This window comes from Oncorhynchus masou, chromosome 22, assembly GCF_036934945.1.
Source record: "Oncorhynchus masou masou isolate Uvic2021 chromosome 22, UVic_Omas_1.1, whole genome shotgun sequence".
In the NCBI taxonomy this organism is placed as follows: Eukaryota; Metazoa; Chordata; class Actinopteri; order Salmoniformes; family Salmonidae; genus Oncorhynchus; species Oncorhynchus masou.
In genome coordinates, this window is record NC_088233.1 from 38173801 (window position 1) to 38234748 (window position 60948).

General features: G+C 42.4%; 2 protein-coding genes across 3 annotated transcripts; one reads left to right on the plus strand and one right to left on the minus strand.

Annotated features, from left to right (window-relative positions):
• Positions 1-29137: 29137 nt before the first annotated feature.
• LOC135509436 (carboxylesterase 5A-like) lies at positions 29138-33856 on the plus strand. 2 transcript variants are annotated; one of them, XM_064930086.1, is made up of 13 exons: positions 29138-29266; positions 29543-29741; positions 29841-29979; positions 30129-30262; positions 30386-30539; positions 30625-30729; positions 30844-30945; positions 31199-31339; positions 31539-31619; positions 32061-32202; positions 32310-32459; positions 33297-33369; positions 33567-33856. In XM_064930086.1, the coding sequence occupies exons 1-13, from the start codon at positions 29197-29199 to the stop codon at positions 33742-33744; spliced, it is 1668 nt and encodes a 555-aa protein (XP_064786158.1). In that variant the 5' UTR covers positions 29138-29196; the 3' UTR covers positions 33745-33856. The 2 variants fall into 2 exon arrangements, with proteins under 2 accessions (XP_064786158.1, XP_064786160.1); XM_064930088.1 differs by having other exon boundaries at positions 29170-29266; positions 29546-29741.
• Positions 33857-52472: 18616 nt separating this feature from the next.
• Positions 52473-55046, minus strand: foxl1 (forkhead box L1). Its single transcript, XM_064928953.1, has one exon. It carries the CDS (start codon positions 54915-54917, stop codon positions 53685-53687), a length of 1233 nt encoding a protein of 410 aa, XP_064785025.1. The 5' UTR covers positions 54918-55046; the 3' UTR covers positions 52473-53684.
• Positions 55047-60948: the final 5902 nt, after the last annotated feature.

Sequence of the window (60948 nt, forward strand, 5' to 3'; positions counted from 1 at the left end):
CTTGGGACCTAGAACAAGCATCTCTGTTTTGTCCGATTTTAAAAGTAGAACGTTTGCAGCCATCCACTTCCTTATGTTTGAAACACAGGCTTCCAACGAGGGCAATTTTGGGGCTTCCCCACGTTTCATTGAAATGTAAAGCTCTGTCTCTTCCACATAGCAGTGAAAGTTAACATTTTGTTTTCGAATGACATCCCCAAGAGGTAAACTATATAGTGAAAACAATAGTGGTCCTAAAACGGAACCTTGACGAACACCGAAATTTACAGTGCACTATGCTCTGAGACTATCCGACCACGCCCAGGAATCTGCATCTTTAATTCTCTGTTCCCAAACCAGTTCTTATAGCCTTTAGCCGAACCCTTATCCTACTCCTCCTCTGTTCCTCTGGTGATGTAGAGGTTATCCCAGGCCCTGTGTGTCCCCAGGCACTCTCATTTGCTGACTTCTGTAACCGTAAACGTCTTGGGTTCAGGATTGTTAACATCAGAAGCCTCATCCCTAAGTTTGCTTTATTCACTGCTTTAGCACACTCCGCCAACCCTGATGTCCTAGCCGTGTCTGAATCCTGGCTTAGGAAGACACCCAAAATTCAGAATTTCCATCCCCAATTACAACATTTTCCGTCAAGTCTGGACTGCTAAAGGGGGTGGAAATGCAAACTACTGTAGAGTTAACCTGCAGAGTTCTGTCATTACTATCCAGGTCTATGCCCAAACAATTCGAGCTTCTACTCTTAAAGATCCATTTCTCCAGAAATAAGTCCCTCACTGTTGCCACTTGCACAGCTCCCAACTGTGCCCTGGATACCATATGTGAATTGATTGCCCCCCATCTATCGTCAGAGTTCGTACTGCTAGGTGACCTAAACTGGGATATGCTTAACACCCTGGCTGTCCTAATCTAAGCTAGATGCCCTCAATCTCACACAAATGATCAAAGAACCTAACAGGTACAACCCCAGATCTGTAAACATGGCACCTTCATAGATATCATCCTGACCAACTTGCCCTCTAAATACACCTCTGCTGTTTTCAACCAGGATCTCAGCGATCACTGCCTTATTGCCTGCATCCGTTATGAGTCTGCGGTCAAACAACCACCCCTCATTACTCTCAAATGCTCCCTAAAAACCTTCTGCGAGCAGGCCTTTCTATTCGACCTGGCCCGGGTATCCTGGAAGGGTATTGACCTCATCCCGTCAGTAGAGGATGCCTGGTTATTTATTTTAAATGCCTTGCTCACAAACTTAAATAAGTATGCCCCTTTCAAAAATGTTGAACTAAGAACAGATATAACCCTTGTTTCACTCCAGACTTGACTGCCCTTGACCAGCACTGTTACAGACCTATATCTATCCTGCCCTGCCTTTCTAAAGTCTTTGGAAGCCAAGTGAACAAACAGATCACAAACCATTTCCAATCCCTCCGTACCTTCTCCGCTATGCAACCTGGTTTCCGAGCTGGTCGCGGGTGCACCTCAGCCATGCTCAAGGTCCTAAATAATATCATAACTGCTATCGGTCTTCATCGACCAGCCGCCTTCATCGACGTGGCCAAGGCTTTTGACTCTGTCAATCACCGTGTTCTTATCTGCAGACTCAACAGCCTTGGTTTCTCTAATGACTGCCTCGCATGGTTCACTAACTACTTCTCAGATAGTTAAGTGTGTCAAATCGGAGGGCCTGTTGTTCGGACCTCTAGCAGTCTCTATGGGGGTGCCACAGGGTTAAATTCTTGGGCTGACTCTTTTCTCTGTATATATCAATGATGTCACTCTTGCTGCGGGTGATTCTTTTATGCACCTCTATGCAGACGACACCATTCTGTGTACAACTGGCCCTTTTTTGGACACTGTGTTAAAAAACCTCCAAACGAGCTTCAACACCATACAACACTGCTTCCATGGCCTCCAGTAAACTCTCCTTCCAGACTCACATTAAGCATCTCCAATCCAAAGTTAAATCTCAAATCGGCTTCCTATTTCACAACAAAGCAACCTTCACTCATGCTGCCAAACTTACCCTCGTAAAACTGACTATCCTACCGATGCTTGACTTCGGCGATGTCATTCACAAAATAGGCTCCAACACTCTACTCAGCAAATTGCATGCAGTCAATCACAGTGCCATCTGTTTTGTCACCAAATCCCCATATACTACCCACCACTGCGATCTGTATGCTCTCGTTGGCTGGTCCTCGCTACATATTCGTCGCCAAACCCACTGGCTCCAGGTCATCTATAAGTCTTTGCTAGGTATAGCTCCGCCTTATCTCAGCTCACTGGTCACCATAGCAAAACCCATCCGTAGCACGCGCTCTAGCAGGTATATTTCACTGGTCATCCCCAAAGCCAACACCTCCTTTGGCTGCCTTTCCTTCCAGTTCTCTGCTACCAATGACTGGAACAAATGGCAAAAATCACTGAAGTTGGAGAATTATATGTCCCTCACTAACTTTAAGCGCAGCTGTCAGAGCAGCTTACTGATCGCTGCAGCTGTACACAGCCCGTCTGTAAATAGCCCATCCAACCAACTACCTACCTCATCCCTAAATTTGTTTTTGTTTTTCTGCTCTTTTGCACACCAGTATTTGTACTTCCACGTCCTCATCTTCACATATCACTCCAGTGTAAATTGCTAAATTGTAATTTTTTCGCCACAATTGGCCAATTTATTGCCTTACCTCCTTACTTCATTTGCACACACTGTATACAGATTTTTCCATTGCGTTATTGACTGTACGTTTGTTTATCCCATGTGTAACTCTGTGTCATTGTTTTTATCGCACTGCTTTGCTTTATCTTGGCCAGGTTGCAGTTATAAATGAGAACTTGTTCTCAACTGGCCTACCTGGTTAAATAAAGGTGAAATACATTTTATTTATTTAAATGCGTACATGCTTTGCAAGAAGAACAGTTTCCCTAATAATCATGTTTACATGGACACATCTGAAATCAGGTTACCTGATGGCATGTTGATAAATACAGAAAATCGTCAATAAATGTTCTATTTCAGCAACCATGTTATTTTTGGGAAGTATATTTGATTTGAGTTCGGACATATAAAGTTTGCACGTGAAAACTATAAGATGCATACATTCCGTTGTTCCGAACTCACTTCAAAAGAGGGAGGCTTGTGTTACAAGTGCTGGCACATGCACAGATCAAATACACAGCTGGAACGCCTATTAAGCTGTTTACATGTCCTAATCATTCGAAAGATTGCTAGGAAACCCAGGTGTTTTAATCGGCATATACTTACTTAGATTTTGACCTTACACTGATTAAGATAAGCAGAGTAAGGTGTTTACATGACTAGTGTATAATCTGCCTACTGCCATAATCAGTTTAATATAGAATTATTACTGTGCATGTAAACTACTCAGTGACAGAGTGTTGAATTTGGTCACCTAAAATAGTATGGCTTATTTGCAACAATTGATTGAATATAAGTTGTTAAGAGAGTACTGATGTAATTAGGACGTGATATCCAGGCAAAATTGAGAAAAAAATACTTTATATCAGAGTTGTCTCGAGATGGCTATGCATATTCTTGCCATCAAGTTAGTAGCATAGCATCGCTCTCCATGGAATACAGGCGGTTGATGTCAACAAACTTCATGAAATATTTGTAGAAGTATTACAAAGAAAGGATAGGCGGGAGCTAGACAGCCGGCCATGCCACTTTGTGGTCAACAACTCCAATTGTTTGGGCGGAGAGACATGTAACTTGTCAGTATATCCATAATGTTTGGTCACAGCTAGCTGTTTAGTCACGTCAAGGGGGGAGGTGTGTGTTTCTTTGTTAACATCTGGTGCATAATCTCTAATATTAAGGAAGTTTCAAGGTTCTACTCGCCTGAGTTAGAATACCTCATGATAACTTGTAGACCATACTATTTACCAAGAGTTTTCATCTAGTTTTTTGTAGCTGTTTATTTACCACCACAAGCCGATGCTAGCACTAAGACCACACTCAACAAGCTGTTTAGGGCCATAAGAAAACAAGAAAATGCACATCCAGAGGCAGCACTCCTGGTGGCCAGTGATTTTAAGGCAGGAAAACTGAAATCCATCTTACCTCATTTCTACCAGCATGTCATCTGTGCAACTAGAGGTGAAAAAACTAGAACACATTTACTCCACCCACAGAAATGCATACAAAGCTCCCCCTCGCCCTAAACTCTCTAACCATAACTATATTCTCCTAATTCCTGTTTACAAGCAAAACTAAAACAGAAAGTACCTATGCGCCAAGTAACAGAGCTATTTTGCTAGCACTGACTGGAATAGGTTCTGGGATTTGTATATGTATTGCTTATGGATCCCCATTAGCTGCTGCCAAGGCAGCATGTGCTCTTCCTAGGTTCCAGAAACATTAAGGCAGTTATACAATTTGAAAAACATTATAATACATTCACAACAGATTTCATAACACATTATGTGTGTGCCCTCAGGTCACTAATCTACTACCACGTATCTACAACACAAAATCCATGTGTACGTGTGTGTGTATAGTGTGTATGCATGTGCCTGTGTTTGTCTCTTCACATTCCCCGCTGTTCCATGAGGTGCATTTTTTAAATCTAATTTCAATGCTTGCATGAGTTCCTTAATGTGGAATAGAGGTCCATGTAGTCATGGCTCTATGTAGTACTGTGAGCCTCCCATAGTGCATTCAACATGTCAATACCTCTCACCAATGCAAGCAATGATGAAGTCAATCTCTCCTCCACTTTGAGCCAGGAGAGATTGACATGCATATTATTAATGTTAGCTCTCTGTGTACATCCAAGGGCCAGCCATCCCTAAGTCTCTCTTTGTGGCACCTGACCACATGACTGAACAGTAGTCAAGGTGGGACAAAACTAAGGCCTGTAGGACCTGCCTTGTTGATAGTGCTGTTAAGAAGGAAGAGCAGCACTTTATTATGGACAGACTTCACCCCATCTTTGCTACTGTTGTATTGATGCATTTTGACCATGACAGTTTACAATCCAGTGTTACTCCAAGCAATTTATTCACCTGAACCTGCTCAATTTCCACATTATTCATGACAAGGTGTATTTGAGGTTTAGGGTTTCGTGAATGATTTGTCCCAAATACATTGCTTTTAGTTTTTGAAATATTTAGGACTAACTTATTCCTTGCCACCCATTCTGAATCTAACTTCAGCTCTTTGTTAAGTGTTGCAGTCATTTTACTCACTGTAGTAGCTGATGTGTATAGTGTTGAGTCATACGCAAACAAAGACACACTGGTTTTACTTAAAGCCAGTGGCATGTCGTTAGTAAAGATTGAAAAAAGTAAGGGCTGCCCTGGGGAATTCCTGATTCTACCTGGATTATGTTGGAGAGGTTTCCATTAAATAACACCCTTTAACACCGAACACCCACCTAACACCCTTTCTGCTGGGTTCCACAAAAATAAATGACCTAAAAAAAACTCATGCTTTCCCCCAGTCTTCCTCTTTCAGAGCACAGGCTCCAAAAGGTGTTCCCAAGCTATGTCATTTTCACTTCGCTCCCCATCTTCCTCCGTAGCCACCCGGTATACCCGTGCGTTGGCCTTAATCAACTATACCTCATATTGAGGTAACTCAGCACTGTACATCCGTTTCAACATCAATGCACTCAGAAGATGATATCCCAACAATGCTGCCATAGTAACCCCTGCTACTACTAACACTGCCCATGATGCATACCTCAAAATCTTGAATTTGCTCCATAGTCCAATTCCATGCTGTTACTATAGCATCCTTCAGTTACTTGTCCTTCTCTACAGCTACGGCCGTGAGAATAACTACTGCATGGAATCTGTCTCCTGCTCTTCTATTGTTTTTGTGGTTCACTGATAGATCTAGGACTGACCTTTTCAGATACTCCCTACCTGTCTCCCAACTCATACAGGATCCCCTACCCATCAACACCTCCAATGTGTTCTTTTACAGTCGATATCTGTGGGTGATACTTTCCTGTGCTCAATTTGTGTACACATCGCTCATCCCAAGGCCGATCTACCTCCCACCCCTTTGTGAACACCCTCATTATACTGTAAACTTTGTGTCCCAACAGTTGATAAGAAGCCACCTTCTGACACTTTCCGTGTACCGTCACTTGGTCCCAATCTTCTGGGAGATATGTCAAGTGTTTGCTAGCTGTTAGAAATGGGGAAGAGATTAGCGCCATCGGAAGAGAATCCAATCTAGCAAAACTCTGAGTCACATGTTTCTTCATCACACTCTGCAGGAGATGTGATGCTATTATTATAGCGAACTTCCCTTCAGGTGATGTGACCTCATCTATACAGGGATCTGTGGCTATTCTTTCAAGTGTTTTACCTTCTTTGACAAACCCATCACTGAAATTTGACAACAGTGGCTGAAATGACAACACTATGTCTGCTACTCTCACTATGATCTGGGTATGTGTAACGTTTAGTTTAACTTCATAGTAGTCTCTATATTGTGCACAGTTAGCTGTCCTCCCTCTCCTACGAGCTATCTCCTGTAACAATATACATAGAGGAGTGGTATTATTCCCCAGAGACTATCACCCATTCCTTAATTCATGAGCCCCACATATCTCCACCTCAGTCACATTCCATCCCGCTGTCCCAATTCCCTATAACATTATTGCCTTAGTTTTGGAACTCCACAACACATAAATCCTTCCATCTAACCCATAACACATTATTCAGTACTATAGTTTTAAACATACTGTACTAAAACATTCTCAAATCAATTAGTCAATTTCCACTCATCCCTCCTCTGGTACAATGATCACTTATGTTCCACGACACCTAAAAACATATTGACTTGAACAGGGAAGAGAGAAAATACGTGTTTAGTCATTTCACACCACCCTTGATGCGACTACGACTGGGGAAAGAACCATCCAGCTGTTCTGTTCTATGCCCATGGGATGATAGTCTTCATGCCAATCTCCTTTAACCTCATCCTTGAGTGTTAACGCAAGACACAGACTATGAGACTTGTATGTAATTAATTGTACTGTATCATCCAGCAATCCATATGTATTGATATGCTTTAACATTAGGATTATGATGACATGGTTACACAAAGCCCCTTCGTGGTTGACCCAAGCTGTCATATAGTGGGCTCTCCTTCTTGGAGAACACTAAAAGATAAGGTTTCTAGGGAGAAAAACCCTCCCTAGACTCAGTAAATTCGAGCAGCGCACCCTCCCCTCACATTGAGCTCTCCTCACAGCTGAGTGTAGCGTTCTCTCTTATCTCCTTTCCGAATCATAATTAAAACATTTGATCAATTATCCAACCTACATTTAGAATGACAGTTCTTAGTGCTTTACGTTGAGTCCATCACTCAAATTAAAGCCCCTCAACCTAGCACACATCATCACTGTTAATATGTACATTTACAAACGGGACCACATATTACCGGAATTAACTTTTGTCATTACAACCCACATTTGTCTCTGTTCCACTGTCGTGAGTGGCATGGTAAATACAGATTGGTATCTCAATGCATTCTTAGTCTAAATTACTATACATTTCACAGTGTGCAGACCTCCACAATCAACCTGATTGTCACGTTCTGACCTTAGTTCCTTTGTTTTGTATTTTGTTTTAGTATAGTCAGGGCGTGAGTTGGGTGGGTTGTCTATGTTAGTTTGTCTATGATTTTCTATTTCTGTGTTTGACCTGGTATGGTTCTCAATCAGAGGCAGCTGTCAATCGTTGTCCCTGATTGAGAACCATATTTAGGTAGCCTGTTTTCCATTGTGTTGTGTTGCACCTTACAGGACTGTTTGTTTATTGTTTGGTTTTCAGTGTTCATTAAAATATGAACACCAACTACGCTGCACCTCCTCTCCTTCCCCAGACGACAAGTGTTACACTGATACCCCTACTAAACAATTACAGGCACGGTTGACCACCACCCCTTTCTCCCGGCACTCGTCTTCTGGGTATCTTCATTGGTTCTTCTTCAGATAGCTTTACAGTTCATCTTCCCAAAGGCACATATGTAACTCATGCCTGTCACAGTTGATGGACCATAATAATGTCCCGATTTCAATATCTGAGGAAATTAATCTGTTTTTCTCCAAGTACACAAGTCTTTCACCTGAGCCTTCACCACCGTTCTGTACTGTCCATTCTGTCTGGTCCTTTTTCCCACCAGCAATATGAAAGGAGTTTGAATGTGATCTCAATCCATGCTCACTCCACATGCGTGGTCTCAGGACTCATGCTGCACCCATGCCACTCTTTTACAGGTTTATGGCTTAGACTCAGGTCACAGATAGACATAGTGAACGTCTTTGTCGCTATTCTTCGGCTGGTTAGGGGGGTTTTGAGATGTACACACTGTTCTCGGTCAAATTATCCCTTCCATGCATCAAGACACCATCTGTGGTCACCTTTGCCATAACTCGAGAGGACAGAGCAAAACAACAGTTTAAGACATTTCTGATTCTGGAAATACAGACCATCTATCATTATATGAGAAATTATTACATTCCCAATTTTATTAATACCAAAATCTCTAAGACAAATGTCAAAGAGCACAACAACACACTGTTGAAACCATTTTTGGCTTATACTTCCTTATGCTGGCAACCTCACCGTAGACTTACCAGGTCAGGGAGTTAAGCGCTAACCCTTAGGGGGGAATCCAGACAATACAGCAGATCCAATCTGGTGAGATTTATATGAAAACAAAGACAAAACAAGATAAAAACAACAGCAAAACACATATCAGAATCCATTTGGAATAACTGGCAATCATTATTGACATATATTGTAAAGTGGCTGTTCCACTGGATGTCAGAAGGTGAATTCACCAATTTGTAAGTCGCTCTGGATAAGAGCGTCTGCTAAATGACTTAAATGTAATGTAAATATATTTATAATTTTATATGCAGACTGAACAAAAACATTTGCAAATTTACCAAAGGGCCAGGGCCCCAAGGAACTGGTATTTTCCCCTTCGAACACGACTCACATCGTGATTCAAAAACAAATAACAACACTCAATAAAATATTACAAAATTAGAATTACAAATCAAATTAGAATTACAACTCTTGATAACTCCATCAGGAAATAATTGTATCCCATAATGTAATGATAAAGTAGACTAGAGACAGCTGTCCCTCATTCATATTATACTTAAATCTCACCTAATGTCTTGATAATTTCTAGTGAGGTTGATCAGGCCTCACCAGAAAGTCAAGACACCGGTCATTCAACACCATTAACAAATATTCATAACCAGTGAGTTGTGTGTGAGTGCTGGTGTATGTGGTAAACCGTAGTTCAAAAACACACATATGGCCAGGCCTTACTTATCTGGGAGCTCCCTTTACGGCCGAATCCGGATACCTTAATACTTACAAAACTGCAGAATTTCACTAACTGCTCTCCCAAGACAACAGTCTCGGGAAACATTTCAAAGAGAGATAATGACACCCCATCCTCTCCTGGAAGAGAAAGTGTACATTGTATTAGCATTCACTATGCTACATCTTAATCCACATTTTAAAAGTTTACTTTAGGTTTGGTAACCCAAGCTCTAATTTCTCGTGACCCCTCCTCCCTTTCGTCCATTCTATAAATCTGTTTAATCATAAAACAACATAAAATGTCTCACAAGATCAAAACCCCCTAAGGTTTTCTGAGTTTGCAAGGAGTGTTTGGCCTGATAATTTTGTTACCTTTTTTTAGACTCCATTGTCTTTCATTCTCGCAAGGATTATCCAACCCCAAAATTGGCTCCACTTCCTCCCATGTAAAATTATCTGGGTCTTGTTACTGGTCCTATGGTTAAAGACGGGTAGTATTCGTATCGTTTTTGATGCTGCCCCTAGTACCTTGCTAAATGTAAATTCTTTCCCTGTCGTAAATTTAGCATGTTTCTCATCATAAGGAATCAGCGATATTTGATCCCAGGCATCTATTAGAAAGTTGTGTGAGACGTAGCCTCCCACATCTAAAACAGAGATCTATCAACCTACGCTTTGATGTTTTTTCGCTACGTTTCCCTCCCTGTTTCTTTGTCTTACCTTGGTCATTGAAACCACTGTTATGACTATTTCTGTGGCTGTATTAACCCCTTGAACGACTGCGAAGTAAGCGGAGTTAGATTCCACTCTCAAAGCATCCTGCTCTATTTCATCCATAATAGAGCCGATTTGGTAGAATGCTTGTGCGCCTCTTTCAGCGCCTCTATGGCTTTATTCAACTTTTCTTCCTCCTCTTCTTCCTCCCGCTTTACAGTGAGAATCGGGGCTGCTGGTCGTCGTTTCAATAGTTATTATTCTGAAGCCTCTCCCAATGGTGTCCAGAGTATTTACATTTCCTCTCTTCCCACTCTAATGCACACCTTCTATTAACTATTTTCCAAGGTTGCGATACCCCCTTCCCGGGAGAGAAGTTAAGTTATTTGTGCCTATTAATTGGTCACGGCACTTGATACCTTGTATTAGATCCAATACTAAAGCGTCTGCAAATGTATTACTGGAGAATGCGGGTGACTTAATGTCTTATTCCAGTGTTACGGCTCAAAATATAAATTTTGTTGACAACACACACATGGATCTTGGGACCTATCCTTATTGAACCTACCCTACACCATATATGTGACCCGATTTAGGAAACTAGGCGTATGTCGCAAGTCAAGACATCACAGGAGAGCTGTTTGAACATAAAAACATGCCTTCTCGAATATGTGAACCTTCCTGTGCCTTAATAACAAACTTTTATGCAGTCTGTAATATTACAAGCCGAGTTGGTTTAACCAAAGAAAAGGTCAGGAACCTTTCCGCTAGCCATGATTGGCTGAGATAATGAGTGGGCTGGACATGCCGAGAGATGAGTTTCAGATTGTGTAAGGGTTTTCCTGTGGTGAAGTAGAGGAGGACCAAAACGCAGCATGGTTATGTTGATTCATGTTTAATTAAAAGAGATAAACATGAACACTACAAAACAACAAACGTGGAAAACCAAAAACAGCCCTATCTGGTGCAAAACACAGAGACAGGAACAATCACCCACAAACACACAGTGAAACCCAGGCTACCTAAATATGGTTCCCAATCAGAGACAATGACTAACACCTGCCTCTGATTGAGAACCATATCAGGCCTAACATAGAAATGGACAAACCAGACACACAACATAGAATGCCCACCCAGCTCACGTCCTGACCAACACTAAAACAAGGAAAACACACACGAACGATGGTCAGAACGTGACAGATTGGTCTGCGGTGTAGCATCTTCTGTCTATAAAATGAGCTGCTCGTTATGCATAGATAATCCTTTCTACTGTAGTTTTTTCGAAAGATATAACATTAGCCATGGAGAACTGCAAATATGTTGCTACTGCTCTCAATAACATTGCTGCCCTGAATTTATCAGGCATTATCAACAAAGGTCAGTGGGGAAAAAAATACTATTTTCTGGAGGACGATCGTGCCATGCTGACTCTCTCTGACTCTGAAAATGAATCAGACGAACAAGCTGTGCAAACCAAACGGAACAGGACGTCATATTTAATTAAAGGGGTTTCAGTCTGTGGTGACACTTTCATCCATGTATACAGGTAAGAATCAAGCTACAGTTTCAGATATTATATGTTGTTAATTTTGTAAGAAGTATTGTTTGGACTGTTTGGTTTATGAACTCTCGCCTGTCCCTGACCTGACTTTTGCCTGCCCCTTTTGTTATAATAAATATCAGATGTCAACCATCTGCCTCCTGTGTCTGCATTTGGTACCATCTGGTACCATCTGGAGGAAGTCCAGAATGGTCATGCTCTACAGCGTGACTACCAATCCAAGCAACCGGAGCACTGTACTCACAGGAGTAAAGACAAGAGGTTTCAGACCTTGCCTCCCTCATGTGTCCCTCAGTCTTCTCCTCTTGGCCATTTGGTAATATTGCGTCTCTTGGCCCCAATCTCTCCACAGGATGAAGCCAACCCTCTCCGCCCGCTTGGCGCGGAATACCTTGACAAACTCGTCAAGAATTTCCCCACCCTTGACCCCGTTCCAGGTCAGCCAAACAATACTGGGATGTTCCTAGCTGACATAGAGGACGCGTTGGACGGCTACCCGAACGCTACAGGTTCTAACAGGGTTACCTGTTGAAGCGAACGTTGAATAGACACGTGGCAAGGTTCATTCGTCTACAACAGCAACACGTGCTAAATGACTACGCTAAACTTGCCACAGCTTTAAATTAGAATTCAGTGGTTCTGCGACTCGCAAACACGATAGCTCAGACAAGCTGACAAGCTCGGAACGAACACCCGCCACTAGAGGGGATACTATCATAGGCTTCGTTCAGCTTACTTTGGCCTACTCACTGAAACAGTCATGGAAGACCTGTTACCATTTAAACAAATGTTCCTGTCGAACATGTATCCCACCTTCATTACCTACTTGTGCCATGCCGCCCACGTTGGCTTGCCTATCTTACAACTCAGAGAGCTTGCAAGCACAGCTTTTGAAGCATCAAAAGTTCACAACGCTAAGAGCCCTGAGCACTCGGTTTTGAAGTTTGACCAGGAGCACTCATTCCAGTTACAGGGTGCATTGAGAGATGACGCACAACAACAGTTTCTACCACGAAACCATGATTCCAATAACCTCCGCGGTCTAAATAACTGTAAAGTATGTCGCCATCAACATGACTACCGCTACAATCGACCTGTTTGCTACGTTCCTGCACCCAACCCACAAAAAGTGTCAGAGGACAAGGGTAACAAAGGGTTGAAGGACGATCAAAATGTAGACCGATTATTCTCCAGAAGTTCCACTACGGGAAGAACTAAAACAAGAACAATTTGAGAAAAGGGCAAAAGATAAGTCACAAAGACTAGACGGGGAATTACAGTACACCAGGTCCGCAGGAATTAACACCCATAGCAAGGACGTTAAAGTTCAAATTTCTCCGCTCTCATTCAAGACCCTATCCAGGGCCCGCTTGATCAAGAAACAAGCCCCCGGGCTTTGTCTATAGACTCTGATACAAAGGCTGCGAAGAAGAAGGTAAAACATTAAAGCCAAGCCCACTCAAAATCGGAAAAGTCACCTTGTTTCCACCTTGAACAGAAATGGCACATCACGTCGTTACTTATGACCACTCCACTTTGTGGGGAATATGTCCACTAACCACGAATCTAAACGGCCATACCTGGAAACAGTCTTGGAGGACTGCTTAACTTGTCATGCGCTAAATGATTTGGGTGCGAAAATATGATTCAAACATTGTTCGATGATCTCAAAAGGGATTTGAATCCAACTAAACGTTGGTTAAAAGTGTAACGATGTGACACTAAACTTCGAGGGGTCACCCAGACTACCTCGCCTCTCACATTGAGAGTCGTGCTAAAACTACACTTCCAGGACGTATCGCTCGTTCATCCTGTGTATGTTACCAGCGTCAAAACTGTACCCCTGCTACTTGGAGCAGACTTGATGGATCAGTTACTCCCATTGATGGATTGGAAAACCAACCAGGTATGGTCACAGTGCCTTCTCCACTAACCACACTGTCTTCCCCTAACGCTAGCTGCAACGCAATCAGTGACGAGGGTATCTGTCGAAAGCACCCCTTGGGAAAAAGACGTTTAGAAACCTCTTGGTGCAGAATCCGATCCAAGGAGATATTACGATATCTCAACACATTCCATCAGCCAACCTGAATGACCATTTTTTTCATGATTTCGAGCCAGCTTTCTCTGTTAATAAGCAACTTCCCTCCTCCTTGTAGTCGTGCAATACGGTAGTTGAGATGAACTTTTCCTGTCCTTCGGACACTTCCGAGGCCATCTCAGCAAGAAAAACATTGATGCGTAGAGTACACACTGCTTCCGATGATACACCTTCCGCTTTGTGGGGGACTGTCAACCCTTACAATGACACTAATGACGTCAGTCCAGCAACTGACCCGATGACTCCCACTGGTGAAACACTTTGCGATATCACAGACCGATATCCTCGCCTCAGTTTGCAGGTACTGAAGAGGTTGCCACATGCAGACGAGGTGGTGACTGACAGACCTCGACAGCCACTGAGGGTGTTGAAGCACAAACACCAGGATATTTGGATGAAAGGTAACAGCCATTCTCATAATAATGCGGCCACCGACAACTCGTACATAGGGTCCGAACTTTTCGTTTGCGCCTTGGATAACAACACCACCCGCTGGTGGGGGAGTCCCGAGACATAAAGGGGGGGAATAGTAGCCCAGACCCATGATGAGCCTTATCAAGGCCGGTGGGGGGGGGGCGAGACTACAGACAACACCGTACGAGGCCGCCGGAGCATAAATCAAATCTACTTGTAAACACCCCTTTGAGAACAGTGAGGAGCAGACAGGCCCCTAAACGGGGATTATCTTAGAACACATCTAAGATAGTATTGAGGTGTACCACACTGGTCGTAAAGGAAGTCCAGTGGACTTGTCCACCTCCAAAACAAATGACAACAATCATCGTTCCTTGCCATGTGTAGGTTCAACTACAATACAACTAGTAAAATGCTCCAATCATGTGTTCTGGTAGTATAATATTTCAAAATATTACCAATACCAGCAACAGTCAGTCCAGCTACAGTCAGTAAGAAGGTTAGAGACCTAACCAATCAAATTACCCTCGACAACAGCGACATAGGAGTCACTCAGAGTTCAACAGGTGGAAGGGAATCTCCAGTGCACTCTTCCAATGGTTAACACACATGTCACTAATAAATAGAATCCTCCATTCAGGAGCAAAATGATTAAAAGTCATGAACCATGATCACACCACGTACGACTGATCCAATACTTAAAGAGTACTTCCGTCGTGAAGTTAGCTCCTCCGTGGATAACATAGCTATAAAATACACTTCATACCTATCGCCACTTCAATAGTGGAAAACACAGTGACCTGTAGTAAAAATTACTACAGATTCCCTAGACACCAATTCTGACTGACTTACAGGCATTGACCTGAAACTTACCTGACTACGTCACACTCAGTCTGAACAAGTTGTAATCTGCCAGGATACTTGGTTTTCTTCCCTTTACATGCACGCTTGTGTAAGCATAAACGCACATGCACAACGGAACATCCAATTAGGATTTATGCTAGGATCACATAAGGGTCCAAGCAAAAACCAGCCTTAGTAAAGTTCAACATTTACTTCTAGGCCTTTGACTCTACAGCACTCACCAGTTTTCTTCCCAGAGGTCCATAGGTCAGCCCTGTAGACTGCCCAAAACTAGTGCCTTACAGCTGTAGACTTATCATATAGTTATCAACTTAGGAAAGTGCCTAAGCAACACACCAAGTAGGAAAACCCTAGATACAGTGCCTTGCGAAAGTATTCGGCCCCCTTGAACTTTGCGACCTTTTGCCACATTTCAGGCTTCAAACATAAAGATATAAAACTGTATTTTTTTGTGAAGAATCAACAACAAGTGGGACACAATCATGAAGTGGAACGACATTTATTGGATATTTCAAACTTTTTTAACAAATCAAAAACTGAAAAATTGGGCGTGCAAAATTATTCAGCCCCTTTACTTTCAGTGCAGCAAACTCTCTCCAGAAGTTCAGTGAGGATCTCTGAATGATCCAATGTTGACCTAAATGACTAATGATGATAAATACAATCCACCTGTGTGTAATCAAGTTTCCGTATAAATGCACCTGCACTGTGATAGTCTCAGAGGTCCGTTAAAAGCGCAGAGAGCATCATGAAGAACAAGGAACACACCAGGCAGGTCTGAGATACTGTTGTGAAGAAGTTTAAAGCCGGATTTGGATACAAAAAGATTTCCCAAGCTTTAAACATCCCAAGGAGCACTGTGCAAGCGATAATATTGAAATGGAAGGAGTATCAGACCACTGCAACTCTACCAAGACCTGGCCGTCCCTCTACACTTTCAGCTCATACAAGGAGAAGACTGATCAGAGATGCAGCCAAGAGGCCCATGTTCACTCTGAATGAACTGCAGAGATCTACAGCTGAGGTGGGAGACTCTGTCCATAGGACAACAATCAGTCGTATATTGCACAAATCTGGCCTTTATGGAAGAGTGGCAAGAAGAAAGCCATTTCTTAAAGATATCCATAAAAAGTGTTGTTTAAAGTTTGCCACAAGCCACCTGGGAGACACACCAAACATGTGGAAGAAGGTGCTCTGGTCAGATGAAACCAAAATTGAACTTTTTGGCAACAATGCAAAACGTTATGTTTGGCGTAAAAGCAACACAGCTTATCACTCTGAACACACCATCCCCACTGTCAAACATGGTGGTGGCAGCATCATGGTTTGGGCCTGCTTTTCTTCAGCAGGGACAGGGAAGATGGTTAAAATTGATGGGAAGATGGATGGAGCCAAATACAGGACCATTCTGGAAGAAAACCTGATGGAGTCTGCAAAAGACCTGAGACTGGGACGGAGATTTGTCTTCAAACAAGACAATGATCCAAAACATAAAGCAAAATCTACAATGGAATGGTTAAAAAATAAACATATCCAGGTGTTAGAATGGCCAAGTCAATGTCCAGACCTGAATCCAATCGATAATCTGTGGAAAGAACTGAAAACTGCTGTTCACAAATGCTCTCCATCCAACCTCACTGAGCTCAAGCTGTTTTGCAAGGAGGAATGGGAAAAAATTCAGTCTCTCGATGTGCAAAACTGATAGAGACATACCCCAAGCGACTTACAGCTGTAATTGCAGCAAAAGGTGGAGCTACAAAGTATTAACTTAAGGGGGCTGAATAATTTTGCACGCCCAATTTTTCAGTTTTTGATTTGTTAAAAAAGTTTGAAATATCCAATAAATGTCGTTCCACTTCATGATTGTGTCCCACTTGTTGTTGATTCTTCACAAAAAAATACAGTTTTATATCTTTATGTTTGAAGCCTGAAATGTGGCAAAAGGTCGCAAAGTTCAAGGGGGCCGAATACTTTCGCAAGGCACTGTATGGCATTAGAGACAATGCCATGATAGTAATTTTGCCAGAACATTGGACGTATATAGAATACAGTCCAATTAGATGATTTTTGTGTGAGAACTATATTTTGTATATCTTTTGTTTATGCTGTCATTCCTTTTCGGTTCAGTTCCTTTGACACTTAGGAAGTGAAAGAGCCATAAACAAAGTCCTCATACAACCATCACTTAGTGCCACAACGACGCTCATTGGGGAATGAATGTAATTATATATATTTCATGAGTGTGTGTGCGTTGTTAACATCTGCCTAAGTTACTGCCCAGATCTTCCAGTCTGGACGACGACCAGACGATGGGTCCGGAACGGCGACCCGAAATCCGGACACCCACGGCCCATCCTTGTGGCAGCATGCCCTGCTGTCAGAGAGCCTACCAAGGTGAACCACCAGAGGGGGGGACTGCAACGGCTATCACAAACCAGGACATTGCTCTTCCTGGGATATTTTGCAGCTTCCAGGGAACCTACCAAGGTAAACCGCTAGAGGGGATCGCAATGGCGATCACCAACCGGACATCACGTGGTCATGATTTTATGTTGATTTGTGACTTGTAGGACAAACAAGATCCAAACCACCAGGGGGGGTGGGGGGGAATGTCATGATGTTGCTCTCTTTGGGTACAGCGAGCACCCCTCCCTCTGCACCAGCCCTTTTCTATGCACCATCCCCCTACCCCCCTGTGTCCTATACCCAGGCTGCTGTGGTCAGAGAGATCGTAAATTCCTGGAGGAGATTATCTCCTCATGGCCACAGTATAGAGAGAGAGAGTAAAGTTTCATAGAGAGAACAAACAAATTTCTTCCAACTCACAGAACTGGAGAACCGAACAACATTTTTGTTCTGGAGTAGGTATGAAAGATCGGTGAAGAATCAAGCTACGAACTGGGCCGTTTGGTACAATTTTGTCAAATTCATAGGAGACATTACGGCCACATTACCATAACACTGTTTATACAATAGCCTCAGATATGAGGCTTACATCTAATTGTTGTACATGATGAATGAGGAAAGATTCAACTATTTGTGAAATTCTGGGATGCTATGTAATGATGTAATGTGAGAGAATTGTATTTCTGTGTAAAGTTTCACTTAAGTCACTGGCACGCCCCCATGAACACAGCCAGGACTTGGCGTCATGAGACAGCCTTTTTCTGCTCTTCCGAATAAAAACCCCACCTTGAGAATTTCTCAGCAGACCATGTTTCTCTCAATTACGAGAGGACAAAGGTTGCAGATCAGCTTACCTCGATAACGAGAGGGCCAAGGTTTGAGACCAGACTGCTGAAAATTTTAACCATCCCACATGGTTAAACTCTTAGACTATCGATACTGACCGAATAAGAACAAGTCTTAGATATTAATTACTAGTCTGCAGCTAGAAATTCGGTATCATTGAACGCGAAGACTGAAAACCGCCGAAACATCTATCTATAACGACATGAATGAATGTCACACTGAACTATCCATTCAAACCACGATAGAGAGAGAGAGAGGACAGACTCTCCAACAGAAACTAACTTTTCAACAGAGATCCCGATGACACACTGAGCGTAAAAATATAAATGTTGATTGCAATTATTTCTGAATGAGTGAGCGTTCATGTGCAAAGGATTAGCATTTCAATTGTAATAATTATCAACTTTGTAGTGTCTCATCTCAGTTGACCCCCACTTCCCTTTTTGTCCACCAAGCCCCGCGATGCCGGTTTATCCCACTAGGGAAACTCTGTTATCATTTCCTTGTAACTATCTACTGTTTGTTTATGCATTTCTGTGAATTACTTAGTTAGTAAATAAATTATTTAAGACAATTGCTGTATGGATGACTCATAGTGAAGACTGGGTTTGTGCAGATAACCAATAATTTACGATGTTTGGAATGAGACTAACATGAGGTAACAAAGAATTCATTAATCAGAAGACTATTGATCAGATATGAAAATATCTGAAAAGTTACATTAGGAAAATTATAACTTTGTAATCTAAATATTTTCCTTGGTGCCCCGACTTCCTAGTTAATTACAGTTACATGATTGATCAGTTTAATCGCGTAAAAATAATTACAGAGAGTCATTTGATAAAGATTAATCTTCAGTTTAATGATGCCAAAGACAAGACACCTCCACTTGGGACCTATTCTTAATTTAAGAACCTACCATACTGGTACGGAAGCATAACAATTGAACCATACACACACACACACTCTATGGCCTTACGACCAGCGCAGCTGGGACTTTCACCCCCCATATACAACACATTTTCCAAAAAGTAGTAGCATTAGTCACTTCAACACAGAAATACACAAATGGCACATTGGATTCCTAATTTTAAAAATAAGTGGTGCTTTTCTTCTTTCGGGACTTTACCCCCTAAGACTTACCCTCTGCAAGTACTAGTCTGCTCTGGCTTACTTTCCGGGACTTACCATATACCATGAAGCTACGACCAGTCATAATACAATGGGACTACTGAATAAGCTCAGGCTTTCTAGGTCCGTATTCTATAATTGGTTCAGCCTACGACTCTCATCTCCCCAAGATGTCAGAATGAGTGATAACAGGTGTAGGAACTGTGCCTACCTTGTTTTTGGTGCTGGCTCCTGTTTCACTGATTCCGAATCCCTAGTTTGACTGTAAATCATGGTGATCCCTGCTTGCAGCGCCAACTGTTAGGTTCTTAATAAATAAAAAACTCACTGACGATTAGTAAAGGTCAAACCAAGTTTATTCACCCAAAGGGTCTGACAGATGAACAGACAAAGACATATTCACACATACACTAGTATTTAACCCTTCCTCATATATTGAGTCTCCTCCTTACACCTCTGAACAGCCAATACACCTCTGTAGCTAGACAGAACTTTAGTGATGTTCTTGATGTTCTTCCTCGCTTCATCTGACCTGACCTCGGCCCCAAATTCTTCACTCCTCCCCATAAGATCCCTGATGTTTAACAATAACATATTCTGACAGAATGTAAACGTTCTACATTCCCCTCTCTCCCTCAGTGACATGAATAAGGATATTTAATATATTCAAGTTTAGAAATCAGAACCCATCAATCCACAATATAGCAGGGGGTGTAAAGCCATAACACATACGTTTTACCAGCAGCAGACTGTGATCAATAATGTCAAAAGAGGCAAAGAACAAAATAGCCCACTCAATCTTTTTTATCATCAATTTCTCTCAGCCAATCATCAGTTATTTGTGTAAGTGCTGTGCGTGTAGAATGTCCTTCCCTATAAGTGTGCTTAAAGTGCTTCTACACCTGCATTGCTTGCTGTTTGGGGTTTTAGGCTGGGTTTCTGTACAGCACTTTGTGACATCAGCTGATGTAAGAAGGGCTTTATAAATACATTTGATTGATTAATTGATTGAAAGTATGTTGTCAATTTGTGTACTGTAAAATAGCATTGTATCTGGTCAAACACAATTTGACTGGTAACAGGCTGATTGGTCAGCTATTTGAGCCAGTAAAGGGGACTGTAATATTCTTAGGTAGTGGAATGACTTTGCCTGAGGGCACACACTTTCTAGTAGGCTTAAATTGAAGATATGGCAAATATAAGTGGCAACATCGTTATTATCCTCAGTAATTTTCCATCCAAGTTGTCAGACCCAGGTGGCTTGTCATTGTTGATAGACAACAATAATATTTTAACTTATTCCACACTCACTTTACAGGATTCAAAATGACAATGCTTGTCTTTAATACTTTTTTCAGATTGTTGCTGGCATGTCATGCCTAAATTTGCTACTCTTGCCAATTAAAAAAATCATTAAAATACAGTGTAGTAGGCAATATCAGTAGGTTTTGTGGTGAATGAGCCATCTGATTCAATGAATGATGGAGCTGAGTTTGCCTTTTTGCCCAAAATTTTATTTAAGGTCCTCCAAAGATTTTTACTATCATTCAATATATAATTGATCTTTGTTTCATAGCATAGTTTCTTCTTTTTATTCAGTTTAGTCACATGATTTCTCAATTTACAGTACGTTTGCAAATTGGTTGAGCTACCAGACTTAATTGTTATACCTTTTTCCTTATCCTCTCCAATACACTTTTTCAATTACTCATCAATCGAAGGGGATTTAACAGTTTATACAGTTATTTTCTTAATGGGTGGATGCTTATAAGTAACTGGATAAGCAATGTCATAAATGTGTTAAGTGCAGTGTCTGGTTGTTCCTCATCACAACCACAGACCAGAAAATATTATTTACATCATCAACATAAGAATCACTACAAAACTTCTTGTATGACCTCTTATACACTATATTATGCCCAGCCTTTGGAACTTTGGTTTTCCTAGATATGGCTACTATATTGTGATCACTCCAGGAAATTACTGCAACATTAGCAAAGATGTGATCAATACATGTTGATGATTTCATTCCTGTGCTGGTTGTTATCTACCCTGGTAGGTTGACTGATAACCTGAACCAGATACTGGTTAAAGTTTGAAGTTGCAAATACTGGTAAAAGTTTGAAGCTTTTTCGTGAGTGGTGCTTAATGAAAGCCAGTCAATATTGAAATCACCCAGAAAATATGTCTCTGTTGATATCACATACATTATCAAGCATTTAACACGTCATCCAGTTACTGACTGTTAGCACTTTGTGGTCTGTAGCAGCTTACCACAAGAATGGGCTTTGGGTGAGGCAGATGAAACTGTAGCCATATTTCTTCAACAGTATTTAACATAAGATGGTCTCTAAGCTTTACATGGATGTGGTTCTTAATATATACCGCAAAACCTCCACCATTGGCATTTCTGTATTTTCTGTAGATGTTATAACCACGTATTACCATTGTATCATCAAATGTAATATCTAAGTGAGTTTCAGAGATAGTCAGAATATCAATGCCATTTGTTACAAGCAAGTTATTGACTTAATGAACATTGTATCTTAGGCTACATACAGTGGGGGAAAAAAGTATTTAGTCAGCCACCAATTATGCAAGTTCTCCCACTTAAAAATATGAGAGAGGCCTGTAATTTTCATCATTGGTACACTTCAACTATGACAGACAAAATGAGAAAAGAAATCCAGAAAATCACATTGTAGGATTTTTAATTAATTTATTTGCAAATTATGGTGGGAAATAAGTATTTGGTCACCTACAAACAAGCAAGATTTCTGGCTCTCACAGACCTGTTACTTCTTCTTTAAGAGGCTCCTCTGTCCTCCACTCATTACCTGTATTAATGCCACCTGTTTGAACTTGTTATCAGTATAAAAGACAACTGTCCACAACCTCAAACAGTCACACTCCAAACTCCACTATGGCCAGGACCAAAGAGCTGTCAAAGGACACCAGAAGCAAAATTGTAGACCTGTACCAGGCTGGGAAGACTGAATCTGCAATAGATAAGCAGCTTGGTTTGAAGAAATCAACTGTGGGAGCAATTATTAGGAAATGGAAGACATACGTACAAGACCACCGATAATCTCCCTCGATCTGGGGCTCCACGCAAGATCTCACCCTGTGGGATCAAAATGATCACAAGAACGGTGAGAAAAAAATCCCAGAACCACACGGGGGGACCTAGTGAATGACCTGCAGAGAGCTGGGACTAAAATAACAAAGCCTACCATCAGCAAGGTCATTGAAGATGAAACGTGGCTGGGTCTTTCAGCATGACAATGATCCCAAACACACCGCCCGGGCAACGAAGGAGTGGCTTCGTAAGAAGCATTTCAAGGTCCTGGAGTGGCCTAGCCAGTCTCCAGATCTCAACCCCATAGAAAATCTTTGGAGGGAGTTGAAAGCCCGTGTTGCCCAGCAACAGCCCCAAAACATCACTGCTCTAGAGGAGATCTGCATGGAGGAATGGGCCAAAATACCAGCAACAGTGTGTGAAAACCTTGTGAAGACTTACAGAAAACGTTTGACCTCTGTCATTGCCAACAAAGGGTATATAACAAAGTATTGAGATAAACTTTTGTTATTGACCAAATACTTATTTTCCACCATAATTTGCAAATAAATTAATTGAAAATCCTACAATGTGATTTTCTGCATTTTTTTTCTCATTTTGTCTGTCATAGTTGAAGTGTACCTATGATGAAAATTACAGGCCTCTCTCATCTTTTTAAGTGGGAGAACTTGCACAATTGGTGGCTGACTAAATACTTTTTTGCCCCACTGTATATTAACATGGGCTATTTTTAGCACTTTTTCATGATGCTTGATTGTTTTCATTGCTTTACTGGGAAGCTTGGCAGAAGTAGACATGCTCATGTTATGTACCGGTATGTCAGTGCAGGGTGAGCTGCACACACTGGACTTCCTACTAGGGCACACCGCCTCAGTGCTGACAGTATAACTCTGGTTCATAGGCACAAGATTACTACTTACAATAGCTGTGGGATCAGCAGAGGCATTCGGGGCAGTTAGAGGGATATAAATTAGGTTAATCCCATGGCATTGAGGAGTTTTACATGAAGAATAAGTGCATTGACGACGTCGTCCCCACAGTGACCGTACTTACATATGCCAACTAAAAGCTATGGATGGCTTTCAAGGAGCCATGCATGAGAGCACCATCTGTTCTGGACAACTGTGTGATCCCACTCTCCGTATGGCGATGTGGCCTCAGGGACAGAAGGATTACCATACTCAGAGCATGCGCTGACCAGCTGGCAAGTGTCATCACTGACATTTTCAACCTCTCCCTGACTCAATCTGTAATACCTACAGTGCCTTCGGAAAATATTAAGACCCACTGAATTTTTCCACGTTTTGTTACATTTCAGCCTTATTCTAAAATATATATTTTTTATCTACACACAATACCCCATAATGACAAAGCGAAAACAGGTTTTTAAAAATGTTTGCAAATGGACCGACCTCCTTGATTTGGTCTTATGTATCAACATTTTAAATTGTGTTTTTTACATTGGATAAAAGCAGGGACACAGAGCTACAGAATTGTATATCATACACAGCATTTTAGGAACAATGGCAAAGTAATTCTGCTTTGAAAGTTGATAAACTTGTAACCTTACTTGTGAGAAAATGGCCTTTGAATGTTTTGGTACCTACTGGAGAGCTCTTCTTTGTCTACACCCATTCAGCATCATTCACACCCTCTTAAACTGTATCCCCACCCTTCTATTTAAGGGTTGATCCGAGTGGTCTGTCCTAACAACAGCAGTCAAGCATACAAGCTAACTGGCTAACATTGGCTAGCTTGCTAGCTACTTCCAGACACAAATGAGAGAACAGCTCACTGACCATTTTACTCACCCTAGCTAAGTAGATGACCATCGAGAGCATCCTGACTGGTTGCATCACTGCCTGGTATAGCAACTGCTCGGCCTCCGACCACAAGGCACGACAGAAGATTGTGTGTACGGCCCAGTACATCAGTGGGGACAAGCTTCCTGCCATCTAGGACTTCTATACCAGGCAGTGTCAGAGGAAGGCCTTAAAAATTGTCAAAGACTCCAGCCACCCTAGTCATAGAATTTTCTCTCTGCTACCACACGGCAAGCGGTACCGGAGCCCCAAGTCTAGGTCCAAAAGGCTTCTTAACAGCTAATCAGATGGCTACCCAGACTATTTGCATTGCCCCCCCCACCCTCTTTTACACTGCTGCTACTCTCTGTTTATTATCTATGCATAGTCACTTTAACTCTACCTACATGTACATATTACCTCAATTACCTCGACTAACCGGTGGCCCCGCACATTGACTCTGTACCAGTACCCCCTGTATATAGCCTCACTATTGTTATTTTACTGCTGCTCTTTAATTACTTGTTACTTATTTGTTACATTTTTTACTAATCAATTTTTTACTTAACACTTATTTTTCTTAAACCTGCATTGTTGGTTAAGGGCTTGTAAGTAAGCATTTCACTGTAAGGTTCTATTCAGCGCATGTGACAAATACAATTTGATTTGATTTGATCTGGTTATCTACATTAACCCTTTTTGCTTTTTTGACTGATCACATACATTACTGTTTATTATCTATCCTGCTTCTTAGTCACTTTATTCTTAGTTATATGGGATCCAAGATGGCGTAGCAGTCAGACGTCTTTGTCCTGTCGTGTCCCTTGTATATATAGTTTTTTACATATTTTTCTTCGCATATTTTTTAAAATATTTTGCTAAACCTCAACATCTAAATTCTCTCCTGCAACATGCCTCACCCAATGTAGCGTGGATCTGCTTTTTTTTCTAAAGTATCTATATTTACTTCGGATCTGGAATCCCTCAACTGAAGCTAGCCAGCTAACTACCAGCTATCAGTCAGCAAACCATTGCCAGCGGTCAACAGATAACCTTCAGCTCGAATAGCTCTCAGGAACCAGTTCGAACAACGTGACTCTAACCAGAGCATAACGGACCTATTATTTTTATCCCCCACACTGATTTCCACATGCAAACTGAACATTTTCATCTGGATCTTCACAACTTTTAGCTAACCGCAACCCCGGATGACTACTCCTGGCTAGCGTTTCCATCCACTTAGCTTGAAGCTAGCACGGCCAAAGCTCCTGTGCTACCACCGAAGCATACTCCTGGGCTACAATATCCGGACCCCTTCTACAGCCGGTACGGGGCATGGAACCCCACAGATCCCCAACGACTGGAATACCGACATAATCTGCCCGAGGACTCCAACAGGCCCCTCAGGCGTGATGCCTGCTGAAGGCCCATTATGCTAACCAGCTAGGCCTGCTAGCTACCTAGAGCTACTTGGAACCCTACAAATTCCACTAGCGTAGTGGCGGCTTCCCTGTCCCATCTACTGCTGCCCCCTGGACACTATGATCACTTGGCTACATAGCTGATGCCTGCTGGACTGTCCATTAATCACGGTACTCCATTCTGTTTATTTATGTTTTATCTGTCTGCCCCAGCCGCAAACTCAGGCTCTGTGTGCAGTTAATCCGACCCCCTCTGCCTAGTCATCACCATTTTACCTGCTGTTGTTGTGTTAGCTGACTAGCTGTTGTTGTCTCACCTGTTGTTTTAGCAAGCTCTCCAAATCAAGACCTGCGATTACTTTATGCCTTGCTGTATGTCTCTCTCAAATATCAATATGCCTTGTATACTGTTGTTCAGGTTAGTTATCATTGTTTTAGTTTACAATGGAGCCCCTAGTTCCACTCCTCACACCTCTGATACTTCCTTTGTCCCACCTCCCACACATGTGGTGACCTCACCCATTATAACCAGCATGTCCAGAGATACAACCTCTCTTATCATCACCCAGTGCCTGGGCTTGCCTCCGCTGTACCCGCACCCCACCATACTCCTGTCTGCACATTATGCCCTAAATATATTCTACCACGCCCATAAATCTGCTCCTTTTATTCCTTGTTCCCAACACTCTAGGTGTAACTCTGTGTTGTTGTCTGTTCACGCTGCTATGCTTTATCTTGGCCAGGTCGCAGTTGCAAATTAGAACTTGTTCTCAACTAGCCTACCTGGTTAAATAAAGGTCAAATAAAAAATGGGGAAAAAATAAAACATGTATAATACCAGTTGAAAGTTTGGACACACCTGTTTTTCTCTATTTTTAGTATTTTCTACATTGTAGAATAATAGTGAAGACATCAAAACAATGAAATAACACACATGGAATCATGTAGTGACCAAAAAAGTGACAAACAAGTAAAAATATGTTTTATATTTGAGACTCTTCAAAGTAGCCACCCTTTGCCTCGCAGGGAGGGGCTGCGGTCCTGGCACTCATAACATTCATCCAAGACACAGTGTTATTTCTGTGCGTAGGCTACATTGTATGGTGAAAAGATCCTGGCCTTAGATCCTAGCCTTCTAGCAACCAGAGTGGGATCCGGTTTGTTTGAAGAGGCCAGGAAAAGTTGTACTATAAAGCACCTCCGATGGAGAAAACTCATGCGTTGACATGTTCCACTCTCTTGTGTTTTTTTACTGAAAGTAATGGAAAGATTTAAAAGTGGGCAATAGGTCAATTTCATAAGTAATTAAAAAAAATATGTTTGAACATAAAATTATTGTTTAAAATATCAATAGAATACAATGTTCAATATACCACTATGTCAACTATGAAGAAAATAAATGAAATATAAAAGTAGTAAAGTTTAATGAATACAAAGCCAAGAATGGGAGTCAGAATGCACTAACCTGTTACCACCGGTTCCACTGACTTTTAAGTGTTGAGGTTCCATGTGTAACAGCTTTCAGCCACACACTTCCTGCCACTCTAACCTGTTGTGATTTGTAGTGGTCAGACAGTATGTCTCTGACAAAATCCAGACAGCATTACTTGTGATGTTACATATAGAGTGGCACGGTATCAGGCATGAAGTGGCCCAGGGAATAGTTAAGAGGTAAGAGGTTTATACAACGGGTGGGTTTAGTCTTGAATGCTGATTGGTTAAAACCGCATTCCAGCCGGTGTCCCTTCCACAAGTTACCACCTGCTAAATCTATGATGTTAAAATGCCTATTTATTTAAGCAAAATCTACAATGGAATGGTTCAAAAATAAACATATCCAGGTGTTAGAATGGCCAAGTCAAAGTCCAGACCTGAATCCAATCGAGAATCTGTGGAAAGAACTGAAAACTGCTGTTCACAAATGCTCTTCATCCAACCTCACTGAGCTCGAGCTGTTTTGCAAGGAGGAATGGGAAAAAATGTAATTCTCTCGATGTGCAAAACTGATAGAGACATACCCCAAGCAACTTACAGCTGTAATCGCAGCAAAAGGTGGCGCTACAAAGTATTAACTTTGGGGGCTGAATAATTTTGCACGCCCAATTTTTCAGTTTTTGATTTGTTAAAAAAGTTTGAAATATCCAATAAATGTCGCTCCACTTCATGATTGTGTCCCACTTGTTGTTGATTCTTCACAAAAAAATACAGTTTTATATATTTATGTTTGAAGCCTGAAATGTGGCAAAAGGTTGCAAAGTTCAAGGGGGCCGAATACTTTCGCAAGGCACTGTATATAAAGAAATGTCAGTTGAAAAAAGGTAGTGCAGCTAGTTTGCAGTCTTCCAGTTTCAGTTTGAAGTGATTGTGTTAGCTGTGTTGTTGACTAGCTCCTCTGAACAACAGTATCCTGACAAGAGAGCACATTTCAATGCCAGATGAAATCGCATCTCATTTGCTCATTGTTATGGATGTATCCAAGTAAATGTCACTAGAAAACAGCTTGAACAAATGCAAATGAGGCTACTTCGCTGTTATTTGTGCTGCACTTTTTGACATGACTAAGTTAACTGTAGTTGGCTAGCTAACAGTGTGGCAATGGAACATTTAGAATGACTGGGTAACGTCCATAGATACAGAACAAAAAGACTGAACGACTGGGTCGCATCTCTAGCAACCGAACCGATCGAACGAACCAGGGCAGCAACCCTAGATTTGTGTCGGGAGCATATCTTGTGGAAGGATGAAATAGTATGAATACATCATTTTAATGACAATATGTCAATCATTATTTGAATATGTTGGTAACCCATTGTATAAAAGTGATAATCCCCTCAAAGCCGGTGTTTTGAGGACATATTGGCACGATTTGCCGGGCCTCGACTTCTAGTAACATTTCCAACAGAGAGCAAGATTGGTAAACCTAAAGGATATTGACCATTGCTGCGAACACTAGCTGTTAGGTCCAATACACTGGCATAAGGTTACAAGAGCAAAGCTGGCCTAAACTGCAAATCTGCAGTGTGATACAGAGCAGCACTTCACTTAGAACAAGACCCAAGTAAAGAGGCTCTTTATTGTCAAAAGAGGCAAAGATGATTAAATACAATCTACTGTAAACTTACTTTTCCCTTCATGTCTCACCTTATCACCAATACTGTTGCCAACTCGGACCAATTTCACTCCATAATATAAAATCCATTAACTTTGGAACCATTTTTACATCAGCCCTTATTTTAAATAATTTTAAATATTAAAGTAGGCCAACTCTTCCATAACTTGGGTATTTTGATGTTTCCCTAACCCTGCCTTACTAAGCGTGTAGTTCAAAGACCGTTGTTTGGTAAGTTGGGCTGTTGGCAGTCAAGGGTCTGGTGCAACAGAGGTTAAGTCAATGGAGATATTTGTTTTCAGTTCACCATGAAGGGGTTGTTATACAATGGTGTGTTTGTACCCTTTCAGGGGGAGGAGCTTGGTGTACAGAGGTTTATTTATTTGAATGTCAACTGACTGTCTCTCTTTCTAAAGACACAGCCATGATGAGAACAACACTTCTTAGCGTGTACCTGACTGTGGTATTTTTAGGTGCTTCACTGTGCACAACAGGTAAGAAATCCTTATTTCATTATTACATTACATAACACATATATTTTTGTTACATTAACTACCAAGACAATGCGGAAAGTACCACAGGGAAAAGAGGGTATATTGCAGCATACTTCACCTAATTGTTTTCTGTTTAAAAGTGAAACATCCTGTACCAATGTTTTACTCCAACAATTAGTTGGCTCCTTTAAAAGCAGAAACCACAGGGACACCTAGGTTGCTTAGACTTTGATCAGGTTACATGATTAAGCCCCCTTGTGTTTATTGTGCTTACAGCAGAAACTGGTCCAGTGGTCTCTCTGAAAAATGGCAAAGTTCGAGGCGAGTACATGACTGTGAAAGGCATAGAGCAGAGGGTGCAGCAGTATTTGGGGATACCCTTTGCCCGTCCACCAGTGGGTCCCCTGCGCCTGGCTGCCCCACAACCTGCAGAGCCATGGGAGGGAGAGAGAGATGGCACACGTCAGCCTCACATGTTAGATGGTTTTACTGTACTGTATCATTGGACATGGAGTCGTAGCTAATAAGGCATTGACCCAAAGAACTAACTTTTCTCTCTCTCTTCTCTCTCTAGGTGTATTCAGGATCCAGTTATTTCTCAACACATAGTAAATGTAATGGCCATTGAATACGATCTGCCAGACGTGTCAGAGGATTGTCTTTATCTTAATGTATACACACCTAAAGAGGCAGCAACAGTCAAAAGACTACCGGTAAGTTATGCTGTACTTGTCACAGTTTAACATTTCACTTATGTCTTATATAATACCAATTTGAAGAAGAAACGTGGTATTTTTATTTAATTAGGCAGGTCAGTTAAGAACAGATTCTTATTTACAATGATGGCCTTTATCCTGCTCAGGTGTTCTTTTGGATTCATGGAGGTGGCTTGTCAATGGGTGCAGCATCTCAGTATGATGCATCACCACTAGCAGCCTATCAGAACATGGTCGTAGTTATCATTCAATATCGTCTTGGAATTTTGGGATTCCTTAGGTATGACATAATATTCTAAATACATTTAGCATTTGGCATTGTGTTTGCTGGAGTGGTTTTTGACATTGTGTTTTATCTTTAGTGCAATGTATCTGATGAATTTCTTTGCATATCTGTTAAAAGCACTGGAGATGAGCATGCACCAGGCAACTGGGGTTTCCTAGACCAGATTGCAGCTCTGAAGTGGGTCCAGGAGAACATTGAGAGCTTTGGAGGGGACCCACAGTCAGTCACCATCGCAGGGGAATCTGCAGGAGGCATCAGTGCCTCCATACTGGTAAAAAAGATCCCCAGCCCAGAATCTGTCAGGGAATTAGATATAACATTATCTAATCTCAATTTTTTTGTGTCCAACTTGACAGACTCTGTCTCCATTAGCAAAAGGATTATTTCATCGAGCAATTTTCCAAAGTGGAGTGGCAACACTTGGAACTTACACTTCAAAAGAGCCTCTGGTCATAGCTAAGGTATTCTACCTGTCTCACAATCATCCAACACAAAGGCAAATTTAACTGACTTGTCAAACAAAAAACATGCTGATTTAAATGCTTTGTGATGTTTGAACAACTCTATGTGGCCAGGTGGTGGCTAACCTGACAAAGTGTGACTGCACCACTAACGAGCATCTTGTCAAGTGTATAAGAGAGAAAACTGAAGAAGATTTAGTGAACGCAACAAAAAAGGTACGCTCTGCAAAAAAAGGTAAACTAGCTATTCTTCGTGGAAACATAAGGAGGATATTTTGCATGTGCATTTCTTCTTGGTGGTTCAAATGATTAATTTCATGATTGAAATGGTTTGACCTCACCTTTAGTGTAAAAAAACATACAGAGTAGCATCTCCCTCAGATATTACTGTTAAGTTATTACAACAACAGCCACAAGGGGTGAGGATAGGCCTGTCTTCAACCATTGAGACAACTTTTCTGCATTTTAGATGAAAACCTTTATGGGGGCGACTGTGGACGGAGTGTTTCTGAAAGACCTTGCAGAGGAGCTTTTAAAGAGCAAGGCGGTCGAAAAGGTTCCTGTGCTGCTTGGAGTGACAAACCATGAGTTTGGATGGATCCTCCCCTCGGTAAGTTTATAGTTTCTTAATTCAAAAACACACTTCTGTTCAAAATATCTCTTCATGTCTCTTCATCTTCAAGTTTAGGTGGTTTGCAAAATAAAAAGTGTTTAAATAAGGATTAAGTTGCTGTCTTCTTGCTTTTAGGAAGACAAAGGTTTGTTTAATGTCTTGGCTTTCATACAGTATGTTCTATGTTTTGTAACAGTCCTTTGCTCCACCTGGATGGTCGGAGGGATTTGACAGGCAATCAGCAATGTCGATAATGAACGGTTTCTATCCTGCTGGGGTGAGTGGTTTTCATCCACCTTGTCCTCCTCCTCCTTCTGTTCCTTCACCTGTTACTGCCTCTGATTGCTCTTACGCTCTGCATTATTTATCAATCTGAAGCCGTGTTTATGTACCATTTACATTATTGTATCATGATACAATTTAATATTATTGTTATCATAGTAACTTAATTAAATTATGAATATTATTAAGCAGAAAATGTACCAGAATATGAAAGTAATGCTGGCCACACTAAGATGATGATGATATGTAGGCCTATACTATACATTTACATTTACATTTAAGTCATTTAGCAGACGCTCTTATCCAGAGCGACTTACAAATACAGCAATATCAAACCAGATTGGAAGTCAGAGTGGGTCTTGAACACACAGGGGCACTTCAACTTGTATATCTGCACAATGCCAATTCTGCAATCTGCATCTCTGTTGCATTTCAGGCCTCCGGACTTAACAATCTCATTGCAGATGAATATTTCAAGGATGCAAAAACTCCTGAAGATATACGTGATGGATTCACTGAAATGCTGGGAGATCTGTTCATGGTTTTGCCTGTTATTAAAGTCGCCGGATACCACAGAGGTTAGTTTCAGTTGGGGAAGGCAACCTCCTGTTGCATTGTAATTCACCTTATGATATAATGCCAAAAGCTCTCACGATCACTTACAATGTATCTCCTGTGTTTTTAGATGCAGGTGCACCTGTGTACATGTATGAGTTTCAACACCGCCCAGAGATGCACAAAGAGACCAGACCAAGCTTTGTAAAGTCTGACCATGCTGATGATATTGGGTTTATGTTTGGATCATGCTTCTGGAATGGACATATAAAGATAACAGGTAGGTAGGTCTACAGAAACTGCATCAGGGCTGGATTACTGACCGTGCACGCAGTAGTCTTGAAAACCCGACCCTATAGGCAACCGTGACTATAGGGTCTGGTTTCAATTCCGGACTCTTTTGGCAACTTCGATAAGGGAAAAAAATTGTTATGCCAGAACGTCGCAATTTGAAACCAAAGTTTGCAGGCAAAACTTTTGCAGTGATTTTAGTGAAGGTAGTTGATGCAAACTAGCCACTTGCGAAATGCACTTATTAAAAATAATCTCCGGATCTCCATCCTGCTAGCTACTATTTTGCATTTTATTCAAGCGGATAAGGTTGTGACGTAGGCAGTGACATCTATGCCTAAAGAGTAGTTAATCTATGCCTAAAGAAGGAATGAAGAAAAATAGCTTTAAACCACAAAATTGTATCTCTGCTGCTAACATGTTTCTTGCCCAGGGCCCAAGGTTTGGTTTGTCCAAACCTGAACTACATAGCCTGCTGTCACATTGGCATGGTTGATGCCATTCGTGATCACCAGAATGATTCAAATGTATTATGCAATGCAAGTTAATAAAAACTGACCTGAACATTATAAGGAGATAGTCATTAGCCTTTGTCTTCTGAGGATATGAACAATATGAAGATTATCTTTTCACAAGATAAGAATAATAGGGATAAAAAAGAAAGATGGATCACCAAATAAAGTGGTCAGGAGGCCACTAGTTAATTATCATTATTTGTTGATATATAATTGTCTTGACCTAAAAAAAAAGCTTCTAGAGATCACATTATTTTCAAAACAAGGTAACGTCTGATCATTCCCTATATTCCCTTAAATGTCACTTACAGGAACAGTCACTGAAGAGGAGGAGAAGCTGTGCAAGACAATGATGGCATATTGGGCCAATTTTGCTCGCACTGGGTAAGCACGCACTCTGACATAAACTGACAACAATATGGCTATTTCTTTGTTTAAGAACTTTTATCTGCATGATTTTCACACAACAGTCCAGCACACCAATGGAAATAGACTCCAAGGTTACTACTTTGCTTCAATAGGCCTGTTATAGCACACTGATCCCTAGGAATGAACTAACTGTGACTTGATGTAACCCTCAGCTCACCAAACGGGGAGGAGCTGATACTGTGGCCCCTGTATGACCAGAAAGAAGAGTACATGGAGTTGGGTTTGAAGCAGGTGGTTGCTCAGAGCCTAAAGAAGGACAAGGTGCACTTCATGACTGTCCTCCCTCAGAAGCTCCACAGCCTGGCAGCCGCAGAAAGTCAGGGAAACTGACATTATCAGCTTACACCTCTAAACACTGTACCTGTAAGCCTAATTATTTTGACAAATTTCTGTAGGTATGTCTAGACTAGAATTTGAATAAATAGTGCACTTTAATTGTAAACGTGTGCTTGTCATCTTTCTGTCTCTGTCTTTCTTCATAGTCTTGTGAAGGAAAATGTTTGTTCTTTTCTAATAACCAATTTGAATGGGTTCATGCAAGTGACTGATTGATTGTGCCTGGGAGGAATTATCACTATCAGTATCTGCAATTTGGCAGTACGCCCAGAAGATTGTTTTGAGAACGAAAGGGATATCTCAGTTTCAAGGTCTCAGATTGGAGAGAAGAAGCCTTGTGTGGTATTGGTTGGTCACATGCATGAACCAAAAATGTATGATGAATTAATTATGAATTAGCTAAATCATGCAAATATAACTTGTCTATGTAAGCAGTATATAAGAGAACTAAATGATTGCGCCAGTGGAGCTCACTTCAGATCGGTACTTTATTCATCTACAGTACCAGTCAAAAATGTGGACACACCTACTCATTCAAGGGGTTTTCTTTATTTTACTATTTTCTACATTGTAGAATAATAGGGAAGACATCAACACTATGAAATAACCCATATGGAATCATGTAGTAACCAAAAAAGTGTTTAACAAATCAAAATTATATATATTTTTAGATTCTACAAAGTAGCCACCTTTGCAATGATGACAGCTTTGCACACTCTTGCCAATATCTGAATCAGATTCATGAGGTAGCTGAATTGCATTTCAATTAACAGGTATGTCTTGTTAAAAGTTCATTTGTGGAATTTCTTTCCTTCTTAATGCATTTGAGCCAATCAGTTGTGTTGTGACAAGGTATGGGGGTATACAGAAGATAGCCCTATTTGGTAAAAGACCAAGTCCATATTATGGCAAGAACAGCTCAAATAAGCAAAATAAATTTTAATTAGGAAAATAATAAAATGAGATATTGTTACTATTAAGTACTGAGTGAATGAGAGCAATCGGGGGACTAGCTCCGATGTGAAAGAGGTGATGTCTGAATGAATACCACAACCAGTTCTGTGTGAGCTGAGTTTACCAGTTCTGTGAGCTGAGTTTACCAGTTATGTGAGCTGAGTTTTCAATCTATAACACTATCTAGTGGTTCTGTCCACCACCGCCCGTTGATCTACAGGTTGTGAGCACTGACAGGAGAAGCCATTGAAAATGTTGAGAGGGTAACAGCTGAGATGGGTAAGGACTGTTCATTGATGACCCTGGACACTGAGATTTCCTCGAAAACATGATATGTGTAACTCTCGGGCTGGCTGCGCTGTGATCGTTGCTGGTGGTGGGGATTTAAATACCTAAGTTCTGTATGTGAGGAGAGAGAGAGTACTATTCCCCAAAATGCTGTCGAATTGAACACTAGTGTAAATATTTAAACCCCTGTATGTATAGAACACTAGTGTAAAGGAGGAATTTGTGAAGAAGAGTATAATAAGTTACTAGATTTGATAAAGTAACAATGTGTGAATGTATAATGGGCACCTAGAGTTTAACTTGGTAGGTAGAGACTTATTATGGACAGAGCTCGCCATCTACAGGGGACTGATAGACAGTGCCAGCCCAGTTTTAATACATCTTGATCCCAGATAGTTCATCTCTTACCTTCTGAATTGTCTGATGTATTCTATAAATTTGGCACATTACATGTTAATCTAAAATAATAGACATTTAATAAGTGTGAAGCAGAAAGTGAATATCCAACAGAAATTGTTAATAAATATATTGAGTAACAGTTTCGGGTAGACTAAAATTAAAACAATGCTTTCCAATAAGGAGAAAGTTATCATATTTGTTCTGTTTTTAAACCTTACAATAGGGGTAAAAGCAGTTTGTTTGAGAGTGATCCGTATGTATTAGCAGTAGTGATTGAGAAGGTCTTCCTATTTGGAAGAAGGGAGAAACCTAGTTGAAGGAAACAGATATGGAGAATAGGTAAAGTAAAAAAGGGAATGGTGATATTAGTAGCATTCAGATCACACTCTAATAATGCAATGTCTTAGTAATTTGAAGAAGTCAATGTTTCAATACAAGGTCACATGACGAACAGAGGGCTTGAGCCTTGGAACTGATTATATTCGAGGCTGCCATCTGGTGTTTGGGATAAAGATAAGCTTTCTGTGGACCAATAGATAGGCCATTAGTACTCACTAAACTCAAATGGGTTGTAAGGGACACAGTGGGAAAATATTTGTTTTCTATTTTCTTTCACTTTTATTTAACCAGGTAGGCCAGTTGAGAACAAGTTCTCATTTACAACTGCGACCTGGCCAAGATAAAGCAAAGCAGTGCGGCACAAACAACACAGAGTTACACATGGGATAAACAAAAGTACAGGCAATAACACAATAAAAATTGTCTATGTACAGTGTGTGCAAATGTAGTAAGATTAGGGAGGTAAGGCAATAAACAGGCCATAGCCTGTAGCCCATTCCAGCCTTGTGTAGGTCTATAATCTTGTCCCTGACATCCTTGGTGAGCTCTTTGGTCTTGGCCATGGTGGAGAGTATGGAATCTGATTAATTGATTGCTTCTGTAGACAGGTGTCTTTTATATAGGTACCAGGCTGAGATTAGGAGCACTCCCTTTCAAATACGTATTTCCCCTCATTAAAATGCAAATCAATTTATAACATTTTTGACATGCGTTTTTCTGGATTTTGTTGTTGTTATTCTGTCTCTCACTGTTCAAATAAACCTACCATTAAAATTATAGACTGATCATTTCTTTGTCAGTGGGAAAACGTAAAAAATCAGCAGGGTTCAAATACTTTTGTCCCTCACTGTGCATGTCAAAACAAAAGACCCCAAATTAAAGTTTACAGTTAGCTAGCTAGCTGACATTAGATGGCTGTACGTGTATGATCTGTGTGTAATAATGTTTTCTCAGAATAACATTTCGCATGGCTAGTTACAGCCCAATGTTAGCTAGCTAACTTGCTAACATTGAACCTATTTGGTTAACTTTAGCTAGCTATGATAATCGGTTTGTATCAAAACAAATTTTATTGGTCACATACACATGTTTAGCAGATGTTATTGCGGGTGAAGCGAAATGCTTGTGTTTCTAGCTCCGATAGTGCAGTAATATATAACAAGTAATATCTAACGATTTCACAACATACAATATACCCAATACGCTAGTACTCTATGGATTGGGATTATTGTTGTTTATCTAGCGTGTCTAAACAAGACTCCACTTCGCCAGATGATTACATGACCCATGAAATTAGCCAGGTGTGTCTGATGGGGATTACAGCTATCTATTGTATAATAATGCTAAAATATTTGTATCTGGAATTTGTCTTTCAGCATCAGTAGAACACACCGGACTCTCCTCCACCAGTCATACAAGGAGAATGGTCTAATGCCTCCCATCACAAAGAGAGCTGCTCCAAGCAAGCACAGGTTACACCTGAAGCATGAGGATTTGCAGCGAGTTGTGAACTTCATCAACAACTACGCAGAAGACAATGCAATAGTATTAGCAGGACGCCACCCAGGACACAAACACTTTGGTGGAAAGCTGCTGCCATCCCATGTGACAAAAGCAGTGATGTGGCATCCTCGAAGTAATCATCTAGTTTTCAAAGTATCTGTAATCTGACTCACTACCTGACCCTGGTTCAATTCCAGGCTGTATCACAACGGGCTGTGATTGGAAGTCCCACAGGTTGGCGCACAATTGTCCCAGTGTTATCTGGATTAGGGTTAGGCTGTCACTGTAGATAAGAATTTGTTCTCAACTGACTTGCCTAGTTAAATAAAGGTATAAAAACTTGGGAGGTGTATTGATGTTGTAATGTCTCCTACAATTTTTAAAAAATATTTCCTGTTTTACAGTTTCGATGCTCTGGAGCCTGGTGTTGTTGATGCCAAGGAGCGTTCGGACTCAGACGGGACCAGGTTTCAGCTGCTGCGCAACGCTGACATCCTTCCTCCCATAATGGTCTGCCTGTACAAGCACCACCTGGACTGGACACAGCTAGAAAAACTTATCTTTTGAGAAAATCAGGGAGTTTTGCTACGAAGAGGCTATACACGTCACATGCCCTGCACCAATCCACCAATCCTTTATCCTGCTGCTCAGCCACTTTACCCCTGATTGTATGCATATAACTACCTCATCTATCACTGATATCGTTATTGATATTGTTCTTGTATATACTGTATATTATTTTCTTTATATTGACACTATCTATTTCTGATATTGCTACTATGCAAGTAACCATTTCGCTGTACCGTTTACACCTACTGTTGAGACCCACCCACTTAGCAAGATGTGGCTGGGGGTCATAGCATTTCTTTCACATGACCCATCAATTTAGACAAGTGTGCCTGGGTAGGCATCATGTAAAATTTACAAAATATTTTTTGTTTTCCATTATTTTCCTTTATTGTATCCTACTACTTTTACCACTTTTAGTCTTAATCTTTTAGACCTCATATGTGAATCCTTAAAGAGTGTCACAACCTGATCAGTTTCACCTGTCTTTGTGATTGTCTCCACCCCCCTCCAGGTGTCGCCCATCTTCCCCATTATCCCTTGATCATTTATACCTGTGTTCTCGGTTTGTCTGTTGCCAGTTCGTATTGTCTTGCCGGGTCTACCCAGTGTACTATACCGTGTTTGTTTCCTAGTTTTCCCGGTCTAACCATTCTGCCTGCCCTGGCCCCGAGCCTGCCTGCGTGCTGATTACGAACCTCTGCCTGTCCTTGACCTGTCCTTAGTGTGATATAAATGATTGAGAACTGTACTATCCACCCCCTGTGTCTGCATCTGGGTCATATCCTGAGTTGTGATAAAGAGATTGGTGGTGCTGGCTTAAGAGGGTGTGAACAATGTAAATGAGTGTAGACAAAAAAGTGCTCTCCAGTAGGTATCAAATATTCATAGGCCATTTTCTCAAAAGTGAGGTTACAAGTTTATCAACTTTCAAAGCAGCATTACTTTCCCATTGTTCCTCATTTGCAGTGTATGATATACCATTTGTTTCTCTGTGTCTCTGCCTTTATCCAATGTAAAAACACTTTCAAATTTTGCTCCACAAGACTGAATCAAAGCGGTCGGTTACATATGGTTTCTAGGTGGTGTGGAACATGTTCCAGATGAGGGATCGTTGGAAACTGACACATTTTTTTGGAACTGAATAATTGACTTGAGCAAGTTTTTAGTATGTTTATAACTATATATATGGGTTAGATGGACAGATTTATGTGCAAATGTATTTGTGGCCGGAGGCAAAGTAGAAGGAGTCCTGAGCCAAATGGACCAACGCAGGCCTGGAGTGGCCCAGAAGTAGACAGTCATCATGGAAGGAGAGCCCTGCTGGGCCTTGGGTTGGGTCCGGTTATGTGGTGAACTTTACTACAGCATTGATAAGAAAAATGCCTTTTAAGACTATGACCAGCAATGTACTATGAATCTTAATGGATAAAATGCTTGCACTGTTGGGTTTGTGGTGACAGGTATGAGAACCGTTACAAACAATGAGAAGATCTGAAGGCTCTTTTTAAGAGATTACAAACCTCCTGGAATGGGGAGATAAGTGGCCTCTAGCTGACATCCCTCACACTCAGGCACCATCCAGGTTCTTTGGTGTGTTTTTAAAAAATGTTGTTTTTTTTGGGGGGGGGGGGTTGCATTTGCCCAAGAATTCTCACTATCAGTATCTGCAATTTGGCAATATACCCAGAACATTATTTTGAGAACGAAAGGGATCTCTCAGTTTCAAGGACTCAGCTTGCAGTGAAGAAGCCTTGTGAGGTATTGTTCTGTCACATGCATAAACCAAACGTTAATGATGAATTAATTATGAATAATAAATAAGCTATTTCATGCAAATATAACTGTCATGCTCTGACCATAGAGAGCCCTCCGTTCTCTATGGTGTTTAGGTCAAAGCTTGACTAGGGATGTGTTCTAGTCATTGATTTTCTATGTGGCTGGGTTGCATGTTTCCCAATTAGAGGCAGCTGGTAATCGTTGCCTTTAATTGGGGATCATATTTAGGAAGCCCTTTCTCCCACCTGCTTTGTGGGATATTGTTTTGAGTGAGTGCATGTAGCACTATGTTTGTTCACGGTCGGTGTTTGTTTATAAGTTTCACTTTAAATAAATATGCGGAACTCAAATCACGCTGCGCCTTGGTCCGTCTTTCCACACGACCGTGACAGAATATCTCACCAACGCAGGACCAAGCAGGGTGTTATGGAGGTTAAGGAGTTTTGGACATGGGAGGAAATCATGTCCGGATGTGAGATCCTTCCTTGGAAGGAGACACCAAGGAAGGTAGAAGGACAGCGACGACGCCGGGGACCGTGGCCACAAAAACCCCAAGATTTTTTTGGGGGGGCATGAGGGGTGGTTGGTGGAGCAGCGGAGAGGGGAAGAGCGGGTCATCAGTCCGGTGCCATGTGTGCCAGCTCCCCGTACTCACCCTGAAGAGCCAGAGACAGTCAGGGAAGCAATGGAGAGGGAGAGAGAGAGAGAGAGAGAGAGAAGAGAGAGAGGTGGTCAAGCGTGTTCTGCTCAACATTCGACCTGAAGAGCCTGTCACCAGTCCGGTGCCACCTGCACCGGCTCCACGCACCAGGCCTCCAGTGCGCCTCCCCAGTCCCGCTCCATGGCCGGAGCTCTCCTCTGCGCCGGTGCCCAATCCGGGCATGGCGTCCAACCCAGCTCCATGGCCGGAGCTCTCCTCTGCGCCGGTGCCCAGTCCGGGCATGGCGTCCAACCCAGCTCCATGGCCGGATTCGTGGTGTGGGGGGGGGCCCCTGTGTTTAGGTCAGAGCTTGACAATGGGGGTGTTCTAGTCATTGATTTTCTATGTGGCTGGGTTGTATTGTTCCCAATTAGAGGCAGCTGGTAATCGTATCCTCTAGTTGAGAATAATATTTAGGAAGCCTTTTCTCCCACCTGCTTTGTGGGATATTGTTTTGAGTGAGTGCATGGAGCACTACATTTGTTCATGATCGGTGTTTGTTTGTTTATTGTTTTGTTTTGTTAATAAGTTTCACTTTAAATAAATATGTGGAACTCAAATCACGCTGCGCCTTGGTCCGTCTTTCCACATGACCTGTATATGAGAGAATTAATGGGACTGCCCTGGCAGAGCTCACATCAGACCGGTACATCAAATCAAACTTTATTTGTCACATACACTGAATACAAGTGTAGACCTTACTGTGAAATGCTTACTTACAATCCCTTAACCAACAGTGCAGTTCAAGAAGAGTTAAGACTATATTTACCAAATAAAGTAAAACAAAACAAAAGTAACACAATAAAATAACAATAACGAGGCTAAAGAGTCCTGTGTGGCTCAGTCGGTAGAGCATGGCGCTTGCAACGCCAAGCGTCGTGGGTTCGATTCCCGCTGGGGCCACCCATATGTAAAAGTAGTGGCCCCAGCCGACTTGTAAGTCGCTTTGGACAAAAGCGTCTGCTAAATGGGATATATTATTATTATATTATATACAGGGGGTACCAGTACTGAGTCAGTGTTGGGGGGTACAGGTTAGTTAAGGTAATTTGTACATGTATTTGGGGTGAAGTGACTATGCATAGATAATAAACAGTGAATAGCAGCAGTGTACACAACAAATGGGGGGGGGGGTGAATGTAAATAGGCTGGTGGCCATTGGATTAATTGTTCAGCAGTCTTATGGCTTAGGGGTAGAAGCTGTTAAGGAGCCTTTTGGTCCTACACTTGGCACTCCGGTAACGCTTGCTGTGCGGTGGCAGAGAAAATAGTCGATGACTTGGGTATCTGAAGTTTCTGACAATTTTATGGGCTTTCCTCTGATATCGCCTATTATATAGGTTCTGGATGGCAGGAAGCTTGGCCCCAGTGATGTACTGGGCAATACGCCCTACCCTCTGTAGCGCCTTAAGGTCAGATGTCGTACCAGGCGGTGATGCAACCGGTCAGGATACTCTGGATTGTGCAGCTGTATAACTTTTTGAGGATCTGGGGACCCATGCCTAATCCTTTCAGTCTCCTAAGGGGGAAAAGGTTTTGTCGTGCACTCTTCACGACTGTCTTGGTGTGTTTGGACCATGATAGTTTGTTGGTGAGATGGATACCAAGGAATTTGAAACTCTCGGCCCGCTCCACTACAGCCCCATCGATGTTAATGGGGGCCTGTTTGGCCCCCCTTTTCCTGTAGTCCACGATAAGGTCCTTTGTCTTGCTCACTTTGAGTGAGAGTTTGTTGTCTTGGCACCACACTGCCAGGTCTCTGACCTCTGTCCTATAGGCTGTCTCCTCGTTGTCGGTGATCAGGCCGACACTGTTGTGTCGTCATCAAACTTAATGAAGGTGTTGGAGTCGTGCTTGGCCATGCAGTCGTGGGTGAACAGGGAGTATAGAAGGGGACTAAGCACGCAACCCAGAGGCGACCCCATGTTGAGGATCAGCGTGACTACCCTTACCACCTGGAGGCGGCCCAGGTCAGGGAGAGGTTGAAAATGTCATACTGCTGTACTCCTCAATGCCATCGGACGAATCCCGGAACATATTCCAGTCTGTCCTAGCAAAACAGTTCTGTAGCTTAGCATCCGTGTCATCTGACCATTCCTTATTGAGCAAGTCACTGGTTCTTCCTGCATTAGTTTGTGCTTGTATTCAGGAATCAGGAGGATAGAATTATGGTCAGATTTGCCAAATGGAAGGCGAGGGAAAGCTTTGTATGCATCTATGTGCGTGGAGTAAAGGTGGGCTACGTTTTTTTCTTCTGGTTGCACATGTGACATGCTTGCAGAAATGAGGTCAAATGGATTTAAGTTATCCATTCAAGTATTAGACCAAACAATATGTGTCTGCTATATGCAAAATGTTTAGAATAAAGTATTAATTAATTCCTCCAGAGTGTTAGAACTACAGTGTTGTTACATATGATGCCTTGCAGTTGCTGTTCTCTGCCTTGTGTCATGGAGACCTCCTTCTGTGCTTACTCGTTCTCTTTCCTCGTGGGCTGTTTAGCAGAGGACCAGCTTCTTGTCTCAAAGTGTCCCTTGTGTTCTGCTATGTCTCCGTTGTGTGTTTTCCTTGGATTGCAATGCTGCCCCCTGCTTCAAGGCTGGAGCTGACCTGTTCAACAATCAGATATATTTTGCTGCATCTGCATGTGTATCCTCTATTGCCATACTGCTGAATGACTTAGACCTTTGTATTGAGGCTGTGTGTAGTTTTGATTTAGCAACAAGCACTGCTATGTGTTTGCATTGCTGTGTGGACTGTGACCTCTCAGTATTGTTTGTATTGAAACGCAGACCAACCCTCAGTCCTCTAATACTGTAGCTGGGAATGCATCACCTGCTTTTCATGTTGATTGGCGAATGCATAGAAAGTCAGACGCTGGTCTTTAAGACATCTCTCATACAAAGTGTTGTGCTTACAATGTCCTCCCACTTCTGTTGTGCAGTGGTGGTTGAGTTAGCATGGACGTGTAATTATGATGAAAAAAGTTGCTGAGATGAAAAAAACATACTGTACTTATTACAATGTGAACACTTTTGGAGTCATGCGTGCGTATGAGTGTATAAGAGTGAATAAGACAGGACGTTTGAATCAGACAGAGGTGTTTGGGAAGAAGAATGTCAGAAAGAGAAAGAGAACTCTCTGTGTCTGCACTTCACTGTGTGAGGCTATGAGTCTGTGAGTAGGGTGCTAAGTGGGGACATTTAGTAGCACAATGTGGGAGTGTTTTAGACCCTGGCCCGTACTGCCAAATGGTTGCCATTCCTACCTCTGCATGTAAATAAACAGTGGTTATGCTGGCTGCTCACTGATTGGACATAATGTAATGAGCTGTGAAAGCCCAGTCAGTGGTGTCACACAATGAGGCCTCAGCACTCTCTCTATCTTTAATGGATCCCAGACCTGCCAGTTAGTTGTCCCAGTCCCACACACTAACTCATGGTGAATACACTCTTCATATCTACACCATGCATTTCTTTTCCCATATTCTTACATTGCACTTCAATGTGTAGTCTATTATACTGAAGAAACATTGTTTGTTGTGACAACTGTTTGTGTGGTAACAAGTGTGTTGTCTTTCCGTGAGAGAGTGGGAGAGTTTTATTTTATGTGAGTATGCTTGGCTGGTGCCACTGTGAGGGAGAGGGGGAAGATGGAGCTGCAGTGGATAGCAGCTTTCTTATTGTGTGTTTTTTTATTGCTTATCTTTTTCTGTACATAATTACTCTGCCATAATTTCCTGCTTCTGGACATCAGAACAGTGATCACCAACCTCAATTTGGATGAACATGTTTCTCAGAGTAGTGGCTGAGTGGCAACATGGAAAATATACACAGAGTGTACAACACATGAGAGATACCTGCTCTTTCCATGACATAGACTGACTAGGTGAATCCAGGTGAAAGCTACTGTATGATCCCTTATTGATGTCACCTGTTAAACCCACTTTAATCAGTGTAGATGAAGGGGAGGAGACGGGTTAAAGAAGGATTTTTAAGCCTTGAGAGAAAATTGAGACATGTATTGTGTATGTGTGCCATTCAGACAGTGATAGGGCAAGAAAATAGGTTTAAGTGCCTCTGAACAGGGTATGATAGTAGGTGCCAGGCACACCGGCTTGAGTGTGTCAAGAATTGCAACGCTGCTGGGTTTTTCACGCTCAACAGTTTCCTGTGTATCAAGAATGGTCCACCACCCAAAGGACATTTATCCTACTTGACACAACTGTGGAAACCACTGGAGTCAACATTGGCCAGCATCATGTGGAAAGCTTTCAACACCTTGCAGAGTCCATGCCCCCAAAAACTGAGGCTGTTTTGAGGGCAAAAGGGGTGCAACTCAATATTAGGAAGGTGTTCCTAATCTTTTGTACACTCAGTGTATATCTCGCTGGTTTTTCTTTGCATCATCAAGACCGGACGGCAGACAAAGGAAGGAACAGGGTTTATACTTGTTAACAATCTCTAATGTTTTTGCGAGTTAGAATACCTCATGATAATCTGCAGAACATATTATTTACCAAGAGAGTTTATCAATATTTTTCATAGCTGTCTATTTACCGCAACAAACTGATGCTGGCACAAAGACCACACTCAACGAGCTGTATAGGGTCATATGCAAACAAAAAAATGAATATCCAGAGGTGTTGCTTCTCGTGGCCAGTGATTGTGATATAGGGTACCTGAAATGTGTTTTACCTCATTTTTACCTGCAAGTCACCTGTGCAGCTAGAGGCGACAAAACTGTACTCCACACACAGAAATGCATGCAAGGCCCTCTCTCGTCCTCCCTTTCGCAAATCAAACCATAACTCTATCCTCCTGCTTCCTGCTTACAAGCAAAAACTCAAACAGGAAGTACCAGTGACGCGCTCAATATGGAAGTGGTCCGATGAAGGGGATGCTAAGCTACAGGACTGTTTCACTAGCACAGACTGGAATATGTTCCCAGGATTCATCCGATAACATTGAGGAGTTTATCACATCAGTCATGATGACGTGCATCAACGACGTCATCCCCACATTGACTGGATGTACATACCTCAACCAGAAGCCATGGATGACAGGCAACATCGGCACTGAGCTAAATGCTAGAACTGGCTCTTTCATCAGATCGAATATTACTACGCTGGCTCTGATGCTCGACGGTAGCCGATGTGGATGAGACCTTAACATTTGCAAGGCCACGGGGCCAGACGAAATATCAGAACGTGTACTTAGTGCATCTGCTGACCAGCTGGCAAGTGTCTTCACTGACATTTTCAACCTATCTGTAACGGTTCTCGTCTGTCAAAGGAGAAGCGGACCAAAATGCAGCATGGTGGTTATTCATGTTCTTTAATGAAATGAACTAGACATGAAATAACAAACAAAACAAAGAACAAACGTGAAAACCTATACAGCCTATCTGGTGAACACAAACACAGAGACAGGAACATTCACCCACGAAATACTCAAAGAATATGGCTGCCTAAATATGGTTCCCAATCAGAGACAACGATAAACACCTGCCTCTGATTGAGAACCACTCCAGACAGCCATAGACTATGCTAGATACCCCCAATAAACCACACACCCAATACCTAACAAAACCCCAAGACAAAACGCACCACAATAAACCCATGTCACACCCTGGCCTGACCAAATAAATAAAGACGAACACAATATATTACGACCAGGGCGTGACAGAACCCCCCCCCCCTAAGGTGCGGACTCCCGGACGCACATCAAAGCAATAGGGGAGGGTCCGGGTGGGCGTCTGTCCATGGTGGCGGCTCCGGCGCAGGACGTGGACCCCACTCTATCAATGTCTTAGTCCCTCCTCCTCGCGTCCTTGGATAGTCCACCCTCGCCGCCGACCATGGCCTAGTAGTCCTCACCCAGAACCCCACTGGACTGAGGGGCAGCTCGGGACTGAGGCAGCTCGGGACTGAGGGGTAGCTCGGGACTGAGGGGAAGCTCGGGACTGAGCGGGAGCTCGGGACTGAGGGGAGCTCGGGACTGAGGGGAAGCTCAGCACTGAGGGGAAGCTCAGTATTGATGGGAAGCTCAGCACTGAGAGGAAGCCCAGCACTGAGAGGAAGCTCAGCACTGAGAGGAAGCTCAGGCAGGTAGTTGGATCCGGCAGATCCTGGCTGGCTGGCGGTTCTGGCAGATCCTGGCTGACTGGCGGATCTGGAAGAGTCTGGCTGACTGGCGGATCTGGAAGAGTCTGGTTGACTGGCAGATCTGGAAGAGTCTGGCTGACTGGCAGATCTGGAAGAGTCTGGCTGACTGGCGGATCTGGAAGAGTCTGGCTGACTGGCGGATCCTGGCAGACTGACGGATCTGACTGCTCCATGCTGACTGGCGGCTCTGGCTGCTCCATGCTGACTGGCGGCTCTGGCTGCTCCATGCAGACTGACAGATCTGGCGGCTTCTTGCAGACTGGCAGCTCTGGCGGCTCCTTGCAGACTGACAGCTCTATCTGCTCCATGCAGACTGACAGCTCTGGCTGCTCCATGCAGACTGGCAGCTCTAGCTGCTCCATGCAGACTGGTAACTCTGGCTGCTCCATGCAGACTGGCAGCTCTGGCTGCTCCATGCAGACTGACAGCTCTGGTTGCGCTAAACAGACAAGAGACTCCGGCAGCGCAGGAGAGGAGAAAGGCTCCGGCAGCGCTGAACAGGCGGGATACTCCGGCAGCACAGGAGAGGAGAAAGGCTCCGGCAGCGCTGAACAGGCGGGAGACTCCGGCAGCGCAGGAGAGGAGGAAGGCTCGGGCAGCACTGAACAGGCGGGAGACTCCGGCAGCGCAGGAGAGGAGGAAGGCTCCAGCAGCGCTGGAGAGGCGAGGCGCACTGTAGGCCTGATGCGTGGTGCTGGCACTGGTGGTACTGGGCCAAGGACACGCACAGGAAGCCTGGTGCGGGGAGCTGCCACCGGAGGGCTGGTGTGTGGAGGTGGCACAGGATGGGCTAGACCGTGAAGGCGTACTGGAGATCTTAGGTGCAGTGCTGGCACAGGACGTGCAAGGCTAGGGAGGTGCACAGGAGGCCTGGTGCGTGAGGCTGGCACCATCTTCACCAGCCGAATAACACGCACCTCAGGACGAGTATGGAGCGCTGACCCAGGTGCCATCAAATCCCCGACACGCTCCGTCGGGCGAATTCCATGCTTAAAACACCAACAAAGCAACTCCCTCATTTCTCTCTCCTCCAATTTCCCCATTGACTCCTTCACAGTCCCTGCTTCGCTCACCTCCAACACTGGCTCTGGTTCTGGTCTCCTCCTTGGCTCCTCAAGATAAACAGGGAGAGTTGGCTCAGGTCTGACTCCTGACTCTGCCACACTCTCCCTGAGCTCCCCCCCCCCCAATACATTTTTGGGGCTGACTCTCGGGCTTTCATCCGCGTCGCCGTGCTGCCTCCTCATACCGGTGCCTCTCCGCTTTCACCGCCTCCAGTTCTTCTTTGGGGCGGCGATATTCTCCAGGCTGAGCCCAGGGTCCTTCTCCGTCCAATTCGTCCTCCCATGTCCATTCCTCTCTTTGTTGCTCCTGCTGTTGCTGTTGCCTGTTACCACGCCGCTTGGTCCTGTTGTGGTGGGTGATTCTGTAACGGTTCTCGTCTGTCGAAAGAGAAGCGGACCAAAATGCAGTGTGGTGGTTATTCATGTTCTTTAATGAAATGAACTAGACATGAAATAACAAACAAAACAAAGAACGAACGTGAAAACCTATACAGCCTATCTGTTGAACACAAACACAGAGACAAGAACATTCACCCACGAAATACTCAAAGAATATGGCTGCCTAAATATGGTTCCCAATCAGAGACAACGATAAACACCTGCCTTTGATTGAGAACCACTCCAGACAGCCATAGACTATGCTAGATACCCCCAATAAACCACACACCCAATAACAAAACCCCAAGACAAAACACACCACAATAAACCCATGTCACACCCTGGCCTGACCAAATAAATAAAGACAAACACAATATATTACGACCAGGGCGTGACACTATCCCTGACCCAGTCTGTAATACCAACTTGTTTCAAGCAGACTACCATAGTCCCTGTGCCCAAGACTTCCAAGGTAACCTGGCTAAATAAAGCAACAGTAAACATGTCATCCCCCACGAATGATGCAGTTAATTACTATAGCTCCTGCCTTGGGCCAAAAAGTGTAATTTTGTAAATACCGGCTCTCTATGACAAGACGCCTCATTCACCCAAGTTTCATAAAAATCAGGCCAGTGCTATCTGAGGTATTGCGTGTGACTAACAAACATACAGAGACAGATCCACAGTCCCCTCCCAGATTTCAGTGACAGTGACTATTGACCCGTAGCGCTCACATTTATAGCCATGAAATGCTTTGAAAGGCTGGTCATGGATCACACCAACTGCATCATCCCTGTCACCCTGGACTCACTCCAATCCGCATACTGCCCCAACAGATCCACAGATGACGCAATATATTTTGCACTCCACACTCCCCTCACCCACCTGGACAAGAGGAATACCTATGTAAGGATGCTGTTCAATCATTACAGCTCAGCATTTAACACCATACACCAACTGGATCCTGAACTTCCTGATAGGCCAATCCCCCAGGTGGTGAAGCAAGTGACAAATGAAATGTGATTTGGATGAGTTTTTTAAAATTATACCTGAGTATTTTGCGTTGGTTAGTGACAGTTTGTAGGCTAGTAATGGGAGATGGGTGGAGATGTACCTCTAAAATGTCTGTAACTATTTGGTGAAGAGATTCTGCAGAAGTGGAGCCATAGATTCCAAAGTAGCCCAATAACTGAAACTGTTTTGTGGACGTTGGTACTGTGAGGATCGACGCTGGAGACAGGAAGCAGGTACAGGGAGAACATTTAATGAAATACGGACATGAAAAATGGACAGGAACAGTGTCTGGACAGGGAACAAAATAACGACATCTGGTCCCCCGGAACAACCAGGGGAACCAGATGATTATAGACCGGGCAATCAACAATGGGAAGGAGTTCAAGTGTGTCCAATGAGCGCTGCTGCGCCTGGCATTCCACCTGGGCGAGCCTGATGGGACGGCTGGACAAGAAAGCTGGAGCATAGAACCCTGACGAACCGGCAGAGGCATGGGGTTGGCGAACAAGCTGAGGTGTGGGAGCCTGACGATTCGGTTGATGTGTGAAAGCCTGATGAACCGGCTGAGGCATGGGAGCCTGATGGCCAGCTGAAACATGACGTGGGGTGGGCGCCTGCCGAGCCCATTGGGGCAAGAAAAACCTCTCGAGCCTTCTAGGGCGTGGAATCCTGACCAGCTAACTGAGGCACCCCCGGTTCCATCCGTGACGGCACCCGGACCCGACATCACCAACAAAAAACAAGGCCTCTCTGATGCTTCCAATTTTGGTGTCTGCATTTTGTGAGGATCGACACTGGAGACAAGAAGCAGGTACTGGGAGAACATTTAATGAATATCGGACATAAAACAGGACAGGAACAGCGTCTGGACAGGGGACAAAATAACGACATCAATGCAGGCACAGGGAACAACCGGGGGAGCAGACAATTATTGAAACGATGTGCGCTGAGAGTCGGGAAGCAAGTTCAGGGAGTGAGTGTTAATAAACAAACACAACATAATACAAGAATAAGAAACACAAACAACGCACAGAACTGACAGAACAGAAACAATAACGCCTGGGGAAGGAACCAAAGGGAGTGACATATATAGGGAAGGTAATCAGGGAGGTGATGGAGTACAGGTGAGTCTGAAGATGCACAATTGCCCATAATGATGGTGACAGGTGTGCCCCATAACGGGCAGCCTGGTGACAAAGCCAGCTGATTCCTATAATCCTCTTCAAATTATGGTTATTTGTGTATGATTTGTAAAGCTAAAAAACAATATTGAAAAGTTTGTTTTTGAAACGTGTTTGGTTGGTCCCTTAAAAATAATATTTTCATGGTTTGATCCACTCAGGTAATCATGCCATTTACTATGTAGGTCCAACTGTGTGGGTTTTAATGTGGTAATATTTTGTATATACTTTTTTATAATGGATTTATGTCTATATGCTTTTGGATATTGCTGTCTTGTGTTTTGATGGAAAAACAACTGTCATCTGAGAGCATTTTTAAAACAGAATTTTGTGTGTGTGTGTGTGTGTGTGAGTGAGTGAGTGAGTGAGTGAGTGAGTGAGTGAGTGAGTGAGTGAGTGAGTGTTTGTGTGTTTTTGTGTGTGTGTGTGTGTGTGTGTGTGTGTGTGTGTGTGTGTGTGTGTGTGTGTGTGTGTGTGTGTGTGTGTGTGTGTGTGTGTGTGTGTGTGTGTGTGTGTGTGTGTGTGTGTGTACTGTAAACAATGTCAGCGGCATGCATATGCCTGGTGGATATCTGAGGTGGATAATTATGTATAAAGTTTTGTGCCAGGCAACATAACTTGATTAGCAGCTAATGTTCCTTGCAGAGAGCCCATCAATCTTCATCACGGCCCTGCCCTCCCCTTGTGCTGAGTGTGTATTTGGACAAGTGTAGTTGGTTTATGTAGATAGTGAAAAAATATAATAAACATGTAGATTAAACCCCTTTTGAAGCTTGCAGTATTAAATTGCATGATTTAGTGCAGAATGAAGGACTGATTCCACATGAAATGAGAGTGATGACACTTTCCAAGACTTGCTCCATTTCTCTCACTCTATTTGACCCCACACTGATTCATTAAGCCTGGCCAACTCAGTCAAAAATGAATTATGGTGGGCAGACTCAACTTTGATTCAGAGAGCTGTGAGTATGAGCCACACAGTAAACCCTACACTATATAATATACATGCCTCACTACAACACCATTCGTCCCTAGAAATCATCTCATCCACCTATATATCTTCCCTGTCAGCCCTCCATTTTACTACTGCAGTCTTGTTCCCCTGAATGATATCATGGAGTATATTCCTCATAGGTGGTCTGACTGTTGGTTAGTTAGAGGAAAGAGAAGCCAACCGGCGATTTTAAAGGTTACTAAATCCAAACCATTCAGTGAACTGACTTGAATACCTACACTTTAGGTCTAAAAAATAAAAAATACATCAAAACACATCAGTGTTTCAGTCTAAAATGGTGCACTATTGCAATTGATCTGGTTGTTATTAGTGTGTCGATGGGTAATATATTAAAGAAGAAAATGTACCTCATTCAGAGAGATTTCAGATTTGTTTCCCATTAAAATAAATAAGAATGAGAGGACTGCCTCTTGGGTCTGAAGTCCAAATTAGGATCATTTTTCAATTCAAACACTTAGAAGGTTCAACAGACTCTTATTCATCTTTTATTTGTGTGTTATGCCTTAGAAATAGAGATCAGAGAGCAGAACAGTTGAACCACTGGGTGGCACTAGAACATTCAGCCATCCTGTTGTGGTTGTGTCTGGAGATCATTACTCTCTCCAATTATTAACTAACTTTACAGTTAGTTGTTGGTTGAGAGAGACTAGAAATTACTTAGAATGTATGCTGACATCATAAGTCTCAATAGTCATGATGTTAGGGAGTGGTATATCAGACCAGTAGAAGTGTGTTTAAATGTGAACTGAACTTAGTTTTCAGTCATTTACTTAGGTTGCATTTAGACAGGCAGTCCAATTCTGATCTTTTTTTCTACTGATTCGTCTTCTGGACCAATCACATCAGATGTTTTCACATCAGATCTTTTTCTTAGCTGGTCTGATTGGTCAAGACAATTATAGAGAGAAAAAAATCTGAATTTGTCACAATAATTCAATCAGAATAACATTGAGATGGATATTCTTCATATTTTAATTAAATGCATGAAATTTGGGGAAAAAACAACCACTTTGGTGCATCAGATTAATTTGAAGAAATTCTGATAAACAAAAGATGTTGTTTCAGATGCTTAGTTCTTGTTTGTTGAGGATCCTCAGTTTAGCAGAGCCACAGTATCTTACAGAAAGTGCTACAGAATCTGTCAATAGAGTTGAAGACTAAATGTGCTGATGACTGTGAGCTCAGCAGGCTAAGGAATGGAACCTCTTTTTCTCCTCAAAAGGTTTTCAGCATGACGTTTTATTTACACATCTGACCAAAAGAATCCTATACACAGGAAATGCTTGTGATTGTGAGTTCCTCTCCTCAAATGTGGGGAAGTTTATTTATTTCCACAGGCATTCCTGATTTGCACTCTCAAGGTCTGCAGTGAGGGTTTCAGAGGAGTATAAATTTAAGCTATATTTAGAAGTGGGAGTTTGGGCTAAGAGTTTTCATGATTATGTTGTCAATAACGCTCTGATTTCATGCAGGTGTCATAACAAAACCCCACAAACCCACTGCTTATTTATGCGACTGTATACAGTATGCAACTTTACAGTTCAATACCATAACAACTTTCATTCACTGTAAATCACATAGTGACCTCAAGGAAACAGATGGCAATGCTCTGGTTGATACAGTATTTGTGTTAACAGCACTTTTTGCAATGGGAAATTTGATCAACTGGTAAACAAATGTATGTTTACTGGTGCTCATAGCTCTAATTCTGATGCAATAGGCCTACTTACTGTGGGTCATGAACAAGTTTAACTCTTCCCTTCATAATTTAGGCTAATAACCTGCCCAGGGACTGCGGTTGAAAATTAGCCGGCTGGCTAAAACCGGAACATTTACTGAAACGTTGATTAATGTGAGACTGTCCCTGTAAAAATAAAATAAACTCAGTAAGTCTGTATGAGGGAGAGCATTGAAGACTGGCTGCAGGGCTATACTGAAGAATGCATCACCAAATGTAATGATTTTTACATTTTATAGGCAAAGATTGAATGTGTTAGTTACACTGCAATGTCCTCAATTTACTTTTGTCAATTTTCATAGAATTAAATCAAGCTGATGTGCAATGTATTCTTTTAGTTTATTACGGTTTGTTTTTACATTCAAGATGGAAAAAGAAAACTTTGTAAAATTATATATATTTTCAGATGCCATAATGCTACCACTTTAACATTGAAATGTAACACCGGAGGATCAGCACAGAATATAACTCACACAACAGTGAAATGGCAGGCACTCCGATGACAAGCTCAGAGCTACTACATATAAAACCCTCATTATAATAAACATTTACATTTACTAAAACAACATCCGTATACTCATGAGGGCTTTTCGTCAAATGCAAAGGTATTTTACGCGCACCAGCTCATGGGAAGTGAAGGTAGCCTAATAATCATAATCATAATCATAAATGTAATCATAATTGGTTCATCGTTATAGTGCTGATAGGCTCTTGATCAGATGGTTGTAGAAGTCAAATTATTAATATCATATTCTCTCTTCCCACTGCACGAAAATGGTGACACTCGTGCGTAATATATTTAGATGTTCCCATTTTATCATTTCACCTCTCGTTTGTATATCACTTTGCCTATTTGAAATGTAGAACTTTCTCAGGGCAGGTGAATGATAAGTAAGAGCAAAGAGGAAATTCCATCTGGTACAGCTGGTGCGTGCGTGCACCCAAGATAACAGATGAATTGAATGTGTGACTTTGGGGGTCCAAGCCCGTCTGTGTTGTTACACCAATGCTGCTTTTGTGCATTTGGTTTCCCTTTTTTGATAAGATACTGTCTATGCTAAAACATTTTGATTTGTCCGTTTCTCTGCTTGGGACGGTGGGTATAATGTCCTTTGTTCTGCACAGAATAGATGAGTTCAAGTTCACCGCGCAACCGGACAGGACAGGAGACCCGTTCTCCCTCCCATCAAACGCTAGTATGCTGCTGTCTGGTTCAACCTCCTGGAGGGAAGACGCTCCAGAAAGATGCGCTGCGTCCAACCAGACCCTGTGGTCCTGAACTGGTATGCACCTTGGACCGAGGCGCGCGTCAGTGGATTGACTGCCGTACATGTCCTGCGTGGATTCAATTTGGATTCCATTGTGCAGATTTAATTTTGGGCCACGGCCAGACCCACTTTGCTGCATCCCAACATTGTTGAACTCACCAAGAACATATTTTAAATCTGAACATTTCTCATAACATCTATGCTGTTGTTCCATCTCTGTGCCCACCACAGCCCTCTCTCCCGCTGACATTGGCCTATCTATCCTCCTCAGGTAAGCATCAGCTGGAAGTTTAGACCCTGTCGGGTTCGAGGAGACCGGACCCCTGTTCCTCTTGTGAGTAGTTTTGGACTCTGCGGTCTCTTGACCCTTTAGTTTTCTCTTCCTCCGTCTATAGTTTCCGTGGTCGAACATGTCCAGACACTTGGTGTCCAAAGTCCAGTAGCTGCCTTTACCGGGCCGGCCCTTCTCTCTCGGTACCTTGATGAAACAGTCATTTAGAGAGAGGTTGTGACGGATTGAGTTCTGCCAGCCCTGCTTGTTGTCATGGTAAAAAGGGAAGTGGTCCATGATAAACTGGTAAATGCCGCTCAGCGTCGCGCGCTTCTCTGGCGCGCCCTTTATAGCCATTGCGATAAGTGCAATGTAGCTGTACGGAGGTTTTTGCGGAGGTTCCTGCCGATTCGGGACGAAACCCAAAGCGGGAAGAATGGTACCGCCGTCGCCTCCATATAAGTAAATCAAGGAGGAATTGGAGAGATTGAGCGCGGAGGGTGGCACTCCAAGCTGCGGCACTCTGCTGTGGTACAGACTCATGACGCTGGAGCGCTATTTCCTTCCCAAGGAAACTTTAGCCCGTAGAGAGTGCTGCTCTTGGAATGACGGGCTCACGCTGCGTCCCTGCCTCATGAGTCTAGAAATGTTAAATAATTGTTGTACGTTTGCTGTTTTATGTTGACTTTGCACTGGAAAATAAATGTTCGATCATAAACACTCGTTGTGTTTTCAGCCCACCCACATTAATTAAAAAGTTCATTGCCGAAAGCGGCTCTCTCCCCGCGTGTTCCCTGCGTACCAGCCAATGGTGTGCTTGGTTATTCCCTCATTTGTTTATAGAATTAGTCTGTTGATAAGTCTGCCCACCCAAGTTGAATCAAGCTGTGTTTATTTGGAAAAATTTCCGGGCACCCAATACATAAACGCACTGATCTGATGTTTGAAATATCACGTCCACCCTTGACGCTCAAAGTTGCTCACACAGAGAGAACAAGCAAACGGTCGAGTTCTTTCTGGACGTTGCTGTGGGTTACTTGAAATGAAAACAAAGAGTATAAAAGAAAAATAACTTAAACAATTGTCTTTTAACTCAAGTTGTGACAGACCCCCCTACATTAGCAATACAAAAAGACAGAAGGTATAGCCTATAATTTACACATTTAATCCCCAAACCTGCATGGTGTAAATAGGCACAGCTTTTATTTAATTTATAGCCATACATAAAAATATACTTTAGGTAATTGTTTTATAATACAGCATAACCCTCTGCTATACTGCTTGAAAAAAATGAACAGTGTTTTAACGGTTTTATCAAGAGATGAGTGAGAAAGCCACCCACTGCCATAAAAGGGCAATTTGGCAGGACGTGAAGGTAAACAGTATTATTTGTGGATGCGTGCATGATGCTTTATATTATGTATTTTCCTGTTTATAAGACGGAGGAGGATTATAACAACTTTACAAGTGCACACAGCTGGCCGGTGCTTACATTACGAGTTTGGAGGTTTCAGCATATATAAACTCTGGATTTTTTTTTGAGTTTGTCTTTTTTCCTCTCCTCACAAACTATGATTCATTAAGAAATAAGCCAACATGGCCAAAAGCAGCCTATATGTATCCCTCAAGTACTTAGACCACACATTCATCTGATGTTGTAGGGTGCTGTTGCAGACCATTCCGTTCATTGGCCTAAAATAAAATATATAGAAATATAGCCCGCTATCAGAGTGACATATTTTACATTTACATTTTAAATATAATATATGTGGGTGAATGCAAAAAGGGAAATTATGCGGTCAATGAGCTCAGGCTATAGTCTATTTTAATGTAAGCTATTTTTTGATCATTGTTTTGTGGACATCATAAACTTGGCCTACACATTTTTGGGGGTTCGGTTAGTGGCCATTAGAAAGTCATTGTATAACCAGTAACACCTGGGGGTAATGAAGATTGAGAAATTAAAACGTTTAATTTGATAGAGAAATAGGATATATAGGTCCCCCTTGAATGATATCAATATTGCATTGACATACAGTGTTTAAATTGCATTGGAGAAAGTATTAAATACTATCTAATTATTTTATCACTGAAATGCCCCAAATTGGTTCAGAGCAACCCTGACAAGCATACACGGATTGCAGTTTTGGTTAAAGACAGTAGGCTTGCTTTTCGGGAATAAAAAAATATACATTTTGCGACATCTAAAGGCAAGAACGAGAATTGTGGATTTTTTGCTATCCTCTGAATATTTGAAAATAGTTCACACACTGACGATATGTTTTTTTTTATGGTTCTGTCATATTATTTTGCAGTCTTGCTGCATGCTGCAGCACAAAGATGGTTGAGAAGAACAACATCATTTATAGCCTATATGTTATGATTATTTGTTGGTATTGCTCTGGTCCATGCACATTAAACGGATGCACATGCAGCTCATATGCTGCGTTCATAATACGTGGGAAACTCAGAAAATACTACCTGTAAACGGGGGGCAAAGACTTGTGTGCATTCACCTGCTTTGAACTCGGTATGGACATACTTGCGAACAGTTTCTCACTTTCAAAAATTCTCAACCATAAAATTCTTAAAATAACTAACACTGTTATTGCACAACTGCCATCTGTAGGATTATAAGGAGAGTCCTTGGCTTTGTTAAAGTATGGCGCTTTTGGCAAAAAAGCTGCGTCAACCATAAACTAAAAATACAGATTTTAATGCTCATACACAAATTAAAGTATTCAAAAAAACATATGAATAGTTGTTTTTAAATAAATATTATTTTGTGACATTTAACTGCAGAAAATGCTGTTATCTAGGTTATTTCCCTAGTATGTGATGTCAGAGTTCAGCATGTGGGAGAAGTCGGAGCTCAGAGATGATATTGTATTTTTACTCGTCTAAAATGTATGTTACATACAGTTTACAGCAGATATAAAAGGTGCAGCGAAATGCTTGTGCGAGCTCCCATTACAATGAAAAGAATCAAGTCAATTAATTACAAGTAGTAGGCTTTAAGTAATTATAGCATCATAATGAATGATGCAAAAAAAACGTACAGTTGAGAGGATTATGTTAGTTAATGTAAAGACCAACGATTATGCATATTTTTTAGTCATGAAGTTAATTTACGAAATTCGCTATTTAGCAAGCTATCTGAATAGCTAACATTAGCCAGCTAGCTAGGAAAGGAGACGCTTAAGCACATACTTGGAACACACACCCACTCCTCTGAATAGCACGCTAGTGATTGCTTTGCAGTGCTTGCATTTAGCCACTGATTCCTTCCAAACCACTCATTGTTGAATTTGCGATTTCCAACTTGTTGTGTAAAGTTTATGTCCAATTTCTCGTTATAATTCACTTCATATGACAAAGATTGAAAAGGATTTGCCAGTAGATTCATGATGATGACTGCAATTTTGCTAGCTAATATCAAAGGTACGGTAGACGTAACATGATTTGACGTCATTTTATCTGTGGCCAATGACCTTGAGCCTTCTTGGATGGTTCCTTATTATGTAACTCTTTGGCAGCTTGAATTTTTCAGCTCTCCCCGTAGATGTAGTGTCCCCATGAGTGACAGAACACTGAGCCAATGACTGCGCAACTAGAGAACATTACCAACCCCTACACTCCGTATTTTCCGCTGCCTGCCCCACCACCACAGAAAGCCCTGAGCTAGGCTGAAACACCTGCATTTTGGAGCTGTATTACTCAAGAAAGCAAAAAAGAGACCATGTTTGTATAAATCTTTATTAATGCAATGATTTTGTTTTTTGTACAATGTTTGTAAACTGATATGACACATATTAATGCCAAAATAACATGCAAAACAGGCAAAAAATATATAATATATACTTTTACATTATTATTATTATTTATTTTTTCGATAAAGAGCCCCATCTGCACTGAATGACCGGTCGCCACTGCCCAGTTGGCCGGAAGGTTATCTTAAGAGTGGGTGAGGTGGCAATGACGGGACTGGAGGTTGACATCCTCTCTCACATCAAAACATACCTGCAGAATAGAGAGAGATGGATAGAGAGAGAGAGAGATGGCATGATTTAAGCCTGGTGTCTTGAAGTCTAACATCAGGTGGTGAAATACAAAACCTTGACCTTGGATCATTAACTCTGGGACGTTTACATCTCTATCTGTATTTCAATGTAAACCATCTCTTTAACAATACTTCCTGTTGACCCAACCAAGTGACCTACCACCTCTACTCATACTGGGCTTATAAACAACCAAAAACGAAGACTTTTCAAATCAAAGTTGCAAAATAACGACAGCAAGTTCTGGGAAATGTTTTGAATGTGGTATGGTTAAAGTAACTCATTGTAAACTGAGCAGAAAAAGAAACGGTCAACTGCATTTATTTTCAGCAAACTTAACGTGTAAATATTTGCATGAACATAACAAGATTCAACAACTGAGACATAAACTGAACAAGTTCCAAAGTCATGTGACTAACATAAATGGAATAATGTGTCCCTGAACAAAGGGGGGGTCAAAAGTAACAGTCAGTATCTGGTGTGGCCACCAACTGCATTAAGTACTGCAGTGCACCTCCTCCGCATGGACTGCACCAGATTTGCCAGTTCCTTTTTTTAAATATTAATTTACCCCCTTTTTTCTCACCAATTTCGTGGTATTCAATTGGTAGTAGTTTCAGTCTTGTCTCATCACTGCAACTCCAGTACGGACTCGACAGAGGCGAAGGTCGAGAGACATGCAACCTCCGAAACACAACACAACCTAGCCGCACTGCTTCTTGACACAATGCACATCAAACCTGGCAGCCAGCCGCACCAATGTGTCAGAGGAAACACAGTGCACCTGGCGACCTGGTCAGCATGCACTGCGCCCGCCCCGCCACTAGTGTGCGATGAGACAAGGATATCCCTGCCGGCCAAACCCTACCTAACCCGGATGTCGCTGGGCTATTTGTGCACCGCCCCATGGACCTACCGGTCAAGGCCAGCTGCGACAGAGCCTGGGCTCGAACCCAGATGCAGTGCCTTAGACCACTGCTCCACCCGGGAGGCGATTTGCCAGTTCTTGCTATGTTACCCCACTCTTCCACCAAGGCACCTGCAAGTTCCCAGACATTTCTGGGGGGAATTGCCCTCACCCTCACCCTACAATCCAACAGGTCCCATAATTGCTCAATGGGATTGATATCCAGGCTCTTTGCTGGCCATGGCAGAACACTGGCATTCCTGTCTTGCAGGAAATCACGCACAATCACCCGCCACCTCCAAATCGATCCCGCTGCAGAGTACAGGCCTCTGTGTAACGCTCATTCCTTTGATGATAAATGCGAATCTGACCATCACCCCTGTTGAGACAAAACCGGGACTCGTCAGTGAAGAGCACTTTTTTCCAGTCCTGTCAGCAACAGTGGTTTTGTGCCCGAAGGCTACGTTGTTGCCGGTGATGTCTGGTGAGGACCTGCCTTACAACAGACCTACAAGCCCTCAGTCCAGCCTCTCTCAGCCTATTGTGGACAGTCTGAACACTGATGGAGGGATTGTGCGTTCCTGGTGTAACTCGGGCGGTTGTTGTTGCCATCCTGTACCTGTCCCGCAGGTGTGATGTTCGGATGTACCGATCCTGTGCAGGTGTTGTTACACGTGGTCTGCCACTGTGAGGATAATCAGCTGTTCATCCTGTCTCCCTTTGGCGCCGTCTTAAGCGTCTCACAGTACAGACATTGCAAATTATTGCCCTGGCCATTTTTTTATGTTTTTTTATTTCACCTTTATTTAACCAGGGAGGCTAGTTGAGAACAAGTTCTCATTTACAACTGCGACCTGGCCAAGATAAAGCATAGCAGTGTGAACAGACAACACCGAGTTACACATGGAGTAAACAATTAACAAGTCAATAACACTGTAGAAAAAAAGAAAAAAAAGAGTCTATATACATTGTGTGCAAAAGGCATGAGGAGGTAGGTGAATAATTACAATTTTGCAGATTAACACTGGAGTGATAAATGATCAGATGGTCATGTACAGGTAGAGATACTGGTGTGCAAAAGAGCATAAAAGTAAATACATATAAACAGTATGGAGATGAGGTAGGTAAATTGGGTGGGCTATTTACCAATAGACTATGTACAGCTGCAGCGATCAATTAGCTGCTTAGATAGCAGATGTTTGAAGTTGGTGAAGGAGATAAAAGTCTCCAACTTTAGCGATTTTTGCAATTCGTTCCAGTCACAGGCAGCAGAGAACTGGAACGAAAGGCGGCCAAATGAGGTGTTGGCTTCAGGGATGATCAGTGAGATACACCTGCTGGAGCGAGTGCTACGGGTGGGTGTTGCCATCGTGACCAGTGAACTGAGATAAGGCGGAGCTTTACCTAGCATGGACTTGTAGATGACCTGGAGCCAGTGGGTCTGGCGACGAATATGTAGCGAGGGCCAGCCGACTCGAGCATACAGGTCGCAGTGGTGGGTGGTATAAGGTGCTTTAGTAACAAAACAGATGTGTCAGGACCCGGTTACGAACCCGGGTCTCCGGAGTGAGAAACAGTCACTTAACCAACTGAGCCACGAATAGTCGGC

What these genes read in the sequence shown, in the direction of transcription:
- LOC135509436 (XM_064930086.1), top strand. Translation starts at nt 29,197, where the DNA reads ATGATGAGAACAACACTTCTTAGCGTGTACCTGACTGTGGTATTTTTA. An exon ending in AGCCTCTGGTCATAGCTAAG is followed by an intron (nt 30,730 to 30,843) that starts GTATTCTACCTG and finishes CTATGTGGCCAG; the next exon opens with GTGGTGGCTAACCTGACAAA. An exon ending in TAGTGAACGCAACAAAAAAG is followed by an intron (nt 30,946 to 31,198) that starts GTACGCTCTGCA and finishes TCTGCATTTTAG; the next exon opens with ATGAAAACCTTTATGGGGGC.
- foxl1 (XM_064928953.1), bottom strand. Translation starts at nt 54,917, where the DNA reads ATGAGTCTGTACCACAGCAGAGTGCCGCAGCTTGGAGTGCCACCCTCC.